Genomic DNA, 71,618 nt, shown 5'->3' on the forward strand with positions numbered 1-71,618 from the left:
GAAAAGAACTAGTATATGGTAACTTATGAGTTTTTGTTAACTGACATGCATTATAAACTGGCAAAGGTGACTCACTAGCACACGAAATATTATTGAGATGCAAAATTGACTTCACTACTTGAGATGAAGGATGTCCAAGACGTGCATGTCATTGGGAGTGACTAGTAGATCTGCTCACTAAGTCGAGCTTGAGATCATCGACATCATATGGCTTGATAGGATAGAGACCAAACTCACCTCCTGTCCAGAAGACTTTTCCTCGATCGTCGATCCATAATAGAAAAATACCAAGGTGGAATTCAAAGAATATGTCCTTATTACAAGAAAATTTATAAATGGAAAGAAGATGTTTGAAAATTTCAGGTACAAGCAAAATATTAGGCAATGTAAGAGGACGAGTAGCAGTATTAATTGAATAATGACCAGTATGCAAAATCTGCAAACCTGCTTCATTGCCGACTTGAACTTGTTCACCTCCATGATAGCGTTCACGCACAGCGAGACAATCCAGGTCACTAGGGATATGATCAGTGGTGTCTATGTCACTGTACCAATTTGAATCAATCTTGTACGAGGAAGTAGTCGCCAGTGCCGCAGAAGAAGGTTCATCTTGATAAGACTCATTCATCCTATACCAGGAGCGAAAACAATATGCCCCACTTTTTTGCAGATCTGGCAGGAAGGACGAGCAGAAGGGTCACGATGAATACCAGCCAGACGAGAGGGCGCGCCACCTCAAGAATGGTCACGACCATGATCCCCATGTCCACGGTTCTTTTGCTGACCACCATGACAAGCCTAATTGACTGAAGATCCAGGATTTAACTGAAGTTCACCTGGTTTTGTAGCTGGCGAACTTCAAACGCTATTAGATGTGCAAACACATCATCAAGCATGAGGGCTTCACTCTTGGTAGTCATCAAGGTGACGAAGGGATCATAGTTAGGGTCGAGACCAACAAGGAGATACGTGATCACGTCCTCATCTCGCGAGGCACCGCCGGCGACGGCCAGCTCAGTGGCCATGTTATAAGAATTTGATTATGTCAAAAAGAGTTAAATAAAGATCTTTTCTTTTGGATAGTTAAAGTATTTTTAGGTATTTAGTTAACTATTTTGCAAGATTTTGGTTAGTTTCTATTTCGGGTAATTTGTAAAGCTATAATATTGTCCCTTGAAACTACAGTTGTTTATGTTTATTCTTCCGTCAAAACCTAACCATTGGTATCAGAGTCACCACTAGGCTTTGTAGAGTAGTAATTTTTTAGTGATCAAATAGAGAGAGTATGAGTGAAGATAACACTTTAACGAAAATCGCTCACTTTGATGGTCACTATGATCATTGGAGTGAGCTGATGGAAAATTTGCTCAGGGCAAAGGGCCTATGGAGTGTGGTACAAATTGGTTTTTTAGAACTAGAGCAAGAAACAATACTGACTAAGGAACAAAAGTGCCACCTTGATGATGCTAGACTCAAAGATCACCAAGTAAAGCATTACCTCTTCCAGGAAATTGATTGTACTGTCTTTGAACAAATCTTGGATTGTCGCACAGCCAAGATTGTTTGAGACCCAATGAAGCGAAAATTTGGTGGAAAGCAAAAAGTGAAGAAATCTTTTTTTTAATGTACTAAGGAGAGAATTTGAGATCCTAGAGCGGAAGAAGGATGAAAGTATCACATACTATTTTGCAAGAGTAATGATAATCTCCAACCAGATGAGAAGCAATGGGAAAATAGGCCAAACAAGAAAATAGAGTAATGATAATCTCCAACGAGAAGCACTGGGAAAATAGGCCAAACAAGAAAATTGTAGAAAATATTCTGCGTACCCTGCCTGAAAAATTTACTTATGTTGTAGTATCCATTGAGGAATCCAAAGATACTGATAACATGTCCATTGATGAATTACAAAGTTCATTCGTGGTGCATGAACAAAAATTTCGAATATCCAGTATTAATGGAGAGGAGAAAGTTTTAAAAGTCGAAGGTCGAACGAAAATAAGTAATAGAGGAAGAGGAACTTACAAGGGTAGAGAACGCAAAAGAATGACTTAAGTCATTTTCAATATAAATGTCTAAAGATGAATAAGGAATTGAATGGCTCATATGGAAAGACATGAAGCAAAACGAAGTGATGCTTGGTTCTTAGATTATGGGCTCAAACCATATGCAAGTGAAGGTATGTTTTCAAGCATAGACAAGACATTTTCCCATATTGTCAAGCTTGAAAATAATGAAAGTTACAGGAAAGGGTGCCATGAAATTAACTTTGCATGGGGTTCGTTACACTATTAGTAATCTCTTGAGCGTTTGATAACTACAAGAAAAAGAAGTATGAGCGTTTGATAACTATAAGAAAAAGAAGTAGCAGCGTTGTTCAAAGTTGGTGTATGTAGTGTATGTAGTATTTATCATCCACAAAAAAAAAAAAAAATAATAATAATAACAGAGTCAGCGCAAATCGGCTGTTTATTTTGCGTACTAAACCATTTGCCACAAAAAATGCCTCTGATCAGTCAACACTTTGGCACCATCGTTATGGTCATCTCAGCTACAAAGGCTTATGCACCTTGAAACACAAAAACATGGTAAAAGGTCACCTGTGAGGGATGTATGAAAGGCAAGCAACATCGGACTCCATTTCCAAAAATAGGTAAATGGAGAGCAACAGATCTCGGCTGCAAAGGCTTACACTTTGACACCATCGTTATGGTCATCTCAGCTACAAAGGCTTATGCACCTTTTATGGTCATCTCAGCTACAAAGGCTTATGCACCTTGAAACACAAAAACATGGGGAAAGGTTTGTCGCAAATTGTAGCTCCAAACATCACCTGTGAGGGATTTATGAAAGGCAAGCAACATCGGACTCCATTTCCAAAAATGGGTAAAAATGGAGAGGAACAGGAAAATTGGGTATTGTTCATGCAGATCTATGCGGTCTAGAAAAGATACTTATTGTGCTTTATAGATGATTTTTCAAGGAAGACAGGAATTATTTTCTTGTAGAAAAATCAGAAACATTTTATTATTTCAAATGTTTCAAAACCATGGTGGAAAAGGAAATTGAAATACCTGTCAAATGTTTAAAGATATATAGAAGAGGTTCAATTCTGCAGAATTCAACGATTTTTGCAAACAGCACGGAGTGAAGAAACAATTGACCACAGCCTATACCCCATAGCAAAATGGAGTGGTTGAACGCAAAAATCACACTATGAAGAACATGGTAAGGGCTATGCTCACAAAGAAGAAAGTGCCTAAAAATTTCTCGCCTAAAGCAGTCAAGCGGACGATTCACATTTTGAATCGATCACCCACTTTTGCAGTAAAAGAATGACACCAGAAGATACTTAGAACGGAGTGAAACCATCAGTAGATTATTTCAGAGTTTTTGGATGTGTGGGACATGTTCATATTCTAGATATCAAGAGAAACAAAATTAAAGATAAAAGTGTAACATGTGTTTTATTTGGAGTCAGCGAATCCAAAGGCTATAGAATGTTCAATCCAACTACAAATAAAATTATAGTAAGTCGTAATGTAGCTTTCGAAGAAGATCGTGAATGAGATTGGAAACTTTTTTAAGGTGAAACAAAATTGGACTGGGAAAATATTGAAATTGATGAGAACATAGCCGAAGAAGGAGAAATCACGGAGGAAACGACTGAACTGGTTGTTGAAACAATTGAACGAGTTGCTGAAACTGAAGAAGGGAAAATCACGGAAGAAAAGACAGAACCGGTGGCTGAAACAATTGAACCAGTTACTGAAAACAATTTTTCCGTAGCTGTTGCACCAGATTTGAAAATAATGGAGGGGAGAAATCGACATCTACCTGAATGGTTAATTCCAGTGAAGGCTTATCTAAATAGCATGTAATTGTTTATATGGAAGATTGGTTGTAAAAGGCTACCACACAAGAGCATGTAATTGATTATACGGAAGTATACGCACCTATGGCCAAATGGATACTGTGAGAATGATCATTGCTTTTGCAGCTCAAAAAGATATGAAACTCTATCAATTAGATGTCAAATCAGTTTTTTTATATGGCGAGTTAAAAGAAGATATTTTTAACAACCAAAAGGCTATGAGAAAAAGGGGAGTGAGGAGATGTGTACAAACTCCAAAAGGCTTTCTACGGATTAAAACAAACACCTATAACCTAGTTTAGTCGAATAGACTTCTACTTCATAAAGGAAGGATTCAAACGCAGTTCCAGTGAGCAGACACTCTTCATCTAGAGGAAGGGGGGTAAAATTCATATTGTAAGCATTTATATTAATGATCTTTATTTACTGGAGACGATTGATCGCTTGTGGATGTATATAATAAAATGATATAAAATTCACAAGAATAAGTGCAAGCATACACTATCACAAATAGCAAGTAATAAGTAAATTATCGATTCCACAACAAACCTATCTTTTTGGTTAATTTTATCGCTGAAAATTAAGTAAGTTTTTGGGTAACATTCAAGTGTGTGTTGGTGATTTTGACTACTTAAACAAAAGTAAAGCAGAGTGCCACTACTGTCGAAGAATAGAAAATGATGAGAAAGAGAAAGGTTCGGCTAAGAGAGATTAAATAGATAAGTTGTGGAGTTTTATGGTAGATTTTTGTTCGTTTTAATAGATTCTCAAGCCCACTCCCAAGGGTCATGCATGGTGATTATTTCCATAATCGTTTATAATTTCTATTAATAAGACTCGAGGAGAAGAATTATTCTCAACTCTTTTATTACCCTTCAAGTCTCCTTGGAATGGAATTAAAGTATTAAAGATAATTTCATTGATCTCTCTTCTCCCGGATAAGAGAACAACTATGTATGTAAAGTAGCTAATTAAACACACATGTAAATCATTAACAACAGCTCTTTAATAAACTAAAATCGAAACGTCAACATACTTAAACTATATAAAACTCTCTCACCTACCCTATAAAGTTTAGCTCTCCATACAAACTGAATTAAACAGAGGAATTCGCATCTCAATCATGTAAAATTGATGGAATAAGAAAAGAGCTTTGTTGTCGTTCGTCAATGGAAGTTCCTTCCCTTGAGCTCTCAGGTCCACCTCTTTGACCTAATCAATCTTTATTGGTCTCCTTTTCTTTCTACTGTCAACAGCTGCTGGATTGGGGTTCTCTTCTTCTTCTCTCATTTCACAGCAGTTCACTACAGCAGAGACGGTCTAATTCGATTTTACTCCCAAGGTGTGGCTCTCTCTATTTTAGGTATCCTTTTCCTTTTATAATGCTTGTTTCTTCTCATTTAGGACGGAGTAGAGGCTGCTTCTATCTAATTCAATTTTTCTCCCAAAGTGTGGCTCTATCTATTTTAGGTATCCTTTTCCTTTGATAATGCTTGTTTCTTCTCATTTAGAACACAGAGAGGATAAAATCGTCCACCTAGGATGTTTCAAGATTTGCTACAGCATCATGGTTCAGAATAAATGTTATGGAATTTTACTAAATAACTCAATTAAGTATACAATTAAGCTCGATTTATGTAAATTGAACTTCTTTTCATATTAAATCATAATTGACTATTTCATGTATATTAATTAGAATAAATGAAGCAATTAATGAGAAAATAGTGAGTATAAGTGCAAAATTAACGATAAAAAGACTTGATATAACTCTACTCATGGATAGTTATCAACAATGAAAAATTATTGGAGGAGTTTAAACGTTCCACGAAGAAAGAGTTTGATATGATTAGATGGTATTTTTATATGTCAAAGAAAGTATGTTGCTAAAGTTTTAAATCGATTTGGCATAGTGAATTACAATTTTGTTTGCAATCCCATTGTTCCAGAACAGAAAATTGGCAAAGATGAAAATGGTGCAAAAGTAGATGTAACTTTGTATAAACAAATAGTGAGATGTCTGATATATCTCACAGCTACTCGTCCTGATCTCATGTTTGTTGTAAGTTTGATTAGTCATTTTATGACATGTCCAACACAACAACGTTTTGCAGTAGCTAAAAGGGTTTTAGGTTCGATAGATTATGGTGTATTTTATAAAAAGGGAGGAGTCAGTGATTTAATTGGATTACTGATAGTGATTATGCCAGAGACATGGAAGATAACAAGAGTACTTCAGGCTATGAGTGGAGGAGCAGTAGCTTGGTCTTCTCGTAAGCAACCTATAGTCACCTTATCAACAACAGTAGCTAAGTTTGTTGTTGTTATTGCCTGCGCATATCAAGCTGTTTGGCGGAAGAGGATGCTCAAAGAGATTGGTCACAAAGCTAATGTGTGATACTATTTCAACTATTAAGCTATCCAAAAATCTAGTTCTATGTGGACGTTCCAAATACATAAGAGTAAGATTTCACTTTCCTAGAGATCTTACAAAAGAAGAAATAGTTAAGTTATTATTTTGTGGTACTCAAAATCAACTTGTTCATATGTTGACAAAGCCTCTAAAATTAGAAGCATTTCAGAAGTTGCATAAAGAACTTTGTCGAGAGTTTATCTGACTTAACTAATTCTTGACAAAGAAGAATAAGTTCAAGGGAGGAATTGTTAGAAGAATTTGAATATGTCAATAAAGATCGTTTCTTTTGGATAATTACATTATTTGTTAGGTATTTAGTTTAACTATTCTGCAATATTTGTGGTTAGTTTCTATTTATGTTATTTCTAAAGCTATAACAGCCGAGTATTCAATAATATCATCACTTGAAACTCCAATTGTTTATGTTTCTGGCTTAGTTATTCTTCAAAACCAAATAGGTCAGCCCTTGGATCTTGCAAAAATAATCTGCAGTAGACAGATCGTATTTCTTGGACGTGGCGAGCTCAAAACGGATCTGAACAGTGCGAGTACGAGTTGACTACGAAAACATCCGCTAGAGGGTATCTCACGCCTCCTTGGAAATAGTCGCGGCAACCACATCGCGAAGAATCTCCTCATACATGGAGGAGAGAAGACCGCTAAGGACCTGTTTATCCTGATTATACCACCGATCATAGGTCGGATTAAAGACTAGGTCAGCACCAGCAGCAATTGAGGAAGGGACCAGCTTGGCAAGTCTGTCAATGGTGTCATTGAGGTATCACATAAGCTTCATACTCCGTAGGTGTGAGAGGAGCTGGGCGCACCATATGATGAAGTTGTTCTTGATGAGACGGATTGTGATAGCATGGTAGAGAGGGATTGAGGCAAAGGTCGACGTCATGGTAGATGGGATCGTGTTGGAGATGGTAGATGGGGAGGAGGAGGCAGAAGAAGAAGATATGGTAGACATTGTTAATGAATAAACCTTGGTTCTGTACAACGAAGATTACATGCGTACGAAGATTACATGTGTGGGCCTTGATCCACGGTAACAAACCAAGAGACGCAGCTCCAAGTATAGAGAATTCTCCTACAGATATAACCTTTTACGTTTAATGTGATACCCTTACATTTTAAGTAAAGGTAAAGACACCTCCTTTGAACCTTAAATGGGCCCGTGAGTAGCTAAAGTACTGCTCAAACTTCAAATTCACCCTAGATGCTTAGAAGTAGTACAAACTAGACCTGAACTTCTTAGAGTCCAAAGTAAATTTTGTGGATACCTAATGGATTAACGATGCAATGAGAACCTATAAATAGGTTGCTTACTAAATATTTTTATACTCACCCATTCTTTTTTTTTTCAAGTGTTCACAGTCTCCCTCTAGAGGTAGAGGAGCGTTCGAGAGCTGCGTGTATACAAAAGAGGCCATTCTAGAACATTAGTCCGTCTTTATATTTTGAGTCTTTTGTATTTCGTCTTGCATTCCTATCCCAAACTATTTCCCCAATTTAAATAACATCAGCTTATATTTAGATTTTATTTTATATTTAATTTCGAGTCTTTATTTCAATATAAGTTTTATCAGATTTTCATCATTTAGTTGTCTATTTTAGTCACGGAAATCTTAGTAGGTTCGTGACCGTTTTTGAGCCGTATATGAATGAATTAAAGACCACATTCTAATGAGAGGAGTCCACGTTCTAATGAGAGGAGTCCTTTAAGCTATACGAATAAGGTGCACCTTCATTTTCGGTAGTTTAATCATAGGAACTCCATAATTAAGCGTATTTTGCTTATTCTATGTTGATTGACCTCTTGAAAAATTTTCTAAGATACATGTGAGTGAAACAGAACTTGTCCTGGTATGTAGAGATTTTCTTCACTCTTAAGAAACGAGGAGTAGGTAACGTAATCACGTCGTAAGGATGCAGAAGAATGTCGAGGTCATTGGATAAGGAATAATAAAATAATAATTATAATAAAAAGAACACATTCCAAAGTCGCTATCTTTATTCTTATTCTTATACCAAAAGTGACTACAAAGAGACTTATCAATAACAAAATTACGACAAAATTCACATCGGTGTTGGCTATAAATACAAACCCATTTGGCCGAATATTTATGTATAATCAACCAAAGCATTCAACGAAATGTCTGGTATGATCTTCCTATCGCTTACTCGTAAAATTGTTTTAAAATGATATGATCAAGCGCTTTTGTAAGCTTTTAAGTTATTGTATAGCTGAAGTTATCGATCTTTAAACGTTTCCGCTCAAATTAAATATGAATGGTTTTTCATTTGCTTTTCTTCATCTTCTTGTATATTTATCTTCGTGATAAATTTTCTCGTTACGGAATCACGTGAATATGTTTGATTGTTGTGTAGTAACAAAGTTAACAAGAATATGTGTTTTGAACAGGAAAAAATCAATGGCCCGAGCTGGTGGGTGTGGAATATTCTGTTGTTGAAAATATAATAAAAAGGGAGAATCCTAACCTGAGACCACAAAAGATTTTAGCTGGGAGCCCGAGAATTTTGAATTTCGATCCTTCACGAGTTTGGGTTGATGTTAATGTTAAAAGTATATGTGTTTTAGTTCCTAACGTTGGTTGAAGACTACACATGACTATGGTCGTACAAGTTATATGTACGTAAGATAATAAAGTATATGAAAGTATTAATAAGATAGTATCGAACTACCACTTTAAGTATTGAATCGTTCCATTACTATGCCACTATTTATGTGTTAAACTTGGTTTAATAATTTGATCTTTTATTTAAAGGTATAGTTTTATGTCATTTGAGCTATTCTCGGGCTGACAATTTCACCGTTATATTATATTTAACGTATATATTTCAACCAATAATGTTCATAAAGTTTTTCCTTTGTTTCAAATGTTCGGATAATATTTCAACTTTGAAAATAATAAAATATTTTTGAAACGATTAATAAATTGAAAACAACTAGAGAATATGAATATATTATTTTTCATGTCTATATTTGTAACGATCCTAAAAATAAGATCGCTACTATATACATAATATGTCTTTTATGTGCGAAAAATTGATTTAAAATATTTTATAAACCATGTCATGGACTTAAACGTTCGTAAAATCCATTTAAATTAAAAGTAGACAACAATGAAATAGCGGAAATGAATAACAAAAATGCAATTATTTAGCGTAAGAGCTAAAGTTTAAACATAAATACAACTACCCAAGTTTTAGTTTCATGGCCTTTAACGTGACGTTGTCGTCCCTACAAGGATGCTTTACTTAAAAGAAATAACACGTGGGTATGAGTATTTAAAAATAGTAAATAAGTAGCCCCATTGTTGGGTCGAAAAATGCAAATCGAGCTTTCATCGTGGGACCTACACATTGCCCATGCATGCATGCATACATGGATCCATCATGCAGGCTTGTATACGTACACCTAAGCTTGGCTCGATGGGGCTAGCACACGCTCAAACAAGCATCTTCATCTTCATGTCATTCAATATAATAAAGGAATTCCAAAATCCCATAACTTGCATACTTGTGGTTGTTCTCAAACATAGATTTTAAAACATTCCGATTAATGTTAAGGCAAGGGTTAAGCAGATAGTGTTTCCAACTTTTATAGTGTTAGCTCAAATTTTTTTTTTTTTTTCTTTCCATTTGGTAAGCTCATGCAGCCCAATCATGATCTATTATGACTTCCATAGCCTTTTCAGTGTTCACCGTCATTCGTGCATGAGAGTTTACCGTTACCTGTAAAATATAAGGGTAGCACGTGACTTGAGTATTTTATGAAATAATCAGTAAGTCACTCCACTGTTGGGGTTAGTAATACAATCACACACAATAGATGAATGAAACCTATGTTTTAAAATCGTAACATGACCTTAGGCTCTTTCCAAGTAGGGTTGGATGCATGGTACTTCGCCACACACGGCCCACATACGCTCACATGTACTCACCAGGTGGGCTCGTATATGTACCCCTAGGCTTGATGAGGGTGAGCTTTAACAGTTACCACACTCTATAGTGGCGCCTATCATAACTTGAACTATTTATGTACTCCCTTGTTTTCTCTTGGAGCAGATAAGAGCTCCTCTATATACTACTTATGTCGTCCATCGTCCCCTATCAAGGTGAGCTTTGTTCTACACACTAAGTATATCCTCACTTAACTACTTGTGTAAGCCCTCGTTCCTTCTTAAGGCTAGTTATTATACACACCATAGCGGTTTATCATGTTATTTACTTATATGGTTCCTCGACCCCCATCAAGGCAGGTTTATTCTACACTCAATGGTGGTTCTTCATGTTACCTACTCATGTAGTCCCTCATCCCCTCTCAAGGCGAGTTTACAGGTCTTGACTCGTTTTTATAAACATCGGTAATCCCTCACATCGCCTACCCATGTAATCCCTCATCCCTTCTCAAAGCAGGTTTACGGGTCTTTAACTTAGATGCATCCGTTGGTTCGTCTTTCCATTTCAAGGAATCTAAATATTTTGTCATTACTAATGCAATATTCTAGCATAGAGATGTTGACTTTTTGACCCTTGATCTCACTTTAATTAATTTCAATCAATTAATTGATTAATGTTTTGATGATAACAAACCTACTTTTAATTATTAACTATTTTCAGTGTTTTGAACTGTTTACAGTATAGGGTCGGGAATAACAATTTCAACGACTTTTCAATTATTCAAATCAGAGCTAAAACGAATAAATTACAGTCGAGACAACATACCAAACGTGATGATGTGGCAGCAAAATCAAAATGATGACAAATCAAAATATATCAAAGTATGACATTTATAATTTTGGAAGAGTAACAAACTATGGAGTTTTTCTTATTATTATATTTCTAAATAAAATTATTTTTATAAAATATAAATTTGAATATAACCGTTACTCGCATCGATTTTTATTATTACTATATTATATTATTATATTATTATATTTTAAAATTTTAGCACTTACTCAACTAGTTTTTATTATTATTATATTATTATAATTATAATAAATTTTGAATTTTTCATTTGACCATTATTATATTAAATAAATGAATTTAGAAAATTTTATTATTTATTTAATTTTAATCTCCACCTTCCATTATTCCTAACACAATTCAATGGTCAATATTAATTCCTACATCTTGCCAGTTTTTTTCTCTATATAAACTCATCTTCCCCACATTTTAAATACACATCTTCTATAAATTCTCCAATTCTCGTTTGTTCAAAGTTTCCATTGTTTGTTGTTCTGTCCAAGCTTCCAATTTTATTTTTATTCATCTTATTTTTTAGAGAGATTTTTTTATTGCATGGTGAAAAAATAGTTGTGAGTGCTTCAAATGGTAAATTTACTCTTTCAGAGAGTTGTGGTGTGTTACTACTAAAATTCAAATACTTGTACCGGTTTGATCCTGCGACGTGGAAAGGATTGAGTTTGCTCTTGAACTCGTAAAAAGAGCGGTGTAGCGGTTTGGCTCTGATTCGTGGAAAGAGTCGAGAAAGTTGTTTATTCAAATTCCCAAGAGGCGCTTGGGGAGTGGGGTAGGTCGAGTTTGACTGAACCACTATAAAATTACGGTGTCATATTTTCTAACTCTTTCCTATTTAATTTCAAAATTATTATTGTGATTTATTGCATGTTCTAGTTGATTATTGTTTTGACTTGAATTATTTTGTTCCAGTAATTATCATTTTCTATTTATTGTAAAAAGTTTCATCATTAGAAAATTAATCATGTTTAAACACTTTTATTATTAAAACCCTATTCACCCCCTCTAGGGTTGCCATACCGATCCAACAAGAGATAATATGAGCTCTAACTTTTTTCAACATCTTATTTATGTAATCGATAGGGTGTATCACTTTTCCCTTTCTTTGTCGTAACATCGCTCGTATTTCAAAATCACTTGCATCACACATTACTTCAAAGTGAGTTTCAATCATCAATTGTCTTTTTAACGTCAGGAATGTTGTAATGCAGTGCTCATCGAAAATGAATGATCTATAATTAATGAAAGAAATTTAATTAATTTAAAACTTTAGTTAATTAATTTTATATCATTAGAATTTATCATTTGTAAATCCATATGATATTCTTCCTTGCTAATACTAACACTAAAATGATCGATTTAGTTGAAAGAAAATTTTTAAAAACAATGTTAGGTTTCCAAAGTTCCTATAAATAGGACCTTTGGTTGAGTCAAAATGGAACCAGGCTAGACTTTCTCCTTTATAATTGAAGATTCTACGGACTTCTCCCTCACCCATGGTTCAAAGATTTTCTTTCAATAGACTCACCAAGTTCCATACCTTATAGTTCAATAGCTAGGAAGAAGTTCCCGACCTCGTGGAAGCAGTTTCATATTGTCAGAATACATCTAACAAATTTACCGGCAGTAATTTCTACAAAGGTACGATTCATATTCAATTAGTATATTTTATTTTAATTCTTAATAAAATTAAACTAGGATCTAATGTTTATGTTACAGAGATGAATAGTTCATACCCTTCTCTAACTAACCCTAGTAGATTTTCAAACATTGGAAACAAACATGTTATGTTTGCCTAACACGGACCCACCTATCAATTTGACAAAAAAAAAAAAAAAAATTGACAACTTTTTTTTCTATAATATATAAATATTTTTTTATGGTCTCAGTGTCGTGTCGTGTATATATATAATATGTGCGTGTGTATGTGTATATGTATGCGTGCATGTATGTATGTGTATATGGTTTGAAAATTCTATTTTCATTCTTAGATTTACTATAAGTGGGTTAGATACGTAATCTCGAGTTTCAACTAAAAAGTATGATGTTCAAATCCTCCAATTAATCTCGAGAAAAATTTGTATTTAAAAGAATAAAACAAAAATTCTTAGGTTGGATCCCACGAGGAGAGGGAGAAAAATGTCCCAAAATTGGTCGTAATAATGGGTCATATAAATGGACCCACTACTAACATAAATACTCATTCTTCTTTGCCCTCTTCCTTTCAAACTATTTAATTTCCTTTTCAATTCTATTTTCCTATATATATATATATATATTTATTTATTTATTTATCATACTTTTTTAATAAATGCTCAAAATTTTACTTTTATAAAAATTAAATAAAAAAATTGACCCGAGTTATGAATTAAGTTTAAATAAATAAATAAATAAAATTTTTACGAACTAGTTGGTTTAATCGAACCAACCCAAATTTATGGTTGGTTTTAAAAAGTACATTTTTATTTAAGTTGCAATTATATATACATATACTTATTTTATTTATAATTATTATTTTTTTATTATTTATTCATTAAATATTTGGAAATAAATAAATAGATATTTTATGAATTAATATTTTATTTTTATTAAAAATAAAAATTTAAATAAATAAATTAAGAGTTATCTTAATAAAGTAGTAGAATATTATAGTGTTTAGTAAATTTTAATTTAATAAAATTAATAATAATGAGGTTCGGTAAATTAATACTAAATTAGCGTGATTTAATTAAAACTATGGACTAATTTTTTTTATACATTATTATTATTATTTTATTCTTATTATTTATAACGGTGAATTTTGGCTTAAGTTTCTCTAAAAATTACATTTTAATTTTTTTAGTTTTAAAATTATTTTAAATGTCTATAAAATTAATTTTTATAAATAAATTGTGATTATAAATTATGAAATGTATGCCTTTTAAATTTAAAATAACCAATTATCATGTAAATTTTTATTTACCATTTTAATAAAAAAAAAACAAATGTTTTAAAATTATCATTTAATTTAGCAAAAAAAAAAAGTTTATAACATTAAAATATTTGAAGATAATCTATGAAGTATTAATAAACGGCGTTGGTCCATATATTGATGATAAAAAAAAATATATTTTTAAATAAAATATTATTATATTAAACTTTTAAAATTTTAGTGATAGGTTTGAATTAGGGTTTTTTTATTTATTATTATTATTATTAATTTAGTTTTAAAAAAAATATTAAAAAAAAACTGTAATTGGTTAACTAAAAGTCAATTGATAATGAATTTTTGGCGCCAGTTTATTGATTGTTAAAATCAAATTTATTTACCATCGCTTTTGAAATATTGGTTAAAAAAAAAAAGGTCAAAAGTATGTTTCTTTTGTCCATGTTAAAAAAAAAAGTAAATTAGCTTAACAGTAAAACTCTTTTTTTTTTGTTTTAAATTTTAAGTTTAAATCACTTTATTTAATTATGATTATAATTTACATTCCATTTTTGTAATTTACTTCTAAATTGACAGTAGAAATCTATTAGAATAAATTTAAAATATATTTTATTTTAGGTTTAAAAAAAAGAAAAAAAAGAAAAAAAAAAAGAAAATAAAGATTGAAGGCATTATTGAAAAGATGGGGGAGTGGTAGCTGAGCGAGTGAGAGTGAGAGTGTCATTTTGGTAAATAAGAGGAATTCCAGAGATTGTTAATTATTGGATATTGTTGTTAGTATTTAAGGGTCCCATCACCAACCCTCCTTCCCATCCGTCATTTTCTCCTCTAATCTGTTACATGTTCTGGTTTGTTGTCTCTTACACTCTCTCTCTCTACTCTCTTACTTACTTACACAGCAGCCTTGATCTTCATCATCACTCACACCCACACGCACCAACGCTAACATTACAACCTCCATTTTCTTCTAGATCTGAATACATTCTTGCTTCTTCCAAGATCTGGTATCCTGTATTTTTTTTTTTTTTTTTTTTTTTTTTTTTTTTTTTTTTTTTTTTTTTTTTTTANTTTTTTTTTTTTTTTTTTTTTTTTTTTGTTTCTTTCTCTCTTTCTTGCTTTCTTTTGCTGTTAATGCAAGTGGTGCGCCGCTCTTTCTTTTCCTTTTCTTTCGTTTTTCAATGTGTTGTTCTGTTTCCTGGAATGTGACTGGCCGAATCTGGAAATGGAGGAGATCCGTGTGTTCTGGATTCTTAATTCTCTGAAATTTAGGGTTTAGGATCGCTTGCTTCTCGTTCTGTGTTTCTTGTTCTTGATTTTGGTAATGAGGAGGTTTTTGTGGTTTCTATCTCTCTTGAGAAGTTTTTTTTATAAAAAATCTTTGGTGTATTATGTTGCTCGTGCTAATCGCAGATCTGAAACTGTAGTACCACGAATAACAGCTTCGAGGAGGATTCTAGTAGCCATTTTTCTCTGCTGCTCTTTTATTTTGTGGACTGTGATACTACGAAGTCTGTTGCTCTTGGTTTTATGAAACGTAGGGTTTAAACTTGGTTGTGATTCTGTTTTTTGTGTGAATATGAGAAATGAGAGATTTGTGCTTTTTTTGTTGATTGGGGGAGTGAGTTCAGTCTTGATCTTAAAAACTTTCTTGTGGATTATTTTTGAGTTGTCTTGTGCGTTAGGAGGGTTTATTTGGTCGATTTAAGTGCGTTTAAATGCAATGAACTACTTTCTTAACTGATCAGTGTGATGAAATGTAGGTTGAGTTTATGAATACACATATACACACGACATGCACAGACATACATTTGTTAAGAAATTGTTTTGGTGCATTGCATGGTTTCATATACAGAGCCTAACTTGCAGAGTTTGAATGTTGCAGAAAAAGGTGTGAATTTAACAGATTCGTGAATGGCGGTGGCAGATATACAAAATCCTCTTCAAGGAGAAACCACATGCGGTACCCTATTGCAGAAACTGCAAGTAAATAAATCACTCTGTTGGTCTTTTGATTTGTCTTTTGCGTCTAAAATTTTTCTATTGGACTCACCAAAGATTATCTTAGGAAATTTGGGATGAAGTTGGTGAAAGTGATAAGGAACGAGATAAAATGCTGCTTCAGATAGATCAGGAATGTTTGGATGTCTACAAAAGGAAAGTTGAGCAAGCTGATAAGTCCAGGGCAAAGCTTCTGCAGTCTTTATCAGACGCAAAGCTTGAGCTTTCCAGTCTTCTATCTGCTCTTGGTGAAAAAAGTTTTTCTGAATTTGTGAGTAAATGCTATGTGGCTGTTTATATCTGAAAATGCTGATGCGTTTATCTTGTGATTCAATCAAGTTCTATTCTCTCTTTTAATTACAGCCTGAGAAGGCTTCTGGAACAATCAAAGAACAGCTTGCAGCCATAGCACCGGCTCTCGAACAGCTCTGGAAACAGAAAGAACAGAGGGTTAAGGAATTTTTTGATGTTCAATCAGAGATTCAGAAGATATGTGGGGAGATTTCTGGGAGTTTAAACCTTAGTGAGAATCCAGTGGTAGATGAATCTCATCTTTCGGTAGAAAAGCTCGACGAATACCAATGCCAACTCCAGGAACTGCAGAAAGAAAAGGTGAGGCTCTAGACAGGGGAGCAGCCTATTTATTTTTTGTCTTTCATCAAGCTAATCTTTGATCATTTATTCAAACATGAACAGAGTGATAGATTGCACAAAGTTCTTGAATTCGTGAGCACCGTGCATGATCTCTGTGCCGTCCTTGGAATCGATTTCTTTGCTACTGTAACTGAGGTTCACCCAAGCTTAAATGACGCAACTGGTGTGCAATCTAAAAGCATTAGCAATGACACTTTATCCAAGCTGGCAAAGATGGTCTTAGCTCTGAAAGAAGATAAAAAGCAGAGGCTACATAAGGTAAATTTAATATTCTGGACTTATTACTATAATGGTGAGTTTGGGGTACTTTCTAGTTTAAACACTTCTTCAAAATGTATATTTATTTTCTTAAAACACTATTCATTCAAATGGTTTAAATTAAAATATTTGTGTGCTTTTTTAATCAAAATTTTATTTGTTGACCTACATCTTTAGTGATTCTACAAACACTATATTACTATAAGGTGATCCTAAAGTGATTTACGATCAACCACTTTATAAGCAGGCTTTGGAAAATCAACTTTAAAATGATTCTTCAAAAAATGATTTCAAAAGTGATTTCTATTTGTTACCAAAGATTTTTTTAATAAACACTCTAGACCCTTCAAAATCACTTAAGAAGTTAATCCAAACGCACTCTAAGAAGAGAATTTCAAAATTACATTTGCTTTCATTCCCTGCTGCAAAGTATGAAAACATGCATTTATATGGACGTGAAGCATATATGTTAGTATCGATCATGTTTTATCATTTAAAATGATATTTAAATGAACTTTTTTATGGTATTATATCTAGTAAATGAACTTTTTTAGAGTTTAAACGATGCATGGGCTACTCTACGATATTTCAATGGCACTTGTATGTATCAGTTGTTGGGATAAAGATAATCTTTAATTTGTACATTCTCATGCGTATTAGAGCTTGCACTATTTCGACCTCTAGATTATGAGATGTGATATAGTCAAGGGTGGAGTACTATGTATTTTTCCGTTTAGTTTTGTGTGGAGATTTTTAACTTTGTATTATTTTGTATTGTGTCATGTACAGCTTCAAGAATTGGCAACTCAGCTGATTGATCTTTGGAATTTAATGGACACCCCCTCGGAGGAAAGAAGTTTGTTTGACCATGTTACGTGTAACATATCAGCATCAGTAGATGAAGTGACTGTCCCAGGGGCGCTTGCTCTCGATTTGATTGAGCAGGTATTTGAGTCTTCTGTAGATATCTTGCTGTAATTTAATAGGTGTGGCTGTTGACTCTATTTGTCTACTATTTGTTCTAAGGCTGAGGTGGAGGTTGAGAGGCTTGATCAGCTCAAGGCTAGTAAGATGAAGGAAATTGCATTCAAGAAGCAGTCTGAACTTGAAGAGATATTTTCTCATGCTCACATAGAAGTAGACCCAGATGCAGCCCGAGACAAAATTATGGCACTGATTGATTCTGGTAACGTCGAGCCTGCTCAATTACTGGATGACATGGACGATCAAATAGCAAAGGCGAAAGAAGAAGTTCTCAGCAGGAAAGAAATATTGGACAAGGTTGAAAAATGGATGCTAGCATGTGAAGAAGAGAGCTGGCTAGAAGACTACAATCGGGTACTTGTCCTTTCCTGTTATCATATTAAAAATTAGCTAACCCAATGTAAAATTTTTAATTATGTTGATTTGCCCATATAAATTGTGAGATCCCACGTAGGCTGGGGAGGAGAATGAAACATTTTTATAAGGGTGTAGAAACCTCTCCCTAGCAGATGCGTTTTAAAACCTTTGAGGGCAGATGCATTTTAAAAACCTTGAGGAGAAGCCCAAAAGGGAAAGCTCAAAGAAAACAATATTTGCTAGCGGTGGCTTGGCCTTGGCCTGTTACATAAACTCTTCAGGAAATTCTTGCACTTGTTGCAGGTTCATAGTTTTCTGTAGAATTGCCATTTTGTAATTCCCTGGACTGTCATAAACTCTAAACCCTTTTCTTTATTTACTGAACATGCTGGATGCTTGATATATTTATTTTTTATTGTACTTAGAACCCATAGTATCCGACACTTGTTCTAGATTTCAATGCCTAACAGGATGTTGAAAGCAGCCATGGAAGATTCGTTTCTGCATGGCTGCAGTTACTTGGTATATTTACCGATCTAAAATGTGGACATGGATTCCAAAACTGGGAGATCCCACGTCAATTTGAGAGAGGAACGAGTGCCAGCAAGAATGCTGGATCCCGAAGGGGGGGTGGATTGTGAGATCCCACATCGGTTGGAGGGGGGAACAAGTGTCAGCGAGCACGCTGGGCCCCAAAGGAGGGTGGATTGTAAGATCCTATATTGGTTGGAGAGGGGAACGAAACATTCTTTATAAGAGTGTGGAAACCTCTCCCTAGTAGATGCATTTTAAAAATCTTGAGGGGAAGCCCTCAAGGGAAAGCTCAAAAAAGACAATATCTTCTAGTGGTGGACTGTTACGAAAATAATTTGACTGGAAAACTTTTAATTACAAATTTACTTCTTATGATGGTCGATAAAAGTTCAAGGATTGGCCACTCATGCATCATGTCTGTTTCACAGTTGAAATTTTGAATGCCACTCCCGAAGTCTGAGAGTGTGTATGCTACTTTTAATTTTTCAAAAATACTGGATAGTTGTCTGAGCTTTGTGTTTTGTTACACCATTGGCATCACTTTGCAGGATGATAACAGGTATAATGCTAGCAGAGGGGCTCATCTGAATCTCAAGCGAGCAGAGAAAGCTAGAATTCTGGTCAACAAAATTCCAGGTTTGTTGTAAATACGTATGAAGACTTTCACTATTCTCCTTACGATTCCCTGGATACTAATGCTTGCCTCTTCTTGATGGCTTGGTTATGTAGCTCTTGTTGACACTTTGATTGCCAAAACTCGGGCTTGGGAGGAAGATCGTGGCATATCGTTTATTTACGACGGTGTTCCTCTCCTCGCTATGCTAGACGAATATACCATGCTCAGGCATGAAAGGGAGGAAGAAAAACGACGATCAAGGGTAAATTATTTCAATCCTCTTGATATTTATAAACTTATTGGTTTGACGTTGCACCAACCTAACACGAGCACGTTGGAATTTGGATAGCAATGGGTATGGGAAATCTTAAGCTACCTCTTCTTTTCCCTTAATAGCCTCTTACGGTGGACTTTGCAGGACCAGAAAAAATTCCACGAACAACAAAGCACAGACCAAGAGACCATCACCAATCCAAGGCCTAGCCCTGTTCGACCCGTTGGAACAAAGAAGGCAGCAGGGCCTCGTGCAAATGGAGCTGCGAACGGAACACCTAGCAGCAGACGGTTATCACTGAATCAGAATGGATCTAGATCAATGAATAAAGATGGAAGAAGGGATAGTATGAGACCAATGACACCCGTGAAGTACGATGCAATCTCGAAAGAAGACTCTGCGTCGCACTTTTCAGGTACGGAGCCTGTTTCATCCTCCTCACCATGAGAATTGAGAATAGAAGAGAAGTACTCATAATAGCATCTGTAATATTTGTAGTTGCTGCTGTAGTGGGACATGTTCAACAAAATAACTTTAGTTATGTAGTAGTTGTGTATGTTAGAAGAAGTTGGAGGAAGGTTTGTGGTTCAATGTGAGTTATTTTGTCCTAAATCTTTGTTGTTTTGACTAATCTTACTTCATTTACCCTCTGATTTTGTGATCTCTGTTTGGTATGGTTCTCAGTTGCTTTGCTAATTAGTTCTAAAACAAGAATTAAAAATGTTTCTTAAATAGTCCCATTAAGAATCAGTTGCCTTGCCATGCTCTGTCTTAAAGAGTTATATGATTAGCATAACGACAAGAAATTCTCTTGTGTCAGCCAAAGTGTAGTAATGAGATCTAGTTTGGACAAGACAGCTGAGGAGGAATTATGGCAAAAGATCGCATAGAAAACGAAAGAAGAAGATGTGCAGCCCAAATAGACCAATAGGAGACAGAAGATTTGGTTTACCAGTTTGAATGCCTGAAAAAGTATAGTTTTTTATGTACTGATTCACTTTGAAATGTAAATATATACCTATATTATTCTTAAACTATATCACCATTTAATGTTCTAGGTTGTTAGAGTTTAATTCTAAGTCTAGAGGCTTAGTGGGTAATGATTGGTTCACCTTAAACTGACATCATATATATATTTGCTCGTAGTTAGATCGATCGATCGAGGCCTTAATCTACCTTCGGTGTATCTACTTCTTGGGACTCAATACAAATTCTAGGGAACTATCTGGACCTTTCTCCATGTCTATTCTATGGTTCTCATGTATCTTGAGTTCTGCAAAGGGCTCTGTGGCGAACCTTAAGTCGGTCTATAATATCAATGCCAAGTTCTAGAGGGAGCAACCCTCATGCCTATAATCTACTAAGTATGTATGTAGTACTTCATCTTGTAGGTTGGTTTATGGAGCAAGAGCCCTATTGAAAGGGCTTAGTTCATTTCCACATGTGATAATAGCACACTCATACCTCAACGTGTTTTAATTTCATCATGTTCTAAGTTCACCCTGTTCTGGTCTTAAGGCTCTACCCTATCGGGACCAATTTAGGTTAACCTCTTGGTGCATAAGTAGACTCCTAACTGAGGTAGGTTCACTACTAAGATAAGCCAACTATCCCTAATAGTTCCTATATGACACCAACAAGAATAAGGGACTGTATTTGGCTCTAATCACGGTAATAATCTAAGTATAGAATAATCTAAGGTGTTCTTAAGCTGCGTAGCACTTAACTTGGTCTGTTAGGGCCTTCTAACAGTTTACACAAATCTACTTTGTACTACTTAAGTCTAGCATGTATGTATCCTATAGCCTAATTCTATCTCATATTGTCATACATGATACTAATCTCGTACACTAGTAGTCATGCTCAAACATATGAATAAAATCAATCATGCTAGCACAACAGATCATTACAAGCATACATGCCCTAGTCATACTCAAAGGTTCACAAATCATGCTATATTTGTCACGTAATTGAACCTAAATCTCATACATCAAAGTTGTTTATCTTAATATCTCTTAACATTCTCAACGAAAGTTAATTCAACTAATTTAGGTCATTAAAACATGCCAAGGGTCCATATCCACATCTTGGGTCAATTTATACACTTAGGAATCAAAAACTTAATTCAAGTCAGTAAGACCCTAAGCCCGGAAGAGATTCTCAATACCCTAACAAGGTTTCCGAAGGACCCAAAGCTTTTGGAAAGGAAATAGTAAGCCTAAATGGTGAAAATGCATTTTTTTTCAATTTTAAGGAGAAAATTACAAAAAAATCTCGCAAATTTGTAATAGTCAAGGTCACGTGCACGAAATCTTCCAAATCTCAAAATTCAACATTGGATCTACCCCATATCTTGTCATGATCTAGATGACTCGGAGGACTTCACATCGAACAGCTTGGAGTCGACAACCTTCTAAACAGATAAATTTTTTCAGTGAAAATTCTTGAAACTTAAATTTAAAAATCAAGATTGTTCTGGATGATTCAAGATCGGTGTAAGCTTCTTATATAAATAAAGAAGTGAGGGTAGTAATTTGGAGCAAGAAATGAGCCTTGACAAGCCTCCAAACTCGAGAATGAAGCTCTTAGTTTTTGGGTCTCGCTCTCTTGGATTTCTTATAGATTCAAGAATACTGTGAATCATTTATCATCAAATTAGTTTGTACACATTCTAAATAAGATTGCCCAATATGCTCAATACAGGGAATAAAATCAACCTAGGCATACTGAAAAACTCAAAACATGTTCAAACTATCAGATTTCTCAAACGTGCATAATAGAAGCTATAAAGCTATAAATTGTGTTAAATTGTAAACTGTACACGTTTCTAGGTTTAGATATCACGATACTAGGTCAATTAGGTTCTTAGATACAATTTCTAATCATATGCCCCTTGTTACATATACGAGTCTTCCTAGTGGATTCATGTGCGCATATGTGGGTCATGTGTAGGGAAGTACCACACATCCAACCCTGGTCGGACTGGAAAGAGCTCAAGGCCATGCTATGTTGTTTTAAATGATAGGTCCTATCATGTATTTGTATGTTTCCATTATCTGACCCCAACAGTAGAATTACTTACCGAGTATTTCTTCAAATGTAAAGTACCCCTGCACGAACGACGGTGATGTTAGAATGACCATGGAAGCTAAGCTAAGATGGAATGACCATGCTGGAATGTTCGTTGGTAGTATAGGTTTTCCATTTTCGTACTGGGATTTATGTTAATGTTTTGTTTGACAATGTTGTTATTTTTATTTCTTGTTTTAAAATTGAACGTGCAAATCCATGGCTTCGTTGAGAGACTTTTATTAAACTCTTCGTATATGTTATTAAAGACATGCTTGTAGTGACGATTATGGGTGTTATAATCGAGGCTTCTTACAAAATATTATTACTTATATATTACAACATCTAATGTTGTTGAAACTATTTTTGTGAGGAAGACTAAGCTGTAATATTAAATTTTTATTTTATAAATTATGTTGGCAGAATATTATATCATATTTTTGTCGGTGAAAATTATATTAATCTTTGTTATCTTTAGAATTATGTTTATAAAATACTCCTGAAATTTTAAAAATATCATTAACACCCTTTTTATCTTTATAGTAAAAGTTTAAAAAAAATCTTGTTGTTAATATATGGATGAAAACTGTCTCTCTACAATGTCATATATTATCTCCAACCTTTTTAATATTATTTTTTAAAAATTTATAAGTATTTTTAAAACGTGATATTAACAATAAGAGTATTTTTGAACGTTTTAAAAAAATTAAAGATATTTTTGAAGTTTTTGAAGTTTTTATTTTAAAAAATAAAAGATATTTTAAAATAAAATATTAACATTACAAAAGTTTGTTTGAAGTTATTTGAAAAGTATATAGTTGAAATTATGGGTTTAATGGTCGGTATTGGTGAGGTTGGGGGATTTTTGAACTTATTTAAAAGTATATTGTTGAAATTATGGGTTACATTGTCCGGATTAGATCAGGTTGAAAGATTTTTTTTGACCCAACCGAAATAATATAAAAAACATGTATATGACTAGCATGGAGAACTCGGGCATGTCTTTACACTGGCTCATACTATTCTGGCAAACCCATTAAGAGGATTCTTAATATATTTTATATATTTTTATTTGACTTGGGTCAAATCCGAAGGTTTTGCCCACGAACTCGAAACGGAGCCGATTCAGATTCAGTTTGGGTTAAAAAAAAAATGAACTCAACTCTACCGAAATGTTAATTCAACCCAACCCAACCCAACCCTTATAGTTCCGGTTGAGTTGGGTTGGGTTGGTATGAATTGTCAGGTTGAATGTATTAAATTTTAGGATATTTTTTTTGTACAGGTATAAAACTCAACAATATTTTTATTAATTTAAGTCATTTTGTTTTTTTGTTTAAGATTTGAAGTTTCCATTGCATTCGACTCTCCAAGTTTTCAACCAAAATTGTAAGATCACCTTTGATCGTCTCAGATTCGGAGCTCCCAGTGAAAGATGGCGAGCGAGACCGAGCCGGCGAAGCTCCTTCTGCCCTACCTCCAGCGAGCGGACGAATTGCAGAAGCACGAACCTCTTGTCGCATATTACTGTAATTCTTAGTTTCAATTCTTCTTCTAGGCCCTAATTGTTTTGATTCTTGATTGCTTGGGCGTTTTCCATGTTTAGGTCGATTATATGCTATGGAACGTGGGCTAAGGATTCCACAGGGCGAACGTACCAAGACCACAAATGCCCTCCTTGTTTCCCTCATGAATCAGCTCGAAAAGGTTTCGGATTTACTGCTTTTTGTTAATCCAATATTTGTTCAAGTTTGTGGATCATATGGATGGTTTGGTACTGAATTTTGGAAAGCTGACAAACTGGAACTACTGCTTATTATGGGTTTTTGTTTGAAAATTTGGTATATTATCTTACTGGAATAGTGGCAGCATGTTACCTAGAATCAGGGCCGATCGAAGCTACTTGGGGATTGGGAAAATATTTTGTTTTAGGCTGTCTTTCTAATCAAGTACTATGTGAATTTTATTTTTCATTATCTGATCATTTTTGAATTGATGTACATCTTTTTTCGATTTTACTTTTCAAAATTTTATCAATTCTATTAGGGTTACATCTAGTAACAAATTTATAGTAACAAATTTATTCGTTTGTATTCCTACATATCTAAATTGGATACAGAAATATAATTACAGACAAATAAAACGCAATGTATTTGGTATTTATCAACTGCAAACTGAGGGGAGATTTAAGATGGGGGGGAATTGGTGTATACTTATAGGAAGTTCACAGACTCTTTAAGATGTTGCAGATTTTGGAATGAGCCTTCAGTTTTAAGATTAATCTATCAAAATGTTATGTTGTTGTGTGGTTGCTTGAAGTTTAATCCTTTTAATATCTTCGGTTCTTCATGGGCTGAGAGTTATTGGCCTCTGTCCTCTACCTTAGTCTACCTACCGGTGGCAATCCTGAGTTGGTATATTTTTGGAATTGATTTGGGAGACGTGCGTTGTAGATTCTTATCCAAGACTGAACTGTAACTGTAAAAGAAGAAGAGAGATTAATGGTAAATTCACTATTTTCTGCCCTATAATATCAAATATAAGTAATGATAGAAAGTGCAAAACGTGATCGTTCCCGTTTGCATGGATATTTTCTTTTATTTGAAATTTCTTTAAAGCTCTAGGAATTGGAAAAAAATGTTTCATTTGTTCTCTCAAATATTCTGGTCTCTCACCTTTCCCTTCTTAGAATTCTAGCCAAATTTGCGCATTTCACTTTGAAGTAAATTAGATTGTTCTGGAGTTGCTTGTTTGAGCAGTTGATTTGGGGCCGATTTTTGGGCTCCTCTGTGGTTTCTCTTGTGCGTGATAGAAATTGTAGGTCCATGTTGGAGGAGGTTGTAATGGTCCCTCCCGGTAAGGATAAAGGGTTTTTATTCTATGCACACACACACACATATATATTTTGCAGTTTTGGAGCATATTTGGCTTGAAGACATAGTAGGATCTTTAGAGGTTGAACGGTCATGGAACGTTCTTTGAAAAAATATTAGGTTTAATACCTCCTTGTGGACATTGGCCAGGATAGTGTTGCCCATTCCACAACCTCCATGTCTTGGAGGGTTCTTCGAATAAGCATCTCCCATGAACCATTTTGGTCAACCACAAATCTACAACTGATGCATTCTTTGCACTGGATAAAGCAAACAGAAAGGTAAAATGATAGATTTTTTTTTTTTTTGTCCAATCCATAGGTCAGCCCGACAATGTTTGAGTTGACAATACAACACTAGGTTTCTATAGCACATTCCTTTGCCCAGTCTAAACATAGATTATACATAACTTGGGCTATCCAAAGACTGACTCATAAACTCAGAAATGATAAATTCATGAGCCAAACATCCCCAAAGAAATTCTTCACCTAACATAGTGACTTTGGAGATTTAACATTGAAAAATGTGGCATTTGGAGTCTGGAGGATAGTTATTTTTGCAAAATTTGGCTCTACCAAGGGATTTTCATTGTTCATTGTTCATTTTTTTTTTTAAAATTTAATTTTATTTATTTATATACAATGGTGAACCAAACTTTCATGGAGAGATAAATGAAGGAAAACAAGGGCATACAAAAATATAGCCTTGAGAAAAGGAAGCAAATCTCACACACACACACACACACACACAAAAAAAAATCTCTAAGCTAGAGAGATAAGATCTAAAGGATAATTACTAAATAACTTTGGTTTGTAACTTCATAACCGAAGCTGAAAGAGAAAAATGGAATCTGAGAAGGTACCAAGCATCACTTGGAGGTCTCTCAATCTCTCTAAGGAAAACCTTTTTGGTCCCAGAGTTTGCAGGAATATTTGGTTCTTAGGTTTTAAAATGTACACTTCCAGTGTCTGAGTTTTGAAAAATAGGATTAAAAGGGGTATTTGGTGGTACTTTTTCCATCTACAAGTTTTTGAAATTCTTTTTAATGTAGTGTGGCATTTGAAATTTTTTTAAAAGATAAAACTCTCCTCTCTCTATTCTCATCCTCTCTCCAACCTCTCTCCAACCTCTCTCTTTCGTTCTTTTTCCTCTCTCCTTCCTCACTCTTTCATTCAAATTAGTGGCATTGTCTTTGTGACGCTACCTATATGATCAAGGGGTCAAGCTCGAAGTACAAGGTGGCGGTGGAGGGTTGCGGGAGTCAATGAGGGTGAGGATTCCTAGGTGACGAATGCTAGGTTATTCTTCTTTTTTGAGTTTGATCTAAATTGATGAATTTAGACTTAGCTGGGATTTGATATCATTGCAGCCCACAGAGTTTAAGGCTAATGGATCACAAAAAATCAAGGGAAAACATGAAAAGTCGATTGTGCGACAAAGGGATGGAATACTGTAGATTTTGGACATGAACTGTTGAGAAATAGAGTTGATCTTTGATGTGGAATAGACTCTGAGGGAGTTTAGCACTAGTGATCTCAAATCGTTGTCATTGATCTCGAGAAGTGGTAAAAAAATGGTTGGAAGGGACGGCTTCTCGTGGGGACCCCCTATTGTTAGGAGAAAGAATGGAAAGAGGGATAGGAGAAATAAAGGAGGGAGGGAGGATTAAGAGGAGAGAGAATGGAAAGAGAGAATGAGAGGAGAGAAATTATTTTATTTTTAATTTTAAATGCCACGCAAACAATAAAGATAATAAATAATTACTCCATTACCATTACTGTAGCAAATAGAAAAAGTATTGCTAGAGACCGTTTTAAACCTATTTATCAAAACTCACAGACTTCTTAAGCATATTCTTGAAAACTCAGATACCAAAATAGTACATTTTAAAAGGGCCAATGAATCTATTCCTGAAAACGCCAGGCAAAAGGTAATTTTCCAAAATTCTATTATTTCTCTTACCCCCCAAACCCCATAAAATTACACAAACCCGAACTCGCCATAAGTGCTCATCTCTCACGAAAGGGTTGGTGGAGAAAAAACTCATAGGTCGTCTCTCTACAACTTCGAGAACTGGCAAAGCAATAGCCAAACTCCTCAAAGAAACAACTCCAAATTGCTCCTTCAAAGTACCAACACCGAAGAATATGATTGAGATCTTCAATTGTTCTCTTCCAAACAATAGAACAAAAGGCTCTACCAAATTGGATACCTTACTTGAAATCCGATCCAATGTGTTAACTCTTCTATTGAAAATCTGACACATAAAGAATTCAATCTTCTTGGGAATTTTCACCTTCCACACAAAGAAAAAAAAAACGAAACTCTCGATGAGTGGTGACCAACCAAACATCGAAAGGAGGTGTAGAAAAAGTGCCTTTGGATGAGTTGGGACTTAAAGACAAACATTCTTCCTCTCATCGGTAAAGCGAAACTCTCCAATCAAAGATAAAAGAGCTAGAACATTCGAGGTTCAATGAAAGGGCAGAATCCAAATGAAAGAGAAAGAAATTCCTTAAGGAGGACAACGGGGAAACATGGAGCAGAGAGTTCTATCCACTGACCACGTATCCTCCCTAAAGTGAGTATCTCTCTCATCCCTTATTGAATAGTGAGTAAATTGAGAAAGAACATGGAGCTAAGTAGAAATATATTTCCACGACTTTTCAATATTTTGAACAGGTAATAATTTTTAGGTTTTGACGTTCGCTGGAAGGCAAGGTTCTATTTTTTAGCCTTGAAAGTTACGCCTTCATTGAACCATGGCCTTCACCTCATAGAAGATGGTTATGTCTCTATGAAAAGGCTCTAAGGCTTCCACCCCTCATGTAATGATTAGAAAAATGATATTAATTTGTTTCATTCTTCAAGAAATATAAAAGTTTAAGTTGTGACAATTTGAACTATTACTACTTTTACTGTGACTTTAAGAATATTGAATGACAAAAATGTATAGTATAAGTTGATTCTATTAATGATAATAGTAGTGATGTTAAAGATATCATTTAGAATTTTTGTTCAAGTGGCAATTGAGAGGGGTATTTTCTTTTTCTTCTTTTCTATTTTTATGTTATGTTAGTGGTACTTAGGCATGCCATTTTAGAATTTGTAAAATGTTTTCCAATAATTTTGAGGCTTACACTTCATACTGCCTTGAACTTATGCCTCTCCTCTTCGAGGGGAAAAGTCTCAAGGTTGCCTCTAACCTTTAAAACATTGTGGGTTTCAGAAATACCTTAAATCCCACCTATTGTCCGTTCAATTGTGTAAGGATCCTACTACTTACAATGACCTTGTGCTCTAAGGTGTCAAATTCATGATGGAACAGCCATAACCATGTAGCCAACAAGGCTGTGTTGCTTTCCCTTATGTTACTTATACCTGAGCAGCTAACCTTCCAAGGTTCAACCGCTTAGACCCCGCCTCCCACCTCACAAGATGAGATCCTTTCCATTCATCAATCTCCTCCCATAAGAAATATCTCATAAGCTTCTCAAAGACCTTACTAACTGCACTAAGAACTCTAACCAGGGACATAAAATAGATTGGGATGCCACTTAGGACCAACTGATTAGAATAAGCCAACCATTTTCGTGAAGAAACTTTTCTTCCAAGATTCAAGCCTTTTTCGAACTTTTTGATAGGACGATGTTGGTTGGCTTTGGCAATGCTACTACTTTCTTGCTTGATTATTGGATTGACAATGACATCCTTCCAAAAGACTACCCTGGGCTTTTCTCCCTACAATCTCAGAAAGAGATTGTCATCAGGAATCCCTTCTCTCACTATCACTATTCAAAATTTTCTTTTAGAAGGAACCACTCGGTTTTTAAGATTCTTGAATGGGCTTCTCTCCCAGTTTGCTCTCTAACTTCTTCTTTGGCTCTCTTCTGGATAATTGGACTTGGACTTGGACTTGGACTTGGACTTGGACTTGGACTTGGATGATGGAGATCTTTTCTTGTAACTCCCTATTGTTTGTCTTCATTAATAAAAAGAACGCCGAACCTACCCTATACACTAAGTTATTTGACAATCCAAACATCCCAAGAAAGTCGAGTTCTTTCTTTGGGAGCTTTCTCATGAGACTATTAATACTCATGATAAGCTTGCAAGGCCTCCAGACTATATGTCCCTTCTATCTCCTAAAATGTAAGAGAATAAAATGTAAGTTCTCTTAGTGCCATTTGGAAGAGCTGTGTTGTAATCTTCTTTGGCTTACGGCTTCATTTTCCTCCTGGTATATAATTTCATTTATACAATGAAATTACTCTCTCATTAAAGAAAAAAAAAAACATACGACCTTTGATTAGAACATGGAGAAATATGAACCCTGCTTGAGTTCATTCATCACATTTTTACCTCATTGGTAACTTTATGCCTTTGGTTGGTAATATGTGCTTACTAATCAATCCATCTATCGTTTTTCAGGATAAGAAGTCACTCAGCCTTGGGCCTGATGATAGTTTGCATCTAGAGGGGTTTGCATTGAGTGTCTTTGCAAAGGCAGACAAACAAGATCATGCTGGACGAGCGGATTTGTATGTCAATGAATCAATGATCTTCCTTCATATAGAAAAATATTTCAATTCCTGTACTTTTAGTTAGTTACAAAGATTCATGGTTAACTTGCTTGACTTGGAATATTGCTTTTAAAAACTATGTTTGAATTAGATTGGATGACTTTTAGTGGTCAATTTTATAAGTTATTGTTCACATCGGAATCATTATTCACAAAGAAAGCTACTTCGTTTATTCTAAAAAATACAAGTTATCTAGAAGAACAACTTCGTTTATTCTAAAAAATACAAGTTATCTAGAAGAACACACTAAAGAAAAGAAGAATATGGTTAAAAATGAAATAAAATGAAAATAAACTAAGAATAAGAATAAGGAAAAAAAAAATCAATTGTCGGAACATATTTTTACTTACAAAAATCAAGTCTTGTAGTTTCTTAATTCGAAGCAGCTAAGTTTGTTTTCAAATTGTATTGAAGTCTGTTTCAGTATGGTTGTTGATTGAGCTTAACCATCGTTCTTATTTGTCACTTCCTTTGATGGATATATAAGATAAGATGCATAGTTAGATCATAACTTGAAGTTTTATCTTTGTTGAAGTGTCAAAAGATGTCATTAATGTGATTTGGATACTTGTAGGCTGTATGGTTTCACTCATTTAAGTTATGGCATCCTTTTTTCATTATATTTGTGTGCTTCAAACATTATTTGAGTAAGGATAGAGAAATCATATATTTTGTTTCTGAGTTTCTAATTTCTTTAAGATTTTATTCACAGGAACACTGCAAAAACATTTTATGCTGCAAGCATTTTCTTCGAGATTATTTCCCAGTTTGGTCCACTTCAACCAGACGTGAGTTTCTTTCCTGATTGACATTGTTTTAGTCTTCTGAATCAGATCCTTGCTTAATCTTTTAAAAAAAATTCTATTCATAGCTGGAGCAAAAACGGAAATACGCCGTCTGGAAAGCAGCAGATATCAGGAAGGCTTTGAAAGAGGGAAGGAAGCCACAGCCTGGTCCACCTTCTGGTGATGAAGATCTGTCTGTTCCTTCAAGTACACCTACCAGTGCAAATGTATGGTTTGCTGCCTAATTCTAGTTTAACTCTTGTACTACCTACTAAAAATGTGAGATCTCACCTCGGTTGGGGAGGAAAACGAAACATCCTTTATAAGGGTGTGGAAACCTCTCCCTAGCCGACGCTTTTTAAAAACCTTGAAGAGAAGTCTAAAAGAGAAATCCCAAAAAGGACAATATCTGCTAATGGTGGGCTAGGGTCGTTACAAATGGTATCAGAGCTAGACACGGGGTAATGTGCCAGCGAGGAGCTGAGCCCCGAAGGGGGGTGGACATGAGGCGATGTGCCAGCAAGGATGCTGGGTCCCAAAGGGGGTGGATTTTGTGGGGGTCCCACATCGATTGGAGAAAGGAAGAGTGTCAGCGAGGACACTCGTCCCTAAAGGAGGGTGGATTGTGAGATCCCACATCGGTTGGGGAGGAGAACGAAACACCTTTTATAAGGGTGTGAAAACCTCTTCCTAGCAGAGACGCACTTTAAAAACTTTGAGAGGAAGTCCGAAAGGGAAAGTCCAAAGAAGACAATATCTTCTAGCGGTGGGCTAAGGTCGTTACAAATGGTATCAGAGCTAGACATCGGGCGATGTGCCAGCAAGGAAGCTAAGCCCCGAAGGGGGTGGACATGAGGTGATATGACAGCAAGGATGCGGGGCCCGAAAGGGGGTGGATTTGGTGGGGGTCCCACATCGATGGGAGAAAGGAACGAGTGCCAGCGAGGACGCTAGGCCTCGAAGAGGGGTGGATTGTGAGATCCCACATTGGTTGGAGAGGAGAACGAAACACTTTATAAGGGTGTGGAAACCTATATCTAGCAGACGCGTTTTAAAAACCTTGAGGAGAAGTTCGAAAGGGAAAGCTCAAAGAGGACAATATCTGCTAGCGGTGGGCTAGGGTCGTTACAAAAACCTCTATTGATGCTTAATGTCTATGATTAATAAACAACAGACCACAAACAGATAGTAATATTATTTCTTAGCACACCAAAAGAAAGGAATATTATTTCTTAGTTTAGTTTTTCTCATTCTGGATTGTCCTTTATTAGTTTTACGCTGAAGTATCTTACATGTGTAAAACAACTATCAAGGAGGTTTTGAGGCTGCTTAGGTATTTACTACGATGTTCGTTTTTATAGGATGCAAGACCAGGGGAGCCTCAAGTCTCGAGAACTCGATCACAATTGGATTCCTTACCCCAGGTTTATGATAAGGTTAATGATGATCATTCAAATGTCCCACAAAGTCCTCAGGTCTATGACAACATGAACAACCACACTTCTTTAAACACGTCTCCGCCTGCTCGATTCCATAATGACGTTGACAATCAGCACCCTTCAAATATTCCATCATACCCTGCAGCTGGTTATCCATCCCATGAGTTTCATCTACCTCCTCCGAGGAATGAACCAGACAGTTCCTCTTACTCTCAGCCATACCACCACATCCAATCCTACTCAGAGCATCAACAGCCTTTGCCTCATAATTATGTATCTAATGAAACCTCCCCAAATTACTCATATTCCCATTTCCAATCTTATCCAAGTTTCTCGGAAACTAGCCTCCCGACCGCCCCTTCTCACCATCCGACCTATTACCAAGGATCCGATGCTTCATACTCTTCTCACGTGACTCCTCCTGCCAGCTACCCATCAGCTTCCCAATATCATTCAAACGGAAGAGAGGGGACGGCCTCAGAACCTCAACCTACAGCAGCTCCAGCCAAGTCATACCATTATGACAGCAACTACCAGCCACCTCCTGAGAAAATTGCTGAGGCACACAAGGCTGCGAGGTTTGCAGTAGGGGCTCTGGCATTTGATGATGTTTCAGTTGCAGTAGAACACTTGAAAAAATCACTGGAATTGTTGACTAACCCTTCAGCCGGTCTGTGATATTCTGCTTTTCTGCTCGACCCACTAATGTGTGGATTTCTTCTGCTATCATACCAGGTTTGATATGTAAATTTTAATACATTTGTGCCCGAGAAAATAGATTGATCGTAAATGTTATTGATAAAGTTTCATTATGTTTTTATAATTCCTTCCGAGGTATCTGTTACTCCTATAGTTGAAGCAATATTCATTTAAGAATGTCCAACTCTATGTTGGTGGTTGAATATGAGTTTAGATTGCATGAAGAACTAAATGATAGAAACTGAAATTCCTGGGATCTGTGTTTAGTAATTGGGTTTATGTTTTATAGAAGTTAGAATATAGGGTTTGGTAATCATACACTATTTCTAGAAGTTTTGAGTATTAAAGGGTTTGAGTTTAGGAGTTGAGGTTTATCATTTTTAGGGGATTAGGAGTTAGGGGTCAGGTTTTTAGGGTTTATGGAACCGACCGATGAGAAACACACGCTACCTGAGGCAAAATCTCGTAATTTTTTTCATCATCAATGTAGTTCGTACACCATTTGTTGGCAAGGATCATAGTTGAGAAATGCTCATTGTGCCCAGATTCATTGTGTTGTCTTCGTGATCTCGATTACAATCGTCGTTGTTGCGTTGTTTAGTCTATTGTGTTCTACATCACCGACTGTCTTGTATATGGATGAGGGATAGTAAATGTGTTCTACTTCAACCAGAATTCGATTGTGTTCTACATCTTTTTATCATAGTTACTATTTGGGAGAGCGTTGTTGGTTTACACAATGCTGCAAAAAGAATAGTGCATGACAAGGTATTGGACACAAAGTGTTGGATGTAAGGTCCATTTGGATGTAAGGTATTGGACACAAATTTTTAATCTCCTTTCTGAGATAATTTGAATATCTAATATATTAAGATATAATATTTTATCTCGATCGTATTAGATATTAAATTTCAAATATATAATATATTTTTCGTTTTTATATTTAATATATTATTTAATATTTAAACCCTTCAAATTAAATACATTTTTTATTTTTTCTATTTAATATTTAATGTATTTAATATATTCGATATTAATTTGGACCCTTAAGAATAAATATATTTTTCTTTTAATTTTTTTAATATATTAAATTTTATTTTGAATTCTTCCCATTAAATATATTTTATATTAATATATTAAGTTATTAATTAAAATTTCGAGCAACTAAATGGATGATTTTAGTTACTATAAGCTAGAAAAAAAAACTATAGACTTACTCGTTATAAGCTCCATTGATCAATTTTTATGCAATAGAACAAGTTGTATTCATGGATATAATCATTATAAATAAGTTGATCGTTCATTATTACACTTGAGTCAAAAGTTAATTTTAATCTTACAATTATATCTTACAAAGCCTCTTTCAGGCTAGTGAGAGTGGGTCCCACTTTTTCAGCCTCGAAATCAATATTCAAAGGAACTACTCATCAATTGAAAAATATTTCATGTTTATGACACCATGTTGTGTATTTTTATATAGCTCGAGTGGCTAGTTGTGAATATTCGATTGCTAATCATGAGAAAAATGTTATAGCTGCTATTTTATTTGTCTTGTTGAACGTGATCGTGTTAGAAGCTAAACTCGAGGACATGAGAATGTAATCTTAACCATTTTAAGTATTTTGAACTGTCCACAGTATAAGGTTGGGAATAACGATTTCAACGACTTTTCAATCACTCAAATCAGAGCTAAAACGAAGAAATTACAGTCGAGACAACATATCTGACGTGATGATGTGACAGCTAAATCAAAATGATTGACAAATCAAAGTATGACATTTATAATTTCAGAAGAATAAATAAAATTATTTATACCTCATATAAATTTGAATCTAACGGTTACTTACCTCGATTTCATTATTACTATATTACATTATTATATTATTATATTTTGAAATGGTGGGGTTACTTACATCATTTTTATTATTATTATATTATTATATTTATAATAAATTTTGAAATTTTAACTTAATCGTACTCACATTACTCTTTATTATTATGTATATAATAAATTTTGAATTTGTCATTTGACCGTTACTCACCTCCGTTTTTATTATTTTTATATTATATTATTATATTTTAAAAAAATATTAATTTCTATCTCTAGTCACTTTTCTTCTCTATTTAAACTTATCTGCCCCATTTTTTTTACACACAACTTTCATAATTCATCCTCTTTAATTTTCTAAAGCTCCATTGTTGTTCTCTCAAAGCTTCCAATTTTATTTATTTTCATTTTATCATTGAGATAGATTTTTTTTATTGTATTGTGAGGAAATAGTTGTGAGTACTCCGAATTGTAAATCTACTCGTTGAAAGAGTTGTGGTGTGTTACTACCAAATTCAAATACTTGTACTGGTTTTATCCTGCGCCGTGGAAAAGATTGAGTTTGCTCTTGAACTCGTAAAAAGAGCAGTGTAGCGGTTTGGCTCTGAGAGTGGAGTAGGTCAAGTTTGACCAAACCACTATAAAACTACGGTGTCATATTTTCTAACTCTTCCTATTTAATTTCAAAATTATTATTGTGATTTATGCATATTCTAGTTGATTATTGTTTTGATTTGAATTATTTTGTTCTAGTAATTATCATCTTCTACTTATTGGTAAGAAGTTTCATAATTAGAAAAATTAATCACGTTTAACTATTTTTCTCGGTAAAACCCTATTCACCCCCTCTAAGGTTGCCATACGATCCAACATAGATAACTCAAAATTAAGTAAGAATAGAAGAGTTGGGCCAAGAACTATGAGTTAAAGACTTAAACCTAGACGTTTTGCTCGAAAAGTATAAGTTATGGAATTAACCTACTAAATGGTATCAATTGTGCATGAAAGTTTAATGGATGACTTTATACTATTTATTAAGGACGTATGATCAAAATATCCCTACCGTGTCCTTAAGATATTTCATAGCCTAAATGGACCGAGATGACTTAAAAATTTATACCATACCTATTTTTAAGGTTATGAATGACTATGGTCTAGGTTCTAAGACCAGAACTAAACCTCGCAACCTATTATTCATAGATGAACCTATCTAGCCGTATCTTGATACCTTTGGATCCATGCCACACTTCGTCGATCATGAACCATCCTTACTGACTGGATTTCACCCAAGAATTATGGAAAACGATTCTTGAATAGGCTCTCATAAGTTGTAGGTCCCACGTCTAGGAGTGGAGCTAACCTTCGCAACCGAACATGCATCTAACAAACTTAACATGACGGGTGGCTCATTGTATCTTACAAGGCTTTGAAAGCCTAGGAATTACCTTAACATCATATACATGTAGCCTAAGCAAGCTAGCTAATCTAGCATATACTCGTCTTACACAATAGAATAATTGGTGGGTCACAATCTCTCTAATTGTAGTCTAACCATCACAACTCGTATATTCTTTGAATAATAATGCATATAATTAGATATTAGCTTACTTCTAACTTAAATATTCTCCATCAAGTCAATCCTAAAGATATAGTCGCATAAACGATCTGAAATGGCTACTTACAGTACTTGAGATATTTGGAGTTTCGATTTTTCTCTTCTTCAAGCTTAAATTTGCCCGAGCTCCTCAATTAGACCCCAATTTGACTATAAAAGAAGAATACTAATGAAAATGGCTCGAAAATTAGACATCGAGAGGCTGAAATATCAAGAACATGGTAAAAAAGACTAACCATTGACCATGGTCAGTGTCTTCCTCACTCGTGTGCTACCCTTTCAAAAGTTTCCAAATTTTCGGCTGAAATTCGTAATTTGATTCAACTTAGTTCCTTCAGATCTAAGAATTCAATAGAACAATTTTCATGAACTATTGAAACTTCAAATTGACATCCTTATCTAGAACTTCGACGAGCCTCCACCAAATGTTTAAGGCATTTCGTCCCTTGATATCTTCTTGAGAAATCTTCTCCACCTACAACCATCCTTCGCCTCGAGCTCTTCATTAATCGAATGAGTCCTCCTTCCAAAATTTATTTTTCCTTTTTCACACCCAATTCGACCCTATATCTTTTATGTTTAGGGCATGACTCTGATACTATGTTAGACGAACACGACTCTCCACAATGGTATGATATTGTCCACTTCGAGTATAAGCTCTCATGACTTTGATTTCGGCTTCCCAAAAGGCCTCATATCAATGAAGAGAGTATTCTTTGATTAAAAACTCATGATCATTCTCTAAATTAGAGGACGTGGGACTTTCATCCTCCACTAATAAAACTCAAATTTTCATTTTTTTTTTTGGTCAAATATCAATTCAATGTGTCTCTTCACATACGACAAAAACAACCCTATTTCCCTAAATATTTTGAAAAGAACCATTTTTCAATTTTTTTTCTTTTAAATTACAATTTTCATCTGATTAACTCCTTTCTTCCGCCCACCTGCGGCCTGATTTTTCCTCTCCTGGCTTTCTTCCCCCATGGCCGAACCCATGGAGGAAACCACGGTTGTTGATGGCGAACCCACTCTACCCACCGGCGAGAAGAGGACAATTGAGATTCACGGGGACGATGAACTTGCGGAGCCTCAGTTGAGAAAGAAGCCCCGTAATGGTTGCGAGTTGGGTCCTAATCTCCGGAGGGTTGCGGAGATTGTGTTGGTCATGTCCACAATGACGGCGCTGCGTGCTGGAAAGAAGCCTACTGATGCCGAGGTTGAATTAATGGCTGAGGCTAGGGCTAAGTTGGTTCAGATTTGTGAAGGATTGGCTCCCAAGGATATTGTGGGAAGGGAAGGAATTAGCTCTTTGATTGAAGATTTGGGGCTGCATGGTAACATTAGGGATCAGAAGTTAGGGTTTCGCGGTCCCAGGTTGACGATAGCGGAGAAATTGGCGCAGACAAAGAAGAAGGTATGTTAATGCCTTTAATTTTGCCTACTTTTGTTATCTCTCGACTGTCTGCGGAGGGCAGCGTGGGTTCTTCATTTTTTGTGACCGATACTATTTGATGCTCGATTGTAGATAATACTTCGTGAAGTCTGTTTAATGCTACTCTGCTTGACTGTTAGTTATGTTCAAACTTGTTTGAATGAAACCTGGAGGATGAGACTATATAGGCATTCTTGTCTTCATTTGGTTACTGATAACCTAAAAATCTTCACTTCTTCCGCGGAAAGATACACATGGATGTAATTCTCCAGTCTGCTTCCGAGTTCTCTGATTCATTATTCCATTGGAGATGCATTAGTTTTCTCGCGGATATCTATGGACACCGTGGGGGGAGGGTATTGGTTGCTAATAGTTAACCACAGTATTTCTTTTTTGTGGAAGAACCACACACCTTTTCATTGACTGAAATGAAAGATTTCAGAGAAAAAGTGGGCAAATGATTGCCAAAAAAGTGCTTGAATTTGTGTAGTGTTGTAAGTAGGTTAGTTACAAAAAAAAAAGGAAATCTTAGCCCTCAAAATAGGTTGAGTATTTTCCTTGTAGTCTTGAAAAATCTATTGTTTCTTTCTTTCCGTAATTTCTGAACCCCTGATATGAGGGCAGTCTCCGTTGATGTTGTGTTGATCTGAGTGTTGCACTGAAAGCCAAAAGGAATCAGAAGAGGAATACTTATCTTAAAAAACCCTGCTATTTCTTTCCTTCCAATGACACCAAAGAAGGGAGCGAGTTGAATATCCCCAAAGGTTCTTTTCCTTCTGCCAAAAATCTTTCCATCGATCGCTTCTAAAAACCCATCATCAATATCCTCGAGGAGACAACATTCCACCCCCAAAATATTAAAGAAAAACCACCCTTTAACAGAAAATTGACAGTGAAGAAACATATGATCTAAGGACTCTTCCTCTCAAAGGCGGAGACAATAGATCGAGGGAGACATCACATAGTTTTGAAGCATTCTTTGAAGATTTTTGTTTAAACTTCTTAGGCGAGGGACCATAAAAAAACCTATCACCTTCTTAGGGGTCATGTATTTCCAGATGAGATTCACCATAGAAGAATTCAATTTCCTTGTCCAATGATCAGCTTCAAGAATGTATTTGTAAGTAGACTTGAAAATATAGTAAAAGGAGCATTTGTGCTTTCTTTAACCAATGGTTAAGTTTCTTTGCAATTTTAGTTTAGGTTGTATGTAGAATCATTCAAGTTCGACATGATCAATCTTTCTTGTGGAGTGATTCGAATCTCAAACAAGTGTTCTTGCGTTGAGATATTTGATCAACAAGAATCATTCAAGCTAGACATGATCGATCTTGTTTGTGGAGTGATTCGAATCTCAAACAATGTTCTTGTCTTGAGATATTCGATCAACAAGGTAATCCGAATCTTACTCCCCTTGTAGTGATTTCCACATATCATTTGGTATCAGAGTTTAAAATTCGAATCTCAAGATCGGATATATGTTTCATTTGCGTTTCTTCTCAATTTGATTTTTATTTATTTTTATCTTTTTAGTTTTTAATCGACCCAGAGTTTAAAATTCAATCTTTTCTCTATTTAAAATTTTGAGAGGTCAGAATGAGAGCTTCATTTGTGTAAATGAGTGCAAATAGAGTGGCCTAAAATTCCTTGAGCGTATACACGTGAGAGAGTGTTGTGAGGTTCTTTGTATTTCCATAAGTTATTTTTGCAGCAAAGTTTCAAGAATAAGTTTCGAGGACGAATCCTCTTGAAGAACTAGAGAATGATATGAACCAAGAGACATCAATCATACAATATACTTCAATGAAGATGTGAAGAAAAGGTTGTCAAAATTATCAAAAAGATGTTTCAATTCATGCTACATTGAAGAAGAATGAAGTTTGATTGTTGTAAATTTTGGGTGGGTTAACATTTACATCATGGTTAATTATGACCATAAACTATGAATGTTACCACTCTTGGAATGCCTTTAATAGTTTCATTTTGAGGCTATATAAAGCCATGTATGTAGACTTGAAAATATAGTAAAAGGAGCATTTGTCCTTTCTTTAGCCAATGACTAAGTTTCTTTGCAATTCTATGTAGTTTAGGTTGCATGTAAAATCATTCAAGCTCGACATGATCAATCTTGCTTGTGGAGTGATTCGAATCTCAAACAAGTGTTCTTGCGTTGAGATATTTGATCAACAAGAATCATTGAAGCTAGACATGATCGATCTTGCTTGTGGAGTGATTCGAATCTCAAACAATGTTCTTGCCTTGAGATATTCGATCTACAAGGTAATCCGAATCTTACTCCCCTTGTAGTGATTTCCACATATCAGTTGCTCTTAGGGAGAAGACTTACGCTAATTCAATCTGTGTTAGGAGGGGTCCTTAACTATTTCTTGTCGATTTTTAGGATTCCACTCTTGGTAAGTAAGTCCATTGAAAGAGTGGTGAGAATTTCTTTTAGGAAAGAGTTGATTGGGGGAGAATCCTACTTGGTCAAGCGGGAGGTGGTCATGAAGCTAGTGGATCTAGGAGAATTAGGCACTGGGAGCTTGAGGTTACAAAATGAGGTTCCCCATAAGTGGTTGTTGTGCTTCCTGCTAGAGCTTAACATACTGCTAGAATCGAAGAACCTTGGTCGTTGATTACCCCAAACACACAACGTGTAACCTACTCGCCCAAAATAATTTTTTGCAATCACTCCTTAGTGATCATTGATGGTTGCCTACTCGATACACACAACATGTAACCCTTACCACAAAAATAAATATCAGCAATCACCTCACATGATTATTAGTGGCTGGTTACTTGATACACGTTGACCTGATACACAACGTGTAGCCCTTACCACACTCATTGCATTCAAACATAAAATGCATGCATTTGGTCCCAAAACATTTATTTTCATGACCAATCAGCATGGCAGCAAACAACAAGCATCCACACAATAACATACGCATCCAACCGTATTTTAGAAAAACAAAAGGGTTTAGTTTCAATAGGAAGGTTCCTACCTAGAGACTTCGCTTTAGAAATTTCGATTTATTGGCCCAACTATCCTAGGAGTGAACTTGCATTCAATCACCCAACAAATCAACCTATGTTCACATGATACAATGATTCCAAAGATCACACGCTTTGTTATTTACATCCTCTTGGGTAAAAGTTGGGTTTGATTCCGTCTTTCTCCAAAAGTAATTCAACTTTAGGAGTTGTCCTATCAACTTCCGACTTAGGCGTCTCGGGGTTTTCTCCTTTCAAACGGTGCTGCTGGTGGTACAAGTTAGTAGCACGTAGTGGTGGTAGCGGTAACGGTGTAACGGCCCAGGCCCACTGCTAGCAGATATTGTCCTCTTTGGGCTTTCCCTTTCGGGCTTCCCCTCAAGGTTTTTAAAACGCATCTGCTAGGAAGAGGTTTCCACACCCTTATAAAGGGTGTTTCGTTCTCCTCCCCAACCGATGTGAGATCTCACAATCCACCCCCCTTTAGGGCCCAGTGTCCTCGTTGGGGCTCGTTCCTTTCTCCAATCGATGTGGGACCCCTACCAAATCCACCCCCCTTTGAGGCCCAGCGTCCTTGCTGACATATTGCCTCGTGTCTACCCCCCTTCAGGGGACAGCCTCTTTGCTGACACATCACCTGGTGTCTGGCTCTGATACCATTTGTAATGGCCCAGACACACTGCTAGCAGATATTGTTCTCTTTGGGCTTTCCCTTTCGGGCTTCCCCTTAAGGTTTTTAAAACGTGTTTGCTAGGGAGAGGTTTCCACACCCTTATAAAGGTTGTTTTGTTCTCCTCCCCAACCGATGTGGGATCTCAAGACGACGACGGTGATGGCAGTCTCATACCCAGTAACTGCAGCGAAAGATGTGGGCGACGATGAGCTGCGATGGTTGGAGTGCAAGGACGACGGTAGCGCGACAAAGATGACCCTCGGTGTTGCATAACGCATCCTTTGTTATCCTACAGTGGTCATCTGTCAACAAGTGGCTAAGTGTGGCCGATGGCAAACGACGACGGGAGATGTGGCTACATCTAGCGGTAACGACAGAGGGAGATGTGTTGCAGACATGCGAAAACGAGAAAGGAAAAGGGAGATCGACGGCGGCAAGATCTCAGGCTGGGTGCATTGAGAGAGGGGGTGTGGCAGCTGGGGTGGTGTGCTTGGCTATTTATGGCTGAGCCCTAGGGTTTTTTTTAATTTTATTTTTTATTTTAGTTTTTCTTTTTTCTTTTTTTTTTTGTGTTGGGCCTTTACCAATTGTTGAGTGGGGGATAAACCTTTTTTGCATTATGTTTCCTTAGTATATCATATTTTGAACAAAAGGTTGCATTTTTTGCTTTCCTTAGATAACCAACAACCCTGTTTGATAGTGTTTTGGGTCTTCTTTCTATCCTATGAGACTTCAAGGTGTGCCCTGGGAGAAGGGATGTTCATATATGAACTTGTGATCCTTTTAGAGGGGTATCATGGAATTCCTTCGTCCATGCTTTTTCGCCCCTTCTCCCTTCCAATTGCCTCTATGTTTTTCTCTCTCTTGAAGGTTAAGGTTCCAAAGAAAGTTAAGGTTTTATTTAACAAGTTTTACCTGAGTGAGTGAATTCCTTGGCTTGTGTCCAAAGACTTCCTTCGTTTTGTATTTGGAATGGTGCATTCTTTACCAGAGGTGTGAGGAAGACCTCAATCATTTGATACGAAGTTTCCAATGTGCTCAGTTTCTTGGGACCATTTAAGAACCTCATTTGGTATGTGTGGAGTATGGGATAGGGATGGTAGCTTGTTGTGGAAGAGATGCTTTTGGAATGAGTGTTTAAGGAAAAGGACTAAGTCCTTGGCAAGCTAGCTCTTTTGCTGTTTGTATTTGGTTAGAAGTAAAGAATAGAATCTTTAGAGAGGTTGAGAAATATGGTGAGTTTGAGAGGTGATTAGGGTTAATGCTTCTGTTTGGACTTCGGTTGCTAGACCTTTTTGTAATTATTATCTTAGTCTTCTTCTTTTGTATTGGAATTCTTTTCTATAGTTGTTTTGGGCTCCTTGTTTTGGGTTTGTTTTTTGTATGCCCTTGTATTACTTCAATTTTTTAAATGAAAGCTTGATTTCTTATGAAAAGAATAGAAATATTTCCATTAATTGTGCACCTAGAGGAATGTCTTTGGGTATGTGGATTAGTTGTTGGGGTGGGTAGTATTCTTTGTAAGATACAAGAGAGTTGCTCCCAAGCTTCTAAATAGGTAACTCTTCCTTGGACCTTTCTTCATCTAGTTGTTCATTAATAGGGGCATCCATTATCGCCAGGGTCTTTCTTTGAGGACACTCATTAGAAAGGTTTGGCTGACTGGCCCCACCTAAACACTTGGCAAGAGTGATACGGTTGTAGAACCTTTTGGTCCTCTTGTTGTTGGTTCCTAAAGTGCCTTTTGCCCCTATCCTATTATTTGGTGTATCATCGATTCTTCCTTGCTTTTTTCATGGTTACAAGGAACTGCTCATTTCAAAACTCCTTTGAGCATCTGTTGTGTTCCTTTTGAAGTCATGTTGTGCTTGTCCACTGTTATTCTAGTCGTTGAGCTCCTAATCTCTGTAGCTAATTTGATACCATCTGCTAGGCAGTAGATCAGATGTAGAATCACCTTTTTCCTATGTCATCTTGTAGTCCATCCGCATATCTAGCTATTCGGTGGTTTTCTAACTCACCAAGAATGTTAGGGCACTCAATCTATTGAATTCCTCTAAATAGTCCATAACTAGTTTAGTTCCTTGGATGCAATGTTGGTATTGACCCTACAACATTTGCTCGTTATTTATCTGCAAGAACGGTTCATTGGTTTGAGCATCTTTGGCCAAGTCCTTATGGACCACTTTCCATATCTCCTTCTATTGGTTTGAATTTTATCCCACCATGGAGGTTCTTCCTCCAATTTACTTTCTAGCTTTACTTTCTTTTTATCGGGTGTGCCAGCGCAGTTAAGGAAGGATTGGCTCAATCAAGAGAGGCTTCCATGTCAATTTTCCATTAAAAGTTGGGAGTTCCACCTTCACTTTATAATCGTTGCTTCCTTCATTTTTGCCACTCTTTTCTCCTTGTATGGGGTAAATGTAAGTCATAAGCAAAGTGTCGGAAAGGACTATCCTCCTCCCTTGAGTTGTCTAATTGTTGGAACCTTGGATTTTTGAAGCATGTATCTGGAGGTCTGAATGGCAGGGTAGCATTTCTTGGGTACTTGTGGTGCAACCTTCTTGTTTGTTCTTGGGGTGGTTCACAACAAGCAATAGGGTGATGAGTATTCGTGTCATTCTTTATTCCTTGGTTAGGCATGTTAGGTCTTTGGAGGGTTAATTGTTCCATTTGTCGCGCCATGGTTCCCATCATTTGGTACATCATCAATATGACTTTTCATCTCATCCACTGATTCTTCCATTTGCAAGATGCATTGGATTTTGGAAAGAGGCATAAGGTCTCCAATCCAGGATGATCTTTTTCATTACTAGAGGTCACGGGGTGCTTCTTCCCTGCCATTGGGTTTCTTCGTCAAGGGCACTCTGATACGAAACCCATGTGGCCGTATGTATTCTTTTAGAGTTTTTATGAAAGTATGTCTTGTACAGCTTAGTGAACATTTATAGGTTCCAAAAGGATTTGAGTTAGCTCCCAACAGCCATAACAACTCCCTAACAACCTCTGCAACTAACTTTAACATCAATTGGACCCACCTAATCAATGGTAAAAGTATAAGCAATCTGAATACAGCAGTTAACAGCCAACTAACCGACGAAAACAGAACATAGACTGCATCAGTTGGCATACTGATGCTCTGGGATCCTTTGTTTTCTTGTCCTTCTCCATTATCTTGACATAACTATCATGTCCTCTAGACCCCTACTATACAGAGAAGTTTGATCCTAAAAACAATCTCTTATCTATTGCAACTTAGTCACGTGAGCACTAATACCTACAGTTTTATGGAAAGGTGGTACCTTTCCCTTGCTCTATCTTCAGATTGGTGTGTCATATGCAAGGGATTGAGTCCCAAGGTTACGTGTTTTCTTATTTGTCCTCCTGTATTCAGGTTTGAGCATACTCTCCCCCTTCAAATGGCACATCGTGTCATTTCATCGAGAAAAAGAATATCCTTTGCCTTTAATTTAATACTTCATATATTTTTCTCACAAAAAAATTACTACTTATATTTGGAGTCTGGCTTGAAAGTAACAAAAAAGCTTTTAACCGCTTATAGAGGACTTGGACACTTTTCTAGATATAATTTCTTTTGTAGTTCTCTCTTCCTTGAAATTTATATGCTTCCTTCCGTAGCTAGTTTAAATATTCTTTTTGCTAATTAGAAGAGCTTTTCATAATCTTTTTTGACATGGAGTTTAACTTTTATTCTTTTGTGTAACTTCATATAATCTACGTAACATCTAGATGGAAGATTCCAAGAAATATATCCCACCTTCGGGTTATGGATCTCATCCAACCCAAAAACATATTATTTCATCGATTGAGAACCGTGGGACATTGCCTTCTGTACGGATGTTTCCCTCAGACAAATCAAGTCCTGTCCCTAATTCAGTGGGAGGCACTGCCGGTACTCTGCCTTCAGGTCATGTTTCTGTTGCTGGTTCTACGTCTATGCAGGTTCAACCACAACTAACAGGCAATGAAGTCAGAGCTCATAATATTTCAAGTGGATTTCCAATTAATCAACAAGGAAGGGACCCTTCCTCACTCTTGCATGGCATTGAAAGACCACTAAATGGGGCATATGGATCTCAAATGCAAGGTATTCTTTTTTTTTTCTTTTTATATATATGCTTTTGCCAAACGATGGAAAAGTTCAATGATGTATACAACTAGCAACTAATATTATCCATTGATTTTTGTTGAAGTCTTTTTTTTCCCTTTTTATCTATGCAATTTTTCTTGTGATGGATATGGGGCGACTTTTTATTTATATTTTCATCTCCTTCATGAAAGTTTAGTTCATCATAAAAGAAAATATCGATTATATTGCGTATAATTTTTCCCAATTAAATTTAATTTGTGTTGGAGAAACCAGAAGTGATTCAGTGGACAAGATCTATTCCAATAAAATGCTTCAGGCTAAAATACTCTGTAAGATTGACATCACTGATATGGTATTGCCTGTGAGTGTAAGAGCACGCTCCTGTAATTTTTTATTGAACTCAAGTTACCTTTCATTTGATGTTTTCAGTATTTTGATTATATTTTGTTTGAGCGAGAGTGACGATAAAACATGATCAGGGGGATAGTTAAGTTAAAGTCTTTGTACACAATTTGTTGTTTTTCAGATTTATTACGTTTTTGTATGTATTGGTACTTTTCAGTTAACTCTTCCGTAAATCACTCTCTGGCGAGTGCTCCAACCTGGTCTGCTCAAACTCAATCTGCCTTGTCGGCTAAAGGTGGGCAAGAACACAAGTTTCCAAATCATTCTGCTGCTAATGCTCAGGGAACCACAGATTCAAGAGCCTTAAGATCGTCTTCTCAAGCAGCAAGGGACCAAAGCTTTAGACCTCCAATTCCTCAAACTGGGACAGGAAATATGGCTGGTTTGCAGCCGCATTTACAGAGCATAAATTTTGTGCAAGGGCCTTCAGTTTCTAATAGCCACAATGAAATTGTCAAAATTATTCAGAAGCTGTTACAGCCACAGCTTCCTGATCATCCTACTTGGAATCCTCCTTCAAGAGATTACATGAACAAGGCTGTGACTTGCCAAACTTGTCAAGTTACCATCAATGAGATTGATAGTGTACTTATATGTGATGCTTGTGAGAAAGGATTTCACTTGAAATGTGTACAATCACCTAATCAGAGAGCGATTCCTAGGGGGGAGTGGCACTGCCCAAGATGCTTAACTATAAGCAATGGGAAGCCTTTACCTCCTAAATACGGGCGTGTCATGAGGAGTAACCCCCCACCAAAATTATCTGTCAATACCAGTGGATCTCAGCCACCAGAGAAGAGTTTAGGAGCCGCTGTGGAACAAAAGGCCAGTGCTGGACAGCTGAAGTTAGTTTCTAATGGAGGTTTAGATTTGCTAAGTCACCACCAGCCTGCTGAGGATGGAAGCAATGCCAATGAATCATCTGGTATCAAAATTCCAAATGCGGAAGAAGCTCATGGAAATAATCTTTTACCAATTAGGAAAGACATAGATGAGAAACCAACCTCTTCGACTTCCCTGAATACCCCAGCCAAATCCTTGGGGATGGTTTGTGAACCCTCTTCTGCTGAGATATCAAGTGAAGTATCTGCTCAGCACATTAAAAGTTCTCAAGCACCAATAGGTGAAGATGAATCCTCAGCCAAAGCAGAGCCTCCTGAAGAATCTCAAACTGCGGGTGACAATTCTAGTAACCCTAAACCCCCTGACATTCCTCAAATTGTTGATCAGCAAATGGGTTCTAATGGTCCAGAGGAACCTTACTCAACAGCAAGTTCTCATGACACTTCAAATGTGAAGAAAGATGGCCATGAAGTTCTGCAGGGGAATAATGTTGAAAATTTTGAAGCTAGCATCATAAATAGAGAGCAGTCCGGGACTTCTTCCAATGACCTGCATGATGTTGAATGGATTGGCGACCCACATCAGCTGACAGATACGAGGGCATATTACAAATCCTGTCGTGTTGATGGGGTTACATATAAAGTTGAAGAATTTTCTCTTTTTCACTCCAACAACGGGAAATTGATGCCCTATAGGCTTCAGGTGAACAAAAAATTGTTTAATAGAGTATTTAAGTTGATTGTCAAATTCATATGGTTTTCTTACGCACATGAAAATTGCATCCTTTTTCGGAAATAATATGGGGAAGCTTTTACTCTTAATGCAGTCCTTGTACCATGAATATGAAAGTGGATTGAACTGGGCTATTCTTAAGCAGTGTTACTTTCATGAGGACTTGCCCAAGGAAGTTGCCCACCTCTGCCCGTGCTCCCCTGAACAAAATGAGGTACACTTTTCATGTTCTTTTATTTCTCTAATTTCTCCATTTTCCTTGTATGAGATTCTTCATTGGTATATGAGCACACACCTCTGGAAGTTATACTCAGATCTCACGTCAAATTGTCGTTGCCTATTTCTATGTGATTCCTAATGTCGGACCTTACTTAATACTGCACTAGTTGGTCTAGAGAGTTTCATATGGACTTCATATTTGTAATTGTTTGTAGGTATATACATCCGATGGCGACATTTGTTTAGCTGTGGGCTTAATTCGAAGCCCATGTGAAGTTCTTCCTGTTGCCAAGTATAAAGAAGAACATGAAAGGCGAAAACAATTGGGTCCTGGGGCAGATGATGGAATAAAGCCAACTTTCCTGTGCAAGTACGTCTATTTCCTTGGACAATTCTCTAATCCATTTGTTGCTTTTGAAGACTGATATATATTAAGCACTTTTCCTTTATCGAACAATGTGTGTTGCTTCTTAGAGGATGAATGCCGATTTCCTTTCATGATGGTAAAATATGGTTTTGCAGATGGTTTTATACTGAAGCTAACAAAGAATTTGTACCTTTTACTGATGCCGTATGTGAAAGCTTCTCAGTGATGCAGGTAATAGTGGACTAATCAGTCCCCATTTGTTCTAAGGTCTTTGTGGGTCATAGCTTGCATTTATATTTCTGCCATTTAAAATTGGTTTCTTCTGTTTGTTCTAACTGTAAAGAAGCTGTCAGTAATTAGGATATGTGCCTATTGAAAACACTCTATTGCTATGTTGTTCTTAATCAGTGAAGAATATCCATTCTTTTCTCCATTAAAATGGATGTAGTGTGAGAAATCCCAATTGAAGCTGGCTACTGGCATGTGGTCGTATGACCTGTAGAACGAGTGTTTGTAGAACTATCGGGCCGTATTCGAAAACATTCTTACACCTTGTGTCTTTATTTTTCCTCATGTTTTCATGCCATAACCTTTATATCATTTTTAGTTGGTTCTTTTACAAACATTTGAAGACTGATCAGTTTATTTGCATTGATACACATATAGGGCGACCTGCAATGACAAGTTAATGGATGAATGAATGTCCATATATTCAAATGTTTTGAAGTAGTAGGTAGCAATACTCCCCGTCTGTTTCTTTCTTCCTTGTGACTGTAATTTAAGGCTGTTTCATCTTATATAACCCCATATGAGTTCCCAAGCCCTGTCTCTCTCCCTCTCTTAGGACCCCTTGTCTGTATATTATTGTATCAACAGCACCTGCCCTGCTTTCACAATGAAGGAGGTGCGTTTGTATTGTAGACGTCTGCCATTTTTCAAATTACAGAGATTTGTAATGTGTATTTTCTTGTTCTTTTCATGATAGTTGAGTGAAGCAAAAGATGGTGAATGCCACTAGTAAAACAATGCTACAAGGTGGCTAGAATGGAGAATTTTCTTCTATTGCTTACTATTAAAGGTGGCTAGAATTTACTTTGCTACTACTCTAAATGAAAAATGCTACAAAGTTATCTATCAAACAATGATATGATCCAAGCTTTTTTGAAACCTAGTGTCCAGGCATGGGCTTATCTCCGAAAGAGTTTTAGTTATCTTTTCTATGCAAAATAATTACATCTGTATTTATTATTATTTTTTTTTTGTTCCAAGACGATTTAAAGTATAAAAGATCTCCTCTCCACCTCATAGGTCTAAAAGGCTTCTCTTCCAAACAACATGACTGACCTAACATGTCTGATGAAGTGCTCAGTCCTACGAAAATCAGCCAGTTGAAGAGCCATGAAAATTATGTTGATGATTTAGTGCCCTCCATTTAAGGACTCAAATGCTCTTAATGCAGCTAACACCCTTGTATGTTAACCAATGAGGCGCCCCACCAATGGAAACCATCATTAGAAGCCCTAGGAAACTTACAACTTCTTAACAATTTTAAATTTTTTTAAAAATTAATTAGTCTATAAATTATAAATTTAAATTTCATATCTAATAAATTCTTATATTTTCAATTTTATGTCGAGTAGATCCATTAATATTAAAAAATTTTTAAAGTTCAGGGACTAAATTTGTAATTTTAAAAGTTCAAAGATCAGATCGACACAAATACTAGAATTCTCCCAAATCCAAAAACGTTATTTTTACATCGAACTTCATCTACCAAACAACTCAAGGTTGCACTCCCATCCCTGTTTCTCAAAACACACAAAATCCAAACGTAACTAACTCGAGTCAATAGTCAATTAAATCCTCCGTACTTGGTGTATTATATGTCCGGGTGTATTATATGTCCAAATTCATAATCTTAGTCATATACCTGTTAGAGTGAAAATTTAAATTTCTAATCTTTTAAATATGAAATATACCATAACCATTTGAACCTGTTCAAGTTAGCTCTAAAACGTCCGAGTTGGGACCGTCCCAAAACGGGAACAGAGAGACTATTTTCCTTGTAACTTGGCAACGAAGCCAAAATATAATTTGCAATGATATTGCTAAAGCTGTCACCAATGTCCATAAACGTTTCTAAAAGTTAAAAAAGAAGGAAAACATTATACAGAAACATATCCCTAATCCCATTAGAAAACAAACTACTGAGCTCTTCATTTGGCATACAAAATCAAGAGAATCAAACAACAAGACATTATCCAGTTTGAATGTCCCTTTGCATACTTACGTTAGAGAATTTTCCCTTCAAATCATTCGCCAAATCTTCCCTGCCTTGAACCTGAAGCTTCTTCAAAACTCTCATATACACTGGAAAGTTCGGTCTTAGACCTGCATCTATCAACTCACAAAGAACCTTTTGAGCATCAACTAAGTTTCCTCTCTTCTCATGAAGTGTTGCAAGCAAGCTATATGTTGCATTTTGTGCCATCCCATGTTTCAAGCTCGAATCGATTGTATACCAATACGCCTCCTCGTATCTCTGTGAATTGAAGTAGCTTTTCACGAAGGCAGCGTGCGTCGAAAGGCGAGGCTCGAGACCCCTTGACACCATCATGTCAAGAAAGTTGAGTGCTGATTCTATATTACCAATTTCACAGAGATGACAGATAATTACTTCAAATGTCAATGAGTTTGGAGGGCAATCTCGTTCAAGCATTTCTTCAAACAGGTTCTGAGCTTCAGAAAATTTGTCATTCTTGCACAAACTACTGAGCAGATAATTGAGAATGCCCACATCTGGGCTACACCCTGCTTGCCTCATCTCATCAAGTGTACATCTAGCTCCTTCGAAATCGTTTCGGCGACATTGTTCCCGAACGATGATATTATAGAAAGATGTTCTTTTCTCGGTTATCTCAGTTACAAACTTTGCCATTCCAAAAGAACCAAGAGAACAGAACATCTCAATCAATGCCATGACCCCGGAAATTCGACAGGATCCTCCTACTTCATTCAACAACTTGACCAGTCTTTCAACAGAAATCTTAATTGAATCTTCATCTGATAGATGAACATGTAAAAACTCAAATGCTTTGTGGTTTAGACCAACTCCTTTCTGCCTGAATTCGTTCAGAACAGGAAGAATCCCCTCATAATCATCTAATCTACCAAAATTATCAATAAGTAGACTATAAATATCAGAGTTACAAGGAAATTTACAGGACTGAACTCTAACCCAGTTGAAAAAACGAAAGGCAGAAACCTTATGATTATTCAGCACCCGAAAAATCTGAGCAACTAAAGCGTTGGTGAAACTTACATTCAACGAATCCAACTTGGACTCCAAATCCTCCTGATTTTCCCGAATGATATTTATAATATCCCAAAATTGATTGGACGTCACATTCGGTTTAAACACATTCAATTCACCAGTTCCAAACTGGGGCTTCTCAAACGAATCGGAGGAAAAAGAACGGCGGCAGCTTCTGTAGTGGGGACGAAACAATCCAAGATTCAAATCCTTGGCTACGCCATTGCATCTCTCTAACAAACACAATGAAGGCACAGATTGGGAAGTCGAATTGCAGAGTAAGGGAGAACGAGCAGCAGAATGGGATGTCGGTGCGGTATAAAATCGAATAAAACGGCCAAAATGCTTGGAAGGCGAGGATGAGGGAAATGGAGAAGGAGGAGCAAATGAGTAAATAGAGTAGAAGTAAGGGTGGGAGAAATCACGGAGGTTTCGAGAAAGAGAAGTAATCCCCATGGATTTTTTTACCTAAGCTGCCCTGTTAACGGACGATAAGAATGAAGAATCCGGCGACGGCATAGGGTTCCGGCGGTGTCACCGGCAACGAGGAACAGGATCTGTAACACCTATAGCGACGAAGAAGGGGAGAGAGGGACGGAGGTGGGAAGGATGGAGGAGGGTTTTTCAGGTTCCCATGTTATTCACATCCCTAAATTAAAAATACTTAATAATAATAATTTAGAATTTGATTTATAGTTCATCTATGGTTTTATCAAATTTATAAAAACTTTTTAAAAATAATAGAGAATAAATTTATTATTTATTTATCTTTATAAATAATTGACTCTTAAATTTTAAACTAATTTTTTTTTTTTTTTGAAAAAGTTCTCCAATTTGTCTTGCTCCAAATATCCATATATGCATTCAATTTAAGGGTATCATTGACGTTGTAGCGGAAGCAGAAATAAGATCGATAGCACTCACACACCCAGAAACAAAAATTAAACAAAGAGACACAAAAATTTACGTGGCTCGAAGAGAAGAAATTCTTCTACATCCACTCTAACGGCAACCAATCATAATAGTCAAAGTGTTTACAAAGTATCTCACACTCTTACGCTACAAAGTCTCACTCAACAAAGTTTCTTCGAAATGTTATCACGTAAATACAAAATGACACTCAATCTCAATGTCTCTCAAACAAAGTTCCTTCCAAATGAATATTTGATTCAGAATGTTCAAACCCTATGACTGGCGAGAAAATTGTAAGACAAGAAAAAGTACAAAGGAAGTTGTATGGTACGCATAACGAATAACACACAGTTGTTAATTGCTCAGATCGACAACATGACAATCATGCCTTGCAATAAATCTGATATAGTGTCACTGCATAATGTTTATCATGTACCAGGTATAAAGAAGAACTTGTTGTCAGTGTCACAACTAATAACATCAGGAAACTACGTCTTGGTTGGGCCAGAAGATGTGAAAGTGTATGAAGATGTTAAGATAATAACAGACAATAGAAGGGCGAAGAGTGGTGTCCGTTTACGTCCTATATGCAGAGTCTGCCAATGTTGACAAAATTTGGAAGAATGAGACAACAGATCTATGGCATGCAAGATTCAGACATGTTGGCTACCACAAGTTGAAGCTGATTATGGAGAAATCCATGCTCAAAGGCCTACCTCAACTTGAAGTCAAAACAGACGTTGTTTGAGCTGGATGTCAATATGGTAAAGCTCATCAATTACCATACAAAAAGTCAAATTTTTCAAAGCAAAGAAACCATTAGAGTTAATTCACTCTGATTTGTTTGATCCAGACAAACAAGCATCGATAAGTGGAATGTGGTATATGGTGACGTTCATTGACGATTACTCAAGATATGTGTGGATTTTTTTTATGAAAGAAAATTCTGACACGTTTTCAAAATTTCAAGAATTCAAGATGATGGTTGAAGGAGAAGTAGGAGTGGAGATTAGTTGCCTACATTCAGACAATGGCGGAGAATACACGTCAGATGAGTTTGATCAATATTTACACGTGTGTGAGATGCAACATCAGTTTATGTGCCAAAACGTCACAACAAAATGGTGTAGCAGAAAGAAAAAATCGACACCTTGCAGAAATCTGTCACTTATCGAAAACTGCTGCCTATATGATCAACAAGCTTCCTCAACTAAGGCTAGGATTCGTCTCATCATTTGAGATAGTATGGGACATGAAACCTACAGTTAGCTAGTTCCGAGTATATAGTTGTGTTTGCTACGTATTTGTGCCTGACCAACTATGTAGCAAATTTGATAAGAAATTAGTCAAGTGTATATTTGTTGGATTTGACAATCAAAAGAAACGGTGGAAGTGCTATGATCCAACAAGTGGAAAATACTATACATCAAGAGATGCAGTTTTCGATGAAGCATCTTCATGGTGGTCCTCGAAGAAGAAAATCTTACTAGATTCAAACAACATTGAAGAAATTCTACAATAGAAGATGGGGGAGCAAACTACGCACGCTCAACTAAATATTGATGCACTTGAAGACCAAGTGACATTGATGTTGATGAGCAAGAATGACTCAATCAAACGAATTTGTTGAAAAGGAAACGACACATCAACAACTTAAGTGATAAAACAGAATCCTAAAGCCAAATCCTAAGTAGGCCAATGCAGTAATTGTAGAAGATGAAATCAATGAACCAGAGACATATGAAAAAGCATCACAAAACTCGGTTTGGCAGAAAGCGATGGAGGATGAAATTATAGCCTTGGAGCATAATCAAACTTGAGAACTAGTGACAAGACTAAGAGATGTCAAATCCATCTCTTGCAAGTGGATCTACAAAATAAAGCGTCGACCGGATGGATCAATCGAGGGATACAAGGCTCCACTCATAGCTCGAAGGTTTTCTCAACAATATAGACTAGACTATGATGAAACATTCAGTCTAGTGGCAAAGTGTTAAGATCGATACCAGTTGTTAGCTCTGATACCAGTTGTTAGGATCGCACAACAACACACACACTCGATCTAGATGAACACAAAGAACAGGATAGAGAAAATTGCAAGGAGAACTCTAGCTAAAAGAATTTTTATTGATGACTTCAGGTATGTACAACAAGAGAGAGTACAGAGAATAGAAAGTACATATTCAAAGCTCTACCGGACCAGATATATATATTCAACCTCATTACATTATCTGTTGCTAACTGACGAAGGAGAACCAGAGTCCTTTGATGAGGCCCTACAAGTGGAAGATTCAACCAAGTGGGAGCAAGCCATGGATGATGAGATGAGCTCACTTGAAAGGAATAATACGTGGGTGCTGACTGAGTTGCCTACAGGAAAGAGAGCTCTGTTGAACAAATGGGTGTTCAAAATCAAAGAACCGGGGAAAATCTCCAAACAAACCCAATGTAACATGTTGGAGCTGTGGGGAAAAAGGACACTTTCGGACAGATTGTACAAAACTAAAGAAGAAACAGAATCATAAATCTGAAGAAGATGATGATTCTATATATACAACAGAAGATGTTGATGACGTTTTAATCCTTAGTGTGGATAGCCCAGCTGAATCCTGGATTTTGGATTCAGATGCATCGTTCCATTCGTCTCCAAGTAAGGAATTGTTTCGAAATTTCAAATCAGGAAATTTCGGGAAGGTGTATCTTGCCGACAACAAAACCTTGGAGATTGAAGGAAAGGGAGATGTCTCCATACAAACTCCAGTAGGAAATCAATGGACATTACAAGATGTCAGATACATTCCTGGTCTCAAGAAGAACCTGATCTCTATTGGTCAGTTGGATAGCACAGGCTATGCNGTGAAGCAAGTGGGAGTTGAGGTTGAGTTGCTCAAAGATTCACAAAGTGATGTTGTAGCGGATACTCAAGAAACTCCTGAGACTCTTGCTGAGAAACCAGAGGTGAAGCAAGTGGGAGTTGAGATTGAGTTGCTAAAAGATTCACATAGTGATGTTGTAGCAGATACTCAAGAAACGCCTGAGACTCATGTTGTTGGCGAGGAACCCCGTCTATCATTCAAAACACAGAAGGCGATACCATTTCACTCGGAGGTTAGTTGAAGATGGTGATGTGTTTTGAGAAGATAGAGGGTGCAAAGAATCCAGCAAACATGTTGACAAAATGTGTTGATGTTGGAATATTGAGGTTGTGCAAAACCTCAATTGGTATGGTGCAGTGAAGATGCTCATGGTCGTTTGAGAGTGAAATTCTTGGTTGACTAGATCAGTCTCCAAGTGGGAGAATTGTTAGGCTATGGAGCCTGATACTTATTTATAGCTTGGTCAACGGTTATATCCGGTAAAGCTATATTTGGTAAAGCTATATATAGTAAAGCTATATATGGTAAAGCTAAATCCGGTAAAGCTATATATGGTAAATAACTATATATAGTAGATGGCTAAATCTGGTAAAGCTATATATAGTAAACTAAACCATATATATATATATCTGGTCCGGTAGAGCTTTTAATATTTACTTTCTATTCTCTATACTCTCTCTTGTTGTACATACCTGAAGTCATCAATAAAAATCCTTTTAGCCAGAGTTCTCCTTGCAATTTTCTCTACCTGTTCTTTGTGTTCATCTAGATCGAGCGTGTGTGTTGTTGTGCGATCCTAACACAAAGATCACTACTGTTTGAGTCCTGCTAGCACTCGCGACTAGTAAAAATTGGAAACTGTGGCAAATGGTTGTGAAAAATGCTTTCTTGCACGTAGAGTTAGATAGGGATATATGAACCAATCAAAGGGATTTGAGAGTGCAACTAATCCCAATCTCGTATGCAAGCTTAGAAAAGCTCTTTACGGACTGAAGCAAGCATCGAGAGCTTGATATGGTAAGATTGCTGAAGTTCTTACCCAAAGTGGTTATTCAGTGTGCATGCAGGCTCAAACCTGTTTATTAAAGAAAGAGAAGGAAAATTGGCAATTGCATTGGTCTATGTAGACAATTTGATTATCAAGGGGGATGAAGAAAGTGAAATTTATCAAACAAGAGAAAATTTATCAGTATGCTTTAAGATGAAAGAGCTACGAGGGCTTAAACACTTATTGGGCTTAGAAGTTGATCGCACAGATGAAGGATTATTTCTCTGCCAACAAAAGTATACAAGAGATATGCTTCAGAAGTTCAACATGTTAGAGTGCAAGCAAGTTTTAACACCAATGGAGACGAATGTCAAGATTTGTGCACATGAAGGCAAAATATTGAATGATGAAACGACATATCGACAACTAGTAGGTAGTCTTATCTACCTAAATTTAACTTGACCTGATATTTCTTATGCAGTTGGAGTCATGAGTCGTACATGCAAAGTCCAAAGAAGCTTCATTTGGATGCGGCTCGACAGATCTTCAGATATGTGAAAGGTACAATCGACTATGGTTTTCTGTACAAAAGAACCAAAGACTACAAGCTAGTTGGATACTATGATGCTGACTATGCAGGAGACCACGATACTCGAAGATCAACCACTTGTTACGTGTTCATGTTTGGTTCGGGAATAGTTCCTTGGTGTAGCAAAAGACAACCAATAGTATCATTGTCAACTACAGATGTTAGGATCACCCAACAACGCACCGACTCGATCTAAACAAACATAAAGAGTAGGAGAGAGAAAATGCAAAGAGAAATATTGGCTAAAAGTTTTGTATTAATTACATTAAGTAGGTATAGTAAGAGAGAATATAGAGAATACAAAAAACTACATTTTCAAAACTATGCCTAATGGGGATATATATGGTTCACTATATAGTTTTACTAGATAAAACCATCAGTTTACTATATATATAGTTTTACCGGATATAAACATCTACTATATATAACTTTCTATCATATATATATATAACTTTATTATTTATAACTGTTGACTAAGCTACTAACTATAAATAAGCAGGCTCCATAACCTAACAAAAGAAGCAGAGTATAGAGTAGTGACTGTAGCAGCTTAAGAAAGTACATGGCTGAAACTCTTGACGAAATATTTGCACAAGAAAATTGACTATCCAATATCACTTTATTGTGACAACCAATCTGCGATTCGTCTAGCAAAAAATCTGGTGTTTCATTCTAGAACAAAGCATGTGGAGGTATAGTACCATTTCATTAGAGAGAAAGTCCTGAAGGAAGAAATCGAGATGCAGCAGATCAATACAGATGACCAAGTGACAGACTTGTTTACAAAAGGACTGAATACTGGCAAACATGTGAGCTTTTGCTGCTAGCACAACATGGTGCAACGAATGAGGACTAGTGCTGGGGGACTGTTAAAATATCATCACTAGCTCAATAGGTTCAAGCACAATAATTATATGAGCCTATTCTATATTTATTTTAGGAAAATTATTTAGATATTTGAGAAAAATGATTTAGGTATTTTAGGAATAAATATTCCTAATTATTTAAGGAATTTTTTATAGATACTTTAAATAAATTGTCTGACCTCTACTACAAGTACCTCTCCACCCTACCTAAGTTTTCGATCTTAAGAAATACTATAAATACCCCTCTACCCTACCTAGGTTTTCATTCCAAGAAATACAAAGTAACAGTATTCTACAAAGTGTGTATATTTTCTTCTCGATTGGTGTTAATAAAGAATGCGAGTGCCCACAAAGAGTTGTGTTCAACAAGATCTGCATCTTTTATGAATAAATCAACTCAAGAAGAAGCTTAGACGGATCAAATAAACTCGAGTTTCAAAGGCTCGGAGGAGGAGGAAGACGCTAATTGCAACTAATGCTCATTATAAACCAAGGTCAGCATCAACTTATTTTCGGTTAAAAATCATCACTAGCCTAATAAGGTCAAAACCAATAATCGAATGAGCAATCTTCTAGAAGTTTAGGTATCTAGATATTTTAAGAATAAATCTAGAAGACAAAAAAGGTGTAAAAGATAAGATAGAAGTCCCCAAATGTGTGGTTTAAATTGTCTAGCGTCTGCTATAAATACTCCTCCACCCGAACGAAGTTTTTCATGCAAGAAAAGTTAAGTATAGTAGCGTCCTACAGAGTATCTTGTAATTTTTATTGATTGGTTTTAATAAAGNATATTCCCAACAACTATTAAATGTTAATTATGGGTATACTATACCAAACTTTCTATTTCTAGAAACATTCTCTATCAATAACTTATGCATTTTGTCTAATCTATTGAAATTCTTGGTTTACTTGGTAGTTACAGCTCTGTCTAATCTCTTACGTCAAAAATAATTTATTGGGATTATTAGTGAGTGAGCTTATTCGTGTCGTGAGTAGTATATCACTCTACAATTTTTGTGTTGGAAACTAGTTTGTTTGGTATTACTGAGGTATTGCCAACATGATGGATGATCTCCAAGTCGACGGTGGAATCCCTCAATAACAACAACCACAACATGTGGGCAACAAGCATGATGTCTTATATTATAAGAACAAGACCTTTGGTAGGTCATTGGATGAAGCAAATTATGCCGGTAGAGGAAGATGCTAATGTTGCCTTGTGCAAATGAAAAATCAAAACAGACAAAACAATATTTACGTTGAAAACTACAGTCGAAGAAGAGATGTTGGAGCACATCCGAGATGACTAGATACTGAAAGAAGTATGAGACATTTTCATGATGTTTTTCTCAAAGAAGAACAATACGAGGTTATAACTTTTAGAAAATGAGCTCTTATCAATCTCTCAACACTACATGACAATTGCTCATTACTTCCATTAGGTCAAGTTGATTTTTCGGGAGATTATGGAACTAAGATTCAAAGTTCGTCGTCACAGAAGCTCGAATGAAAAAGATCATTATCCACAAATTATGACCAGAATATAGTGGTTTTGTTGTTGTTGCACTAGGATTATCCGTACAGCTATCACTTGTAGAGTTTAAAAATTTGTTGTCTAGCCAAGAAGTCATGACTAAGCAAATGAGAGGTATCACATTGACGAGTGAAGATAAAACACTCTACCCAAGTAAAAGTTGAAGCAACAATAAGCCACCCACCAAAGGTGGATATAAAAATTTTGATAAAAGAAAAGTCACCAATGAACTGCACAACCTTGGAGAGCTTAGAAGAATGACAACAAGAATTCGTAACAGAAGAGATTTGAAGGTATTTGCTACAATTGTGGAAAGAAGAGCCACATGTCCAAGGATTATTGGTCCAAGAAAAAAGTCGGTCGAAATCAATGCGACAATCTCCAAAAAATAAGATGGAGAATGAATGGGATATAATGTACTAGGTACCTTAGAAGAAGACGAGCTAGCACTCATGAGGATAGGAGACCATACCGATTATGAAAATGATTGGATCATTGATTTAGGGTGCTTAAACTACATGAGTGGCGATTAGAGAAAACCGTGAGACTAGAAAAGTACAAAGAAAGTAGTGTGGTATGCACAACCAACAACTCACCGTTACCAATTGCTTAGATCAGCAAGACAACGATTGTGCCTAATAATAAATCTAATATGGTGTTACTACATAATGTCTATCATGTATCGGGTATAAAGAATAACTTGTTATTAGTGTCACAACTAAGAACATCAAGCAATTACGTCTTGTTTCGGTTAGGAAATGTAAAGTCTATGAAGATGTTAAGATATTAGAAAAACTAGGGATGGAAGGGCGAAGTGTGGAGTCCGTTCACGTGCTATCTACAGAGTCAATCTATATCGACAAGACTCAGAAGAATGAGATAGCATATCTATGGCATGCAAGGTTGGGACATGTTGACTACCATAAGTTGAAGATGATTATGGAGAAATTCATTCTCAAAGGTCTACCTCAACTTTCAGTCAAATAAGATATTGTTTGAGTTGGATGTCAGTATGGCAAAGCTCATCAACTGTCATAAAAGAATCAAAGTTCAAAGCAAAGAAAATATTAAAGTTAATTCACACTAATGCATTCGGTCTAGCCAAGCAAACGACAATAAGTGAGATGTGGTACATGGTGGCATTCAGTGACAACTACTAGAGATATACGTGGCTTTTTTTATTAAAGAAAAGTTTGATATATTCTCAAATTTCAAGAATTTAAGATGACGATCGAAGGAAAATATGAATGAAAATTTGTTGCCTATGCTCAGACAATGACAAAGAATATACATTAGATGAATTTGATCGATATCTACACATGAGATACATCATCAGTCTACATGTGCCAACACACCACAACAAAATGGTGTGGCAGAGAGAAAAAATAGATATCTTGTAGAGATTTGTTGAAGCATGGTACTACCGCCCATGTGATTAACATGCTCCCCCCAGCCAAGGTTAGGTTTCATTTCACCATTTGAGCCACGCTTAGACATGAAACCTATGATTAGCGACTTATGAGTATTTCATTTCACCATTTGAGCCACGTTTAGACATGAAATCTATACATAGATTTGACAAGAAAGTAGTTAGATGTATATTTGTTGGATATGAAAACTAAAGAAAGGGTGGAACTTTTATGATCCAACAAGTGAAAGATGCTACACCCAAATAGATGTAGTTTTTGATGAATCATCTTCGTGGTAGTCATCGAAGAAGAAAATCTTACCAGACTTAGAACAATATCGCAGAAATTCTACATCAAAGACAAGAGATCAAACAACACACATTTTGGTCAAGTATTGATGCACCTGAAGATTTAAGTGACATTGACGTTGGTGAACAATAAGTGACTCAACCAAATGAATCTAGTGAAAAGGAAATGATATCTCAACAACTTAGACGGTTAGAACGAATCGGAAAGTCAAATCCTAATTATGCCAACATAACTATTATAGAAGACGGTTAACCAACAAGGTAAGATGAATGAGGGTTAGTTCTGAGTGGGCGTGTGAAAAAATCATCACTAGCCCCACACTGTCCTATATAATGTCTTTTCATCTCTCTTAATTGTTTTTAATAAAGAGTATGAAATGCTTCCTATAAAACAGTTGTGTTCAACATTTTAACCTTCACTGTCTTTCTACCTATTTGACCACCCCTAAAGTCGATTTTTTAAATCTATTTTCATCCTTTTTTTTAATTTTATTTTGACTCAATTTAGAAGTAGGAAAATCGAGCCCCAAAATACGTCTCACATGTAAGTAGCCACTTTAAGTTTTCTTCAAAAAAAAAAAAAAAGCCTACTTGAATTGTTCTAATTGGTTGAGTATGGCTGCCATAAAAGATATATGAACACTGAATTATGATGTATGAACTTCTTTTAGTTGATATAATCAAGTAGGACGTAATTGAATTCTGAGTATGTTTTAGGCAAACCAAAGTCATAATTTTTTAGTTAATAGTATTTTTTAATGGCAACAATCATTCATATGTTTTGTGATTAAAGCTTTTGATTTAAGTTTTAGCTCAAAAGAGTAAACTTCATATTATAACATGGATGCATGATGTTGATATTAGTTTTATAATTAAGCAAGAAAATTTTGAGCTCGAGAGAGTCCGAATAATGAAATTTATCTTCTTGACTTATGATTGTATGCATGTCTCCACCTATCAAAGTTTTAGAACTAATTCAACTCTTAGTCAATCAATGAATTCCAATTTCACATGACACGGTTCACCACAACATTCGAAGAAACGTCTCCTCTTACTCAAACTCAAACACGAATGATACCTAATCCTTTCACCCCAATGGTGATAATGTCAATTCCTTGTTCACAATAATATGTTCCCTCATGCTAGTCCTTCATCATCAAGTGAGGCACTATAGAGAAACCAAGGAAAAATGTTAGGCAAGCAAGGCGCAAGAAGGATGCTCCATTTTTTCTATATTTAATTTAATGTATTCTTATCTCTTAGAAAGACGAAGATACTCCAGTTTTGACATTATTAATTTAATGCATTCCCGTCCCTTCAAGAGACAGAGAATTGATCAGAAAGGCATATTCGTTGCCGGTGTGGAATAAGAACTAAAATATTGTTGAATTCAACTATGAACGGGAATAAAGATAGATGCTAATCAGCTTGCTTCTTTGCATAGTCCCTCGGACCGAAGATGGTGGATCCAATTCTCACATTGGTGCTGCCCATTTCGATCTGTAACATAAAACAGAACCATATTCGACGGTGTTGAAAATTTGATAAACTATCAGACACGGTATAAAATTTAAGAAACTATTAGACACAATTCTAAAAGTTTAAACTAGATCAAAATTCTTTGTTGTAGCCATTGCCAACCTTCTTAATACCCGGGTGCAAGCCCAAAAAAGATTAAGGAACAGTACGAGTTAATTTGATCGATTCGTGGTGTACTTGTTAGTCAGTTCAGTTTTCAGAACTATAACACAAAATGTAGACTATATGGTTCAACTAGATCTTGTCAGTTCTGTTGGTTCAGTTTTTCGATGGCAGTCACTTCGACTTCCAATCATCAGTTTTAGTATCGATTTTTTATTTTCTTACATCAATCTATTGACTTGGGGCATTGATTTTGGTTTTTAAAAAAACCAATAACTTGCTTACATTACACTCAGATCACGACATATTGTCTTGTTGTTGCTATAAACAAAAACGACAATGTTTAACCTTCGGTTCAGAACCATGTATTAGAGAGATGCAACAATTAAGCTAGCTTATTCCAGTATCCCATTTACTGAAGCTAGTATAATTTTGGTAGTTTTATACCCTTAGATGTAGGAGAAAAACTAAAAATTATGGTTCACCAGATAATGACAGCCACATTAAATAATTTTTCCAACTAAACACAATGTGGGGTATGGGGTCAGTTATAAGATCCCACATCGGTTGCGGTGGAGAATGGAACACCTTTATAAGTGTGTGGAAACCTCTCTCTAGCAAACACGTTTTAGAAACCTTGAGGAAAAGTCCGAAAAGGAAAGCGCAAAGAGGACAATATATGCTAACGGTGGACTTGGGCCGTTACAAAGTTAGTACCCTAGAAACCATGTAGAGAAATAGATGCAAGAGACAGAGGTTTAGGTAATACTAACCGCCAACTCGAAATCACCAGACATTCCCATTGACAGTTCACACTGCTCTTCTGCCATTTCAAGTGCCCTACAGACCTTCTCTCTACATTCCAGTAGCGTCTANAAAAAAAAAAAAAAAAAAAAAAAAAAAAAAAAAAAAAAGAGAGAGAATATAATAAGAAAACTCTAAAATGATGAATGTGATGAACAGCGAAGAATGTAGATGAATATATATAGAGATTAAACCCTTTTTTCTTCCCTTTGAAAGGGTACAAACCATCCACTGTCGAGTAAAAATATCTAACCAAAAAAAGAAGAGTACATTATATAACCTTAAAGTTCTCTGGAGTGCTAGTATAATCTGGCATCCCTATTGTCATTAAGCCAGAAAATTCTAGATGTGGGCAACGCAACTTCACATGCTTTGCAAGTTCGATGCATCCAGAAGGCTCAACCCCAGATTTAGCTGCCAAATTGTCACACAAGTCATTTTCTAGATACTCATTTGTTTAGGATGTAAATCCAAATGGAAATAGATAATTTATGATTTAAGAATAAAACATGAACTGTTACAATTCAATCTTGAGGCTTGGAAAAGCATCAAGGTTCATTGGGTATAAGTTTGACAGAAAGAAACTTGTTACATGTGAAATTTTATAAGCGTAGACAAGGTTATTAAGACGGTAAGGATATCCAAAAAAACAAGAGAGGATAAGCAAATTACTTTATTCGTGAATCTAAATGTTCATTAGACTACAGTGAAATATGATTTTACGTATACATAGAATTTTAATCCAAGACATAAAATCCCCCCCGGGTTCCAAATATGGCTTTGTTTTCTGGGAAAATGGTTATCCAAGGACTTATTCAACTAATTATCAGAATGATCTTGCAAAAAAACATCAAAGAACTGTGCAACTCACATATTTCTCCACTCGTGTTTACTTGGACTAGAACCTTCAATGGATCCCTCCTGAGGTTTGAAACTGCACGATCGAGATGATTTGCAAGCTGCAGCAGCAGGACCACATCAAGTAATCTTAAAAGTGACAGAACATTTAAGCATCTTTCTTCCTTTTTTCTTAAGAACATCTGAAAATTCAGCTCTTTACTGGGAGAAAAAAACCATAAATTTTGCCAACTACATTGTTCATGCATAGTAAAAAGTTATTTTTTAACCAAAAATAGGAGCCACAAGTAGTTTATTATCATGCATGGAGATCATTATATCACATTTCAAGTACCATTTTTAAAGGCAGCACGTACAATAATACCCAGCAAAAGGCCAAACTGCCAAAAGTGATACAACTAAGCTTCATCAATAATATTCCGTCTCATTATATGAATAAGTTTCTTGTTCAATAAAAAAGCTTCACAATAATAAAAATGAAAGAAATCTTACCTTTTAGAAATATAATAGAATTGGATTAAGTCTTTACCTTCTCATTATCTACACCCTGAACCATGGCCAGGTTTGGAACTCCAGCTGCAGGGGGGGAACACCTCTGTAAGCAAATGATATAATAGTCTACTTCTAAATGTGATATGAACAACAAAGAATGATCTCATGCTGAAAATGTGAATTTTACAATTCAATCACTATTTTCCACAAGAATTCCTATATTTTTAGTTGCAAGGTCTAGAGGTTAACAGAATTTCGTACAATATAAAAGCAGCAAGCAGAGAAGCTTTCTGTTATGTAAGATTTAACATTGAGTTACCGTCCTAAACTTCCAACTTCCATAGTTTTGTGTCTAATAGATCACATTCCAAACTTTCAATTTTGTGTTAATAAGTCGCATTTTCTAATACTCTCCTAAGCAGAAGCGATTCCTAAGCAATTTTGTGTTAATAAGTTGCACTTTCTATCAAATCTTTGAACTTTTAGTGTCTCAAATAGCATGAGCAGTTAGATACAATTGAAATTCATTATACACTTCCAAATTTAGGGAACATTTAGACATTTTTAGAGTTTAAGCACAAATTAGACACAATTCTCAATCCCGAAACTTTTAATCTAACCAAGATTTTCAAAAACAATAGAAAGAATCAAGAAAATCATTAATCCTTGTGAAGATTCCTCTAAAGTGGAAATTCCAAACAAGAACTCTACAATAAGCCGATGGAAGAAGAGAACAGAGGACCGACTGTACCCAGAAGCGATTTAACTTTGTTGCTCTGCAGATGCCCAATAAAATGCCATTCAATGTCTTGAGGAAGCTGAAAGCAAAGAGAGGCATAGACAGACGTAAATGGCGCACTCAAAGACATAAATCAAATCGAAGCCCTAGAAAAATAAAAGGCACCTGAGGAGCTTTATCGATAATCTCTTGAACGTAGTTCTCACCGAAGCAGCGGTGTGTGGCGTCGTAGACTTGGCGAATGAGAGACACAGGCTTTGTCTTCGAGACTGCGACGACTCGGACCTGATCGAAACGGCGACCAGAGCGCTCAGCCGCCTGCCGAGCTCGATTCATTACCGATCGGAGAGCTGCGGCGGCTGCGCCTTCGACCAGTGGAGCTGCCATATGAGAGATTTTTTTCTCGGACCTGTTGCTGTTCAGGCAGCGGAGAAAGTGGAAAAGAAATGAAAGGAAGCCGTTGGCTGTTAATGTTCGCCAATCTCCATGTTTCCATTCCCTTGTGGTTCACAGAAATCTCCCCGGCAAATGTTTACGAGGGAGTGTTTTTGTCCAATAATTAATATTTTTATTATTTAATAATTATATAATTTACAATTTACCTCTCCCGTCCTCTCAAAAATTACCCCGTTGTGCACTTTTTGAATAGGAATCTATTTTCTAAAGAATTTTGGCTTTTTGTGCTTTGATGGGTCTCCGAGATCCTTTCGATGATTTATGTTGTGTTGAAGGGATATCTATATGATTCGATTGATTGTGTAAAGCTCACGGTAGTAAGTACATTCTTAGCCTATAATCAAACTACTGGCACAAGAAGAGAAAGGAGGGCGCTTCAATCCCCACATCATGACTAGAGGTGACGAGTCTATTCCGAGTGTCTTAGTTAATCATTTTGTAATATTTACAAATGATTCGTGTGAATGAGATATCATATACCATCGGTTTGTACAAGGCTTTGTGGGGTACTCAGATGCTTTATGGGCCCCCTTACACGTGAAATAGACCGAGGGTGTCGATTATATTTGTTCTGGTAGGATCCTTTCCATGAGTTATTATGAGTTATCCTTCTTAGCTCTCTAGTACGGTATGCACTAGGGATGTACTAACCTATATTTTAAGTTTCAGAAGTTTGTCTTACATGCATCAATCTCATACAAATGGAACACCCTTCTTCGTCAACTGTGTGAGTGACGAAGCTATCCTAACAAAGTCTTGCACAACTCGTCGGTAGTATCCCGCTAATCCTATAAAACTTCACACCTCCGTAACTGTGGTAAGATGATTCAACTTAGTGACCGCTTCAATCTTGGTGGGGTCTACCGAGATTCCATCTTTTAACACCACGAGTTCTAAAAACGAGACTTGTCGTAGCCAATATTCGCACTTGGAGAATTTGATGTACAACTTGTTCTCTCTCAAAATGGTTAGGGCTTTTCGAAGGTGCTTTTAGTATTCCTGATAGTCTTTTGAGTACACTAGGATGTCGTCTATGGACACGATAACAAACATGTCGAGACACTCCTTTAATACTCTATTCATTAACTCCATGAATACCACTGGGGTGTTAGTGAGACCAAACGACATCACCGCAAACTCGTAATGACCGTACCTTATTCTGAATGCTGTCTTCGGCACATCCCCTTCTTTAATCTTAATCTGGAAGTACCCTGATCGAAGATTTATCTTGGAAAATACTGTCACTTCACTAAGCTGATCGAACAAATCTTTAATACGAGGAAGTGGGTCCTTATTATTTACTATCCTCTTCGTTTCTCTCTATAGTTGATGTATAGATGCGTCAAGCCATCTTTATTCTTGACAAATAGCATCGACGAGTCTTTTAATTGCGCCTTGAGTTCCTTTAACTTTGCTAGTGCCATACGGACGACTGTGAGAATACTACCTCCTTCTTGTAACAATCTATACTGACACGTTCCTCTAAAGGTGCGCTAGTCATACCGTTTAAAATCCCGTAAATACCTCGCCTCTCGTGTAGATTGTAAGCTATTAGCTTGGTGGGTGGCCACCATTGTATGCATCATGGCTTGGAATGATTCCCACATCTGGGTCGTCGTGGGGTCTATTCTAGCCGTTGGTGCTATTGGAGGTGGCGCAGTTGCATTTGTTCAAGTTACGGAGCCCTCACGAGTTGGGCTCTCTCTTCTTCTACCCTTCCTCTAACAGGGGTCGTCCCTTTCCTTGACGTTCTATAGGCAGCATGGTTCTAGAACCAACATATAATTTTTCTCAAGTCTAATATTCGCTAACATAAATGACATCATATTATATATCATCATAAAAATACAATTAGGTGAGCATGATATCTTCATAAACATACAATTAGGTGAGCATGATGTCTTCATAAACATATAATTAAGTCAACCAACATGCTTCAACGATAATATAATCAATGCTATCAAATTCAATCATAAGTTATATTTGATAATGAACAAACAAGCAATCAATGACATTTCTTTTCTTATCTTATGCATGACATCCTGACGGTCACGGGGCATCAACGGTAGGACTATGGAACATGTCAAGTCTACCTCGTAGGCTAGTCTACAAAATATATAACCTAAAGCTCCGATACCAAGTATAACAACCCTAAATTTCTACTAACCTAAAGTCGCTACCGAATACATCACGTCACTTCTTATGCAGAAATAATCATTCAAAACATCTTCATAAAACAATATGTTGGACTTAAATATTTAATAAAAGGTCTTTAAACAATACAAAAGAAAGGTTAAAATAGACCTAAATAAAAAATGAAAACAGTATAGCCCTATGCAAACCTAACTTCTACGAAATTAAATACAACTACTCTGTGCATATACCATGGTCTTTAATTGTGATGTCGCCGTTAGCCTTACAGTGGTCTTGCCTTTGCCTGAAATACAGAAGTAGCACATGGCTTAAGTATTTTAAGAAATACTGAGTGAGTGGCCTACTATTGGGGCCGGGAATGCAAGCACATGTAAAACATGATTAGAAACCTATCATTTAAAACCCTCGTAGAGGTGGCTTCCAGTCTGAACAAATTGGATGTGTAGTACTTTCCTACACATGACCCACACATGCGAGCATGAGTCCACCAGACAGTTTGCACCCCCTAAGCTCATCATAGTTAGGCAAGTTGGCTATAGCCGGATGTCTAGAGGTACAACAAACCCTTGAATATCATGCAAGGCACGATGATCCTCATCATCATCATTATAGTGTACGCGTTCGTACTCATCATCATAAAAGGAGAAGTAACCTAATGTAAATGAACATACAATATGCATGAGGTCCTTATACTTTTCATCTTAAATTATTCATGTGAAAAAATCTCACACATCCTTCACATATTACAAGTAATATGTAGGTATAAACTTCCATACATTCCTCATTTATAACATTATAGGGGTTGTGTATCAAAAGCTCTCTTCATCCTAATGCAACATGGCATCTATACATGTACGTTATCATAATACGAAATATTATCATATTATGTCGCATCATGACTATACATCTTATGTAATCATGTCATAAGGCATCATCATTCCAGTGTATCATCATGTCATCATAACATCATCATAATACACCATTATATTGTATCAATTCACTTCATCATAATACATCATGATATCATATCAATTTACATTATCATAACTCCAAGATATCATCATAATACATCATCATATCATATCAATTCATATTATTATTATATTATATAAACATATATGACACGTGTTAGGGCCAATAGGCATGTGTCGTCATACATAAGCCAAGTCTTTCGATCGAGCCTATAGTAAGGCCATTTACTTGAATGACCTTAGCCTAAACTCGAATTCGCTTGATTTTTTCCCTCGAAGTTGTTCCAAGTATTGTCGAGGTGTTTCGCCCTATTAGAACATTCTGTTAAGAATGAGAAATAAAAATAGAATTGGCATCGAAAGTATGATCTTCATTCATGTTTACCACGTTTAAATAGGATACAAGCTATCAACTAATACCTAAAAATAGGAAAAATATATAACTAACTAAGTCTTTTAAATAAATAAAATATACGGTTAATCAAATCTAAGATAAAATATACTCCTAACTAATTATTAAAATATATCTCCAAATATCATATCTTAATACTCCCCCTCAAGTTGGAGAGTGTATGTCAATCATACCCCACTCGTCCTTCAAAAAATCAAACTGATGTCTTCCCAAAGCTTTAGTAAAAACATCTGCCAATTGCATTTTGGTCGATACATAATACGGTTTGATGATTCCAGCTTGTAACTTTTCTCGAACTATATGACAATCTATTTCAATGTGTTCCGTACGTTCGTGAAAAACTAGATTGACTGCTATATGTAATGCTGCTAGATTATCACAATATAATAATGCTGGTTCGGACAGTGGAACATTCAAGTCTTGAAGAATGTATCTTAACCAAGTTAACTCTAAACAAGTATTTGCCATAGCTCGATACTCGGCTTCTGCTGATGATCTGGACACATTAGTCTGCTTTTTAGACTTCCAAGAAATAATTGAATTTCCGAGGAAAATGCAGAACCCAGAAATAGATCGTCTGGAAGTTCGACAACCACCCCAGTCAGAATCGCAATATGCTTGTAATCTTAAATTGTTTTCAGATGGCAGTAGAAGTCCTTGACCAGGAGTGCCTTTGATGTACCTCAGAACTCGAAGAGCTGCCTCCCAATGTGGTTTTCTTGGTTCATGCATAAATTGGCTAAGCATACGAACTGAATAAGTTATGTCAGGCCTAGCGACGGTCAAATATATTAATCTGCCAATCAACCGTCTGTATTTACTTGGATCATTCAACTTCTCTCCTTCAGTTAAAGAAAGTTTCAGATTTTGCTCCATAGGAAATTTGTCTGGACGTGCTCTTGTAAGACCTGTGTCTTGAAGGATGTCTAGAGCATACTTCCTTTGAGACATAAAAATTCCTTTTCTAGACCGAAAAAATTCAATGCCTAGAAAATATTTCAAATTTCCTAAATCTTTGATAAGAAATTTCTGGAGTAAACTAGTCTTGAGATATTGAATTTCTTTGAGATCATTACCTGTCAACAGAATATCATCAACATAGATTAGAATGGTAGTGAAAGAAGTACCTTTACTCTTAGTAAATAAACAGTAATCTGCTTTGAACTGAGTGTAGCCTGCATTTTGTATAGTTGTAGAAAATATGGAGAACCAATTGCGAGAGGCCTGTTTTAATCCATAAAGAGATTTATGGAGCCGACATACTGTATTCTCCCCCTGTCGGCGAAGACCTGGTGGTAAAGACATATAGACGTCCTCTTCTAGATTACCATGGAGAAAGGCATATTGAAAATCCAACTGATGGGTGAACCATTTTCGAGCAGCAGCAACAGTGAGTAAGCAACGAAGTGTAGTAAGTTCCGCTGTAGGAGAAAATGTTTCTATGTAATCAATACCTTCAACCTGAGTGTATCCCTTTGCTACAAGTCAAGCTTTATAACGTTCAATAGTACCATCAGAGTTGTATTTAATTTTGTATACCCAACGACAACCAATAGCTTTATGACCAGGTAGTAGAGGAACGAGAGACCATGTATGATTACGTTCTAAAGCTGCAATTTCATCATTCATAGCCTGCTGCCATAACGGGTCGCCAACTGCCTCGTCATAGGTTTTAGGTTCTGTCTGGGATGTAATAAGAGCTAGAAAAGCACGTTGAGTAGGAGAAAAACGAGAGAATGAAAGGTAATGATGAAGGGGATACCTAGTGACAGTGCCGGGACCAGGTATGTTGTGCGCCGAAAGCAGAATTAAATCGGTTATGGTGTGAAAGGCTATAGGTTATGGGACACCCAAAACTTTCACAATACCCCCAAATACTACAATAAGTCTCTGATACCACTTGTTGGGCGCCGAAAGCGGAACAAATGTACTCACAACACCAAAGTT

The 71,618-nt window shown here is 36.2% G+C and overlaps 5 protein-coding genes and 1 long non-coding RNA gene across 7 annotated transcripts; 4 read left to right on the forward strand and 2 right to left on the reverse strand.

Moving 5' to 3' along the window:
* Positions 1-8,415: 8,415 nt before the first annotated feature.
* LOC111810843 lies at positions 8,416-9,007 on the forward strand. Its single transcript, XR_002817458.1, has 2 exons — positions 8,416-8,452; positions 8,716-9,007. It is a non-coding gene; the product is annotated as an uncharacterized LOC111810843 (long non-coding RNA).
* Positions 9,008-14,864: 5,857 nt separating this feature from the next.
* LOC111810783 (65-kDa microtubule-associated protein 1-like) lies at positions 14,865-20,170 on the forward strand. The gene is made up of 10 exons (XM_023697566.1): positions 14,865-15,008; positions 15,887-15,987; positions 16,070-16,273; positions 16,366-16,614; positions 16,699-16,914; positions 17,704-17,859; positions 17,941-18,252; positions 19,338-19,425; positions 19,519-19,667; positions 19,824-20,170. The coding sequence occupies exons 2-10, from the start codon at positions 15,916-15,918 to the stop codon at positions 20,124-20,126; spliced, it is 1,749 nt and encodes a 582-aa protein (XP_023553334.1). The 5' UTR covers positions 14,865-15,008; positions 15,887-15,915; the 3' UTR covers positions 20,127-20,170.
* Positions 20,171-24,081: 3,911 nt separating this feature from the next.
* Positions 24,082-33,314, forward strand: LOC111810798 (protein HOMOLOG OF MAMMALIAN LYST-INTERACTING PROTEIN 5-like). Its single transcript, XM_023697592.1, has 6 exons — positions 24,082-24,277; positions 24,355-24,455; positions 30,053-30,162; positions 30,917-30,992; positions 31,076-31,216; positions 32,351-33,314. Exons 1-6 carry the CDS (start codon positions 24,184-24,186, stop codon positions 33,104-33,106), a joined length of 1,278 nt encoding a protein of 425 aa, XP_023553360.1. The 5' UTR covers positions 24,082-24,183; the 3' UTR covers positions 33,107-33,314.
* Positions 33,315-37,482: 4,168 nt separating this feature from the next.
* Positions 37,483-49,408, forward strand: LOC111810757. 2 transcript variants are annotated; one of them, XM_023697531.1, is made up of 7 exons: positions 37,483-37,987; positions 45,423-45,780; positions 46,346-47,733; positions 47,858-47,977; positions 48,198-48,352; positions 48,505-48,583; positions 49,010-49,408. In XM_023697531.1, the coding sequence occupies exons 1-7, from the start codon at positions 37,556-37,558 to the stop codon at positions 49,013-49,015; spliced, it is 2,538 nt and encodes an 845-aa protein (XP_023553299.1). In that variant the 5' UTR covers positions 37,483-37,555; the 3' UTR covers positions 49,016-49,408. The 2 variants fall into 2 exon arrangements, with proteins under 2 accessions (XP_023553299.1, XP_023553298.1); XM_023697530.1 differs by having other exon boundaries at positions 48,505-48,580; positions 49,016-49,408.
* Positions 49,409-50,606: 1,198 nt separating this feature from the next.
* Positions 50,607-52,118, reverse strand: LOC111810448 (pentatricopeptide repeat-containing protein At1g09820-like). Its single transcript, XM_023697155.1, has one exon. The coding sequence runs from the start codon at positions 52,116-52,118 to the stop codon at positions 50,607-50,609; it is 1,512 nt and encodes a 503-aa protein (XP_023552923.1).
* A 10,218-nt stretch (positions 52,119-62,336) lies between these two features.
* On the reverse strand, positions 62,337-66,213 carry LOC111810810 (pyridoxal phosphate homeostasis protein). Its single transcript, XM_023697614.1, has 7 exons — positions 65,844-66,213; positions 65,691-65,757; positions 64,977-65,023; positions 64,461-64,548; positions 63,870-64,003; positions 63,559-63,657; positions 62,337-62,644 (listed from the first exon to the last, which is right to left on the reverse strand). Exons 1-7 carry the CDS (start codon positions 66,063-66,065, stop codon positions 62,564-62,566), a joined length of 738 nt encoding a protein of 245 aa, XP_023553382.1. The 5' UTR covers positions 66,066-66,213; the 3' UTR covers positions 62,337-62,563.
* Between the last annotated feature and the right edge of the window lie 5,405 nt (positions 66,214-71,618).

This window comes from Cucurbita pepo, chromosome LG14 (assembly GCF_002806865.2).
Source record: "Cucurbita pepo subsp. pepo cultivar mu-cu-16 chromosome LG14, ASM280686v2, whole genome shotgun sequence".
NCBI classification, from domain to species: domain Eukaryota; kingdom Viridiplantae; phylum Streptophyta; class Magnoliopsida; order Cucurbitales; family Cucurbitaceae; genus Cucurbita; species Cucurbita pepo.

What these genes read in the sequence shown, in the direction of transcription:
- LOC111810810 (XM_023697614.1), bottom strand. Translation starts at nt 66,065, where the DNA reads ATGGCAGCTCCACTGGTCGAAGGCGCAGCCGCCGCAGCTCTCCGATCG. An exon ending in AAACACGAGTGGAGAAATAT is followed by an intron (nt 64,004 to 64,460) that starts GTGAGTTGCACA and finishes ACAATTTGGCAG; the next exon opens with CTAAATCTGGGGTTGAGCCT. An exon ending in CTGGTGATTTCGAGTTGGCG is followed by an intron (nt 62,645 to 63,558) that starts GTTAGTATTACC and finishes TTTATGTTACAG; the next exon opens with ATCGAAATGGGCAGCACCAA.
- LOC111810798 (XM_023697592.1), top strand. Translation starts at nt 24,184, where the DNA reads ATGGCGAGCGAGACCGAGCCGGCGAAGCTCCTTCTGCCCTACCTCCAG. An exon ending in TCATGAATCAGCTCGAAAAG is followed by an intron (nt 24,456 to 30,052) that starts GTTTCGGATTTA and finishes ATCGTTTTTCAG; the next exon opens with GATAAGAAGTCACTCAGCCT. An exon ending in TTGGTCCACTTCAACCAGAC is followed by an intron (nt 30,993 to 31,075) that starts GTGAGTTTCTTT and finishes TTCTATTCATAG; the next exon opens with CTGGAGCAAAAACGGAAATA.
- LOC111810448 (XM_023697155.1), bottom strand. Translation starts at nt 52,118, where the DNA reads ATGGGGATTACTTCTCTTTCTCGAAACCTCCGTGATTTCTCCCACCCT.
- LOC111810757 (XM_023697530.1), top strand. Translation starts at nt 37,556, where the DNA reads ATGGCCGAACCCATGGAGGAAACCACGGTTGTTGATGGCGAACCCACT. An exon ending in ATATGGATCTCAAATGCAAG is followed by an intron (nt 45,781 to 46,345) that starts GTATTCTTTTTT and finishes GGTACTTTTCAG; the next exon opens with TTAACTCTTCCGTAAATCAC. An exon ending in AAGCCAACTTTCCTGTGCAA is followed by an intron (nt 48,353 to 48,504) that starts GTACGTCTATTT and finishes ATGGTTTTGCAG; the next exon opens with ATGGTTTTATACTGAAGCTA.
- LOC111810783 (XM_023697566.1), top strand. Translation starts at nt 15,916, where the DNA reads ATGGCGGTGGCAGATATACAAAATCCTCTTCAAGGAGAAACCACATGC. An exon ending in CCCTATTGCAGAAACTGCAA is followed by an intron (nt 15,988 to 16,069) that starts GTAAATAAATCA and finishes AGATTATCTTAG; the next exon opens with GAAATTTGGGATGAAGTTGG. An exon ending in GGCTAGAAGACTACAATCGG is followed by an intron (nt 18,253 to 19,337) that starts GTACTTGTCCTT and finishes ATCACTTTGCAG; the next exon opens with GATGATAACAGGTATAATGC.